Source organism: Coregonus clupeaformis, chromosome 20, assembly GCF_020615455.1.
Source record: "Coregonus clupeaformis isolate EN_2021a chromosome 20, ASM2061545v1, whole genome shotgun sequence".
NCBI lineage: Eukaryota > Metazoa > Chordata > Actinopteri > Salmoniformes > Salmonidae > Coregonus > Coregonus clupeaformis.
This window is the reverse complement of record NC_059211.1, coordinates 64,986,911-65,048,571: the sequence shown is the minus strand read 5'-3', so window position 1 is coordinate 65,048,571 and position 61,661 is coordinate 64,986,911. Positions and strand designations below refer to the sequence as shown.

At 45.6% G+C, this 61,661-nt stretch overlaps 1 protein-coding gene across 1 annotated transcript; it reads left to right on the top strand.

The window, feature by feature from the left end:
* Positions 1 to 2,049: 2,049 nt before the first annotated feature.
* On the top strand, positions 2,050 to 49,391 carry homer2 (homer scaffold protein 2). The gene is given in 8 exon segments (XM_045205729.1): positions 2,050 to 2,180; positions 5,655 to 5,747; positions 17,001 to 17,140; positions 25,933 to 26,089; positions 33,582 to 33,692; positions 41,512 to 41,592; positions 49,202 to 49,339; positions 49,341 to 49,391. Coding segments are annotated over 8 exon segments (873 nt in total). The 5' UTR covers positions 2,050 to 2,078.
* Positions 49,392 to 61,661: the final 12,270 nt, after the last annotated feature.

Below are 61,661 nucleotides of genomic sequence, written 5' to 3'. Positions count from 1 at the left end.
TCTACAATGTAAATTTTTTTGAAAAACCCTTGAATTAGTAGGTGTGTCCAAACTTTTGAGTGATAGTGTGTATATATAAAATACAAATAGTATGTGTAGCCAATTAAAATATGTATGAAAAATTCCCATTCAGTTTCATACTCGTGACTCTATTAATAAATGTAATGTTATCATGCTACGGTAACAAGCCTGTTAAACAGCTACTAGTATAACAGCTGAACTACACTGTAACAGAGAGGGGATCGTGTCCCAAATGACACCCTATTCACTATATAATTCTATAGGGATCTGGTCAAAAGTAGTGCACTATATAGGGAATAGGGTGCCATTTGGGATGCGTTCAGAGTGTCTTCTCTATAGGGTTCTGGTCTAAAGTAGTGCACTATATAGGGAATAGGGTGCCATTGGGTAATGACCTTGGAGTCGTAATGACCATTATAGCGGTCAGTGGGCTGTATGGATACGTGCATACTGGACATAGTTGGAGGCGGTGTGTGTGTGTGTGTGTGTGTGTGTGTGTGAGAGTGTGCGGCAGAGACTCTGAAGGCAAGGAAACCAATCTAATTGTCCTGATATTACTCTGCTCCTTTTGAGATTGCATAAAGCCTCAACCTCTTTCTCTTGTCGTTATGGAAATGAGGCTTCTTTCTTTCTCCGTGGAGACGGGAAGGAGACTATTAGCGGGAGTGGGGTTTATTTTTTATTTTTTTTGCCAACAAGCAATTGAGTTATTTCACTTTGCTTTGGTTTCTGATGCTGCATAGGGCTCGATCTTTGGCCAGAGTTGTATTGTATAAGCTAAATGGTTGGCTTCACTTCTAAATCTTGTACAAGAAGATTATTTTAGATGTACTGAGAACAAAATAAGTTGTGGCTTAAAGAAATCTATATTTTTGATTTCTCAATGGGAGCACTTCTGCTAATGTTTTCTATAGATTTTGGAGACCACATAGTTTGATACACACAGAACCATGCTGTCCTGCACGGTGGGATAAGGTGTGTCTTGGCCAGCCCAGTCCTACCCAGCACAGATAGTAATTATACAGTGCCTTGAAAAAGTATTTGCCCCCTTTCTAATTTTCTCTACTTTTGCATATTTTTTTATACTGAACGTTATCAGATCTTCAACTAAAACCTAATATTAGGTAAAGGGAACCTGATTGAACAAATAACACAATAATTACATAATTATTTAATTTATTTCATAAACAGAGTTATGCAACACCCAATGCCCCTGTGTGAAAAAGTAATTGCCCCCTTACACTCAATAACTGGTTGTGCCACCTTTAGCTGCAATGACTCCAACCAAATGCTTCCTACAGTTGTTGATCAGTCGCTGTGGAGGATTTTCTGGCCCGCTCTTGCATTGAGAACCGCTGTAACTCAGCGACATTTGTGGGTTTTCAAGCATGAACTGCTCGTTTCAAGTCCTGCCACATCTCAATTGGGATTTGGTCTGGACTTTGACTAGGCCATTCCAAAACTTCCAATTTGTTGCTATTTTCATGTAGACTTGATTGTGTGTTTTTGATCATTGTCTTGCTGCATGACCCAGCTGTGCTTCAGCTCAGATGGATGGCCTGACATTCTCCTGTAGAATTATCTGATACAGAGCAGAATTCACGGTTCCTTCTATTAAGGCAAATCGCTTAGGTCCTGAGGCAGCAAAGCATCCCCAAACCATCACACCACCACCACCATGCTTGACCGTTGGTATGAGGTTCTTACTGTGGAATGCAGAGTTTGGTTTTCGCCAGGCATTATGGGACCCATCTCGTCCAAAAAGTTATACTTTTGAATCATCTGTCCGTAGAACATTCTTCCAAGAGTCTTGATGATCATTCAGGTGCTTCCAGGTGCTTTTTGGCAAACTTGAGTCAACTTTTTGGACGACATGGGTCCCATTATGCCTGCCGAAAACCTAAGGACTTCTGGGGTGTATTCTGTTGCAAAACGTTTCATAAGCAGAATGAAATAGAGAGGGACCTACCTGAATTTATCCAATAGAAAAATCTCCTACTAACGTGTCATTTCCTGTCTCCCTCCAGGTGATCATCAACAGCACCATCACCCCCAACATGACCTTCACCAAGACCTCCCAGAAGTTTGGCCAATGGGCTGACAGCAGAGCCAACACAGTGTTCGGACTGGGGTTCGCCTCCGAGCAGCAACTGGCCAAGGTACTGATTGATTGATTTTCTGTTAGAATTTTTTTCAAAGACAAAGCTGTTCCATCACTACTGTTAACATAAAGCTGTTCCATCACTACTGGTAACATAAAGCTGTTCCATCACTACTGGTAACATAAAGCTGTTCCATCACTACCGGTAACATAAAGCTGTTCCATCACTACTGGTAACATAAAGCTGTTCCATCACTACTGGTAACATAAAGCTGTTCCATCACTACTGGTAACATAAAGCTGTTCCATCACTACTGGTAACATAAAGCTGTTCCATCACTACTGGTAACATAAAGCTGTTCCATCACTACTGGTAACATAAAGCTGTTCCATCACTACTGGTAACATAAAGCTGTTCCATCACTACTGGTAACATAAAGCTGTTCCATCACTACCGGTAACATAAAGCTGTTCCATCACTACTGGTAACATAAAGCTGTTCCATCACTACCGGTAACATAAAGCTGTTCCATCACTACTGGTAACATAAAGCTGTTCCATCACTACTGGTAACATAAAGCTGTTCCATCACTACTGGTAACATAAAGCTGTTCCATCACTACTGGTAACATAAAGCTGTTCCATCACTACCGGTAACATAAAGCTGTTCCATCACTACTGGTAACATAAAGCTGTTCCATCACTACCGGTAACATAAAGCTGTTCCATCACTACTGGTAACATAAAGCTGTTCCATCACTACCGGTAACATAAAGCTGTTCCATCACTACTGTTAACATAAAGCTGTTCCATCACTACTGGTAACATAAAGCTGTTCCATCACTACAGCTGTGTTTATATTGTGCCTGTCTGTGTGTTTGTTTGGTCCAGTATCTGTTGTTGTTGTTGTTGTTGTTGTTGTTGGGGAACCCCCTTGGAGATTTTATCCTGCACATATTTTACAATGAATCAATAGTATATAGTTTAGTTTGTCTCATGGAGTCTGTTTCTATATAGTGAACTACACTGCTCAAAAAAATTAAGGGAACACTAAAATAACACATCCTAGATCTGAATGAATGAAATAATCTTATTAAATACTTTTTTCTTTACATAGTTGAATGTGCTGACAACAAAATCACACAAAAAATTATCAATGAAATCAAATTGATCAACCCATGGAGGTCTGGATTTGGAGTCACCCTCAAAATTAAAGTGGAAAACCACACTACAGGCTGATCCAACTTTGATGTAATGTCCTTAAAACAAGTCAAAATGAGGCTCAGTAGTGTGTGTGGCTTCCACGTGCCTGTATGACCTCCCTACAGCGCCTGGGCATGCTCCTGATGAGGTGGCGGATGGTCTCCTGAGGGATCTCCTCCCAGACCTGGACTAAAGCATCCGCCAACTCCTGGACAGTCTGTGGTGCAACGTGGCGTTGGTGGATGGAGCGAGACATGATGTCCCAGATGTGCTCAATTGGATTCAGTTCTGGGGAACGGGCGGGCCAGTCCATAGCATCAATGCCTTCCTCTTGCAGGAACTGCTGACACACTCCAGCCACATGAGGTCTAGCATTGTCTTGCATTAGGAGGAACCCAGGGCCAACCGCACCAGCATATGGTCTCACAAGGGGTCTGAGGATCTCATCTCGGTACCTAATGGCAGTCAGGCTACCTCTGGCGAGCACATGGAGGGCTGTGCGGCCCCCAAAGAAATGCCACCCCACACCATGACTGACCCACCGCCAAACCGGTCATGCTGGAGGATGTTGCAGGCAGCAGAACGTTCTCCACGGCATCTCCAGACTCTGTCACGTCTGTCACATGTGCTCAGTGTGAACCTGCTTTCATCTGTGAAGAGCACAGGGCGCCAGTGGTGAATTTGCCAATCTTGGTGTTCTCTGGCAAATGCCAAACGTCCTGCACGGTGTTGGGCTGTAAGCACAACCCCCTGTGGACGTCGGGCCCTCATACCACCCTCATGGAGTCTGTTTCTGACCGTTTGAGCAGACACATGCACATTTGTGGCCTGCTGGAGGTCATTTTGCAGGGCTCTGGCAGTGCTCCTCCTGCTCCTCCTTGCACAAAGGCGGAGGTAGCGGTCCTGCTGCTGGGTTGTTGCCCTCCTACGGCCTCCTCCACGTCTCCTGATGTACTGGCCTGTCTCCTGGTAGTGCCTCCATGCTCTGGACACTACGCTGACAGACACAGCAAACCTTCTTGGCACAGCTCGCATTGATGTGCCATCCTGGATGAGCTGCACTACCTGAGCCACTTGTGGGGGTTGTAGACTCCGTCTCATGCTACCACTAGAGTGAAAGCACCGCCAGCATTCAAAAGTGACCAAAACATCAGCCAGGAAGCATAGGAACTGAGAAGTGGTCTGTGGTCACCACCTGCAAAACCAGTCCTTTATTGGGGGTGTCTTGCTAATTGCCTATAATTTCCACCTGTTGTCTATTCCATTTGCACAACAGCATGTGACATTTTTTGTCAATCAGTGTTGCTTCCTAAGTGGACAGTTTGATTTCACAGAAGTGAGATTGACTTGGAGTTACATTGTGTTGTTTAAGTGTTCCCTTTATTTTTTTGAGCAGTGTACTATTGACCAGAGCCATGTTCCCTACATAGTGAACTACTATTGACCAGAGCCCTATTCCCTATATAGTGAACTACTATTGACCAGAGCTCTATTCCCTATATAGTGAACTACTATTGACCAGAGCTCTATTCCTTATATAGTGAACTACTATTGACCAGAGCTCTATTCCTTATATAGTGAACTACTATTGACCAGAGCTCTATTCCTTATATAGTGAACTACTATTGACCAGAGCTCTATTCCTTATATAGTGAACTACTATTGACCAGAGCTCTATTCCCTATATAGTGAACTACTATTGACCAGAGCTCTATTCCTTATATAGTGAACTACTATTGACCAGAGCTCTATTCCTTATATAGTGAACTACTATTGACCAGAGCTCTATTCCCTATATAGTGAACTACTATTGACCAGAGCTCTATTCCTTATATAGTGAACTACTATTGACCAGAGCTCTATTCCTTATATAGTGAACTACTATTGACCAGAGCTCTATTCCCTATATAGTGAACTACTATTGACCAGAGCTCTATTCCTTATATAGTGAACTACTATTGACCAGAGCTCTATTCCTTATATAGTGAACTACTATTGACCAGAGCTCTATTCCCTATATAGTGAACTACTATTGACCAGAGCTCTATTCCCTATATAGTGAACTACTATTGACCAGAGCTCTATTCCTTATATAGTGAACTACTATTGACCAGAGCTCTATTCCTTATATAGTGAACTACTATTGACCAGAGCTCTATTCCTTATATAGTGAACTACTATTGACCAGAGCCCATTTGGGACGTGTTCATATCATCATTAACTGTCAGACACACACATCGCTTGTCTCCAGTGATATGTTTTGACATTTTTATTTTTTATTTTGATTAATCAATCTTTTTCCTTGTTAATTTTTCTCATCTTGTTTCAGTTTGCTGAGAAGTTCCAGGAGGTGAAGGAAGCAGCGAAGCTTGCCAGGGACAAGTCACAGGAGAAGATGGAGACATCGAGCAACAATTCCCAGGTAACAGACACATGGTCACAGGCACGCACACACACACTCACACCCATAATAACATGTGAAGAAGCGGGGAATTACACACACACACACGGTCAGTAACACGCATGCACACACACACACACACACACACACACACACACACACACGTGAACAGATACATATACACACAGTACAGAGTCAGTAAAGTGATACTTGGGGCGGGGGGGGTCAAAGGTTACAGGGAGTCACTTATCAACTGCCAGCCGCCGAACAGACACATAATCTACCCTGGGAGGGAGGGAAGGAGGGAGGGAGGGAGGGAGGGAGGGAAGGAAGGAGGGAGATATGAGGCTGTAATGTGACGGGTCAGAGCTGTAAAAAGTCTGCTGGATGTTTCATTATCTCATTGACAACCTGAGGACAGTATTCTGACTGTCAGTTCTATTCTACCATGTCATCTCCTTAGTATTCTGACTGTCAGTTCTATTCTGACATGTCATCTCCTTAGTATTCTGACTGTCAGTTCTATTCTGACATGTCATCTCCTTAGTATTCTGACTGTCAGTTCTATTCTGACATGTCATCTCCTTAGTATTCTGACTGTCAGTTCTATTCTGACATGTCATCTCCTTAGTATTCTGACTGTCAGTTCTATTCTGACATGTCATCTCCTTAGTATTCTGACTGTCAGAGACGCATACAAAGCTCTCCCTCGCCCTCCATTTGGCAAATCTGACCATAATTCTATCCTCCTGATTCCTGCTTACAAGCAAAAACTAAAGCAGGAAGCACCAGTGACTGTCAATAGAAAAGTGGTCAGATGAAGCTGATGCTAAGCTACAGGACTGTTTTGCTAGCACAGACTGGAATATGTTCTGGGATTCTTCCGATGGCATTGAGGAGTACACCACATCAGTCACTGGCTTCATCAATAAGTGCATCGATGACGACGTCCCCCACAGTGACTGTACGTAAATACCTCAACCAGAAGCCATGGATTACAGGCAACATCCGCACTGAGCTAAAGGGTAGAGCTGCCGCTTTCAAGGAGCGGGACTCTAACCCGGAAGCTTATAAGAAATCCCGCTATGCCCTCTGACGAACCATCAAACAGGCAAAGCGTCAATACAGGACTAAGATTGAATCGTACTACACTGGCTCTGACGCTCGTCGGATGTGGCAGGGCTTGCAAACTATTACAGACTACAAAGGGAAGCACAGCCGCGAGCTGCCCAGTGACACGAGCCTACCAGATGAGCTAAATTACTTCTATGCTCGCTTCGAGGCAAGTCAATCAATCAATCAATTTTATTTTATATAGCCCTTCTTACATCAGCTAATATCTCGAAGTGCTGTACAGAAACCCAGCCTAAAACCCCAAACAGCTAGTAATGCAGGTGTAGAAGCACGGTGGCTAGGAAAAACTCCCTAGAAAGGCAAAACCTAGGAAGAAACCTAGAGAGGAACCAGGCTATGAGGGGTGGCCAGTCCTCTTCTGGCTGTGCCGAGGTGGAGATTATAACAGAACCATGCCAAGATGTTCAAAAATGTTCATAAGTGACAAGCATGGTCAAATAATAATCAGGAATAAATCTCAGTTGGCTTTTCATAGCCGGTCATTAGAGTTTAAAACAGCAGGTCTGGGACAGGTAGGGGTTCCATAACCGCAGGCAGAACAGTTTAAACTGGAATAGCAGCAAGGCCAGGCGGACTGGGGACAGCAAGGAGTCACCACGGCCGGTAGTCCCGACGTATGGTCCTAGGGCTCAGGTCTCTCAGTTGGCTTTTCATAGCCGATCATTTAGAGTTGAAAACAGCAGGTCTGGGACAGGTAGGGGTTTCGTAGCCGCAGGCAGAACAGTTGAAACTGGAATAGCAGCAAGGCCAGGCGGACTGGGGACAGCAAGGTGTCATCATGCCCGGTAGTCCTGACGTATGGTCCTAGGGCTCAGGTTCTCAGAGAGAAAGAGAGAACGAGAGAATTAGAGAGAGCATACTTAAATTCACACAGGACACTGGATAAGACAGGAGAAGTACTCCAGGTATAACCAACTAACCCCAGCCCCCCGACACATAAACTACTGCAGCATAAATACTGGAGGCTGAGACAGGAGCGGTCCGGAGACACTGTGGCCCCATCCGAAGAAACCCCGGACAGGGCCAAACAGGAAGGATATAACCCCACCCACTCCGCCAAAGCACAGCCCCCGCACCACTAGAGGGATATCCCCAACCACCAACTTACAATCCTGAGACAAGGCCGAGTATAGCCCACAGAGGTCTCCACCACAGCACAAACCAAGGGGGGGCGCCAACCCAGACAGGAAGATCACGTCAGTAACTCAACCCCACTCAAGTGACGCACCCCCTCCCAGGGACGGCATGAAAGAGCACCAGCAAGCCAGTGACTCAGCCCCTGCAACAGGGTTAGAGGCAGAGAACCCCAGTGGAGAGGGGAACCGGCCTGGCAGAGACAGCAAGGGCTGTTCGTTGCTCCAGCCTTTCCGTTCACCTTCACACTCCTGGGCCAGACTACACTCAATCATATGACCTACTGAAGAGATAAGTCTTCAGTAAAGACTTAAAGGTTGAGACCGAGTCTGCGTCTCTCACATGGGTAGGCAGACTGTTCCATAAAAATGGAGATCTATAGGAGAAAGCCCTGCCTCCCGCTGTTTGCTTAGAAATTCTAGGGACAATTAGGAGGCCTCGTCTTGTGACCGTAGCGTACGTATTGGTATGTACGGCAGGACCAACTCGGAAAGATAGGTAGGAGCAAGCCCATGTAACGCTTTATAGGTTAACAGTAAAACCTTGAAATCAGCCCTTGCCTTAACAGGAAGCCAGTGTAGGGAAGCTAGCACTGGAGTAATATGATCAAATTTCTTGGTTCTAGTCAGGATTCTAGCAGCCGTATTTAGCACTAACTGAAGTTTATTTAGTGCTTTATCCGGTAGCCGGAAAATAGAGCATTGCAGTAGTCCAATCTAGAAGTAACAAATGCATGGATCAATTTTTCTGCATCATTTTTGGACAGAAAATTTCTGATTTTTGCAATGTTACGTAGATGGAAAAAAGCTGTCCTTGAAACAGTCTTGATATGTTCGTCAAAAGAGAGATCAGGGTCAAGAGTAACGCCTAGGTCCTTCACAGTTTTATTTGAGACGACTTTACAACCATCAAGATTAATTGTCAGATTTAACAGAAGATCTCTTTGTTTCTTGGGACCTAGAACAAGCATCTCTGTTTTGTCCGAGTTTAAAAGTAAAAAGTTTTCAGCCATCCACTTCCTTATGTCTGAAACACAGGCTTCTAGCGAGGGCAATTTTGGGGGCTTCACCATGCTTCATTGAAATGTACAGCTGTGTGTCATCCGCATAGCAGTGAAAGTTAACATTATGTTTTCGAATAACATCCCCAAGAGGTAAAATATATAGTGAAAACAATAGTGGTCCTAAAACGGAACCTTGAGGAACACCGAAATGTACAGTTGATTTGTCGGAGGACAGACCATTCACAGAGACAAACTGATATCTTTCCGACAGGTAGGATCTAAACCAGGCCAGAACTTGTCCGTGTAGACCAATTTGGGTTTCCAGTCTCTCCAAAAGAATGTGGTGATCGATGGTGTCAAAGGCAGCACTAAGGTCTAGTAGCACGAGGACAGATGCAGAGCCTCGGTCTGACGCCATTAAAAGGTCATTTACCACCTTCACAAGTGCAGTCTCAGTGCTATGATGGGGTCTAAAACCAGACTGAAGCATTTCGTATACATTGTTTGTCTTCAGAAAGGCAGTGAGTTGCTGCGCAACAGCTTTTCTAAAATTTTTGAGAGGAATGGAAGATTCGATATAGGCCGATAGTTTTTTATATTTTCCGGGTCAAGGTTTGGCTTTTTTCAAGAGAGGCTTTATCACTGCCACTTTTAGTGAGTTTGGTACACATCCGGTGGATAGAGAGCTGTTTATTATGTTCAACATAGGAGGGCCAAGCACAGGAAGCAGCTCCTTCAGCAGTTTAGTAGGAATAGGATCCAGTATGCAGCTTGAAGGTTTAGAGGCCATGATTATTTTCATCATTGTGTCAAGAGATATAGTACTAAAACACTTAAGTGTCTCTCCCGATCCCAGGCCCTCGCAGATCTGTGCAGATCCAGGACAGCTAAGCCCTGGAGGAATACGCAGATTCAAAGAGGAGTCCGTAATTTGCTTTCTAATGGTCATGATCTTTTCCTCAAAGAAGTTCATGAATTTATCACTGCTGAAGTGAAAACCATCCTCTCTTGGGGAATGCTGCTTTTTAGTTAGCTTTGCAACAGTATCAAAAAGAAATTTTGGATTGTTCTTATTTTCCTCGATTAATTTGGAAAAGTAGGATGATCGAGCAGCAGTGAGGGCTCTTCGGTACTGCACGGTACTGTCTTTCCAAGCTAGTCGGAAGACTTCCAGTTTGGTGTGGCGCCATTTCCGTTCCAATTTCCTGGAAGCTTGCTTCAAAGCTCGGGTATTTTCTGTATACCAGGGAGCTAGTTTCTTATGACAAATGTTTTTCGTTTTTAGGGGTGCAACTGCATCTAGGGTATTGCGCAAGGTTAAATTGAGTTCCTCAGTTAAGTGGTTAACTGATTTTTGTCCTCTGACGTCCTTGGGTAGGCAGAAGGAGTCTGGAAGGGCATCAATGAATTTTTGTGTTGTCTGAGAATTTATAGCACGACTTTTGATGCTCCTTGGTTGGGGTCTGAGCAGATTATTTGTTGCGATTGCAAACGTAATAAAATGGTGGTCCGATAGTCCAGGATTTTGTGGAAAAACATTAAGATCTACAACATTTATTCCATGGGACAAAACTAGGTCCAGAGTATGACTGTGGCAGTGAGTAGGTCCAGAGACATGTTGGACAAAACCCACTGAGTCGATAATGGCTCCGAAAGACTTTTGGAGTGGGTCTGTGGACTTCTCCATGTGAATATTAAAATCACCAAAAATTAGAATATGATCTGCTATGACTACAAGGTCTGATAGGAATTCAGGAAACTCAGAGAGGAACGCTGTATATGGCCCAGGAGGCCTGTAAACAGTAGCTATAAAAAGTGATTGAGTAGGCTGCATAGATTTCATGACTAGAAGCTCGAAAGATGAAAACGTCATTTTTTTTTGTAAATTGAAATTTGCTATCGTAAATGTTAGCAACACCTCCGCCTTTGCGGGATGCACGGGAATATGGTCACTAGTGTAACCAGGAGGTGAGGCCTCATTTAACACAGCAAATTCATCAGGCTTAAGCCATGTTTCAGTCAGGCCAATCACATCAAGATTATGATCAGTGATTAGTTCATTGACTATGACTGCCTTTGAAGTGAGGGATCTAACATTAAGTAACCCTATTTTGAGATGTGAGGTATCACGATCTCTTTCAATAATGGCAGGAATGGAGGAGGTCTTTATCCTAATAAGATTGCTAGGGTGAACACCACCATGTTTAGTTTTGCCCAACCTAGGTCGAGGGCACAGACACAGTCTCAATGGGTATGGCTGAGCTGGACTACACTGACTATGCTATTGGCAGACTCCACTAAGCTGGCAGGTTGGCTAACAGCCTGCTGCCTGGCCTGCACCCTATTTCACTGTGGGGCTAGAGGAGTTAGAGCCCTATCTATGTTGGTAGATAAGAGGAGAGCACCCCTCCAGCTAGGATGGAGTCCGTCACTCCTCAGCAGGTCAGGCTTGATCCTGTTTGTGGGTGAGTCCCAGAAAGAGGGCCAATTATCCACAAATGTTATCTTTTGGGAGGGGCAGAAAACAGTTTTCAACCAGCGATTGAGTGCTGAGACTCTGCTGTAGAGCTCGTCACTTCCCCTAACTGGGAGGGGGCCAGAGACAATTACTCGATGCCGACACATCTTTCTAGCTGATTTACACGCTGAAGCTATGTTGCACTTGGTGACCTCTGACTGTTTCATCCTAACATCGTTGGTGCCGACGTGGATAACAATATCTCTATACTCTCTACACTCGCCAGTTTTAGCTTTAGCCAGCACCATCTTTAGATTAGCCTTAACGTCGGTAGCCCTGCCCCCCTGGTAAACAGTGTATGATCGCTGGGTGATTCGTTTTAAGTCTAATACTGCGGGTAATGGAGTCGCCAATGACTAGGGTTTTCAATTTGTCAGAGCTAATGGTGGGAGCCTTCGAGTCTCAGACCCCGTAGCGGGAGGAGTAGAGACTAGAGAAGACTCAGACTCAGACTCCGACTCGCTACATAATGGGGAAAACCGGTTGAAGGTTTCTGTCGGCTGAATGAGCGACACCGGTTGAGCATTCCAACAGTATTTCCCTCCAGAAGCCATGAGAAAGTTGTCCGGCTGCGGGGACTGTGCGGGGGGATTTATACTAACGTTACTGTCTGTACTTGCTGGTGGCACAGACGCTGTTTCTTCCTTTCCTACACTGATATTACTCTTGCCTAACGATTGCGTCTGAAGCTGGGCTTGTAGCACAGCTATTCTCGCCGTAAGGCGAGAATTCTCCTGTATATTATGAGTACAGCGACTGCAATTAGAAGACATCATGTTAATGTTACTACTTAGCTTCGGCTGTTGAAGATGTTGATGAACCATGTCCAGATGAAGCGTCCGGGTGAAAAAAGTTGAATAAGGGAAAAAAGTTGCGATGGAAAAAGGAAAATAACGTAAAGTTGGCAGCTAAAACGCACAGGAAAGTGACTCTTCTGTCTCGGGATAAACGTCCGGGGTGAAAAAGTTTAACGAAAAAAGATGAGTGAGGACAAAACTAAAAAGTTGGTAAATTTGTTGAACACAGAGATTAATTAAACGTTTATTAAAAGTAAAACGTGAATAGTTTGGCAGGTAGCCAAGTAGCAACAAACAGCAGAGCAGCACAGCAAGTAACACTGAAACATGCATGAGAGCATCAGCTGTTCCGGACAACTGTGTGATCACGCTCTCCGTAGTCAATGTAAGTAAGACCTTTAAACAGGTCAACATTCACAAGGCCGCAGGGCAAGACGGATTACCAGGACGTGTACTCCAAGCATGCGCTGACCAACTGGAAAGTGTCTTCACTGATATTTTAAACCGTTCTCCCTGTCTAAGTCTGTAATACCAACATGTTTCAAGCAGACCACCATAGTCCCTGTGCCCAATAACACTAAGGTAACCTGTCTAAATGTCTACTGACCCGTAGCACTCACGTCTGTATCCATGAAGTGCTTTGAAAGGCTGGTCATGGCTCACATCAACACCATTATCCCAGAAACCCTAGACCCACTCCAATTTGCATACCGCCCCAACAGATCCACAGATGATGCAATCTATTGCGCTCCACACTGCCCTTTCACACCTGGACAAAAGGAACACCTATGTGAGAATGCTATTCATTGACTAAAGCTCAGCGTTCAAACCATAGTGCCAACAAAGCTCATCACTAAGCTAAGGATCCTGGGACTAAACACCTACCTCTGCAACTGGATCCTGGACTTCCTGACGGGCCGCCCCCAGGTGGTAAGGGTAGGTAACAACATATCCGCCACGCTGATCCTCAACACGGGGGGCCCTCGGGTGCGTGTTCAGTCCCCTCCTGTACTCCCTGTTCACTCATGACTGCATGGCCAGGCACGACTCCAACACCATCATTAAGTTTGCCGATGACACAACAGTGGTAGGCCTGATCACCGACAACGACGAGACAACCTATAGGGAGGAGGTCAGAGACCTGGCCGTGTGGTGCCAGGACAACAACCACTCCCTCAACGTGATCAAGACAAAGGAGATGATTGTGGACTACAGGAAAAAGAAGAGGACCTCCATTCTCATCGACAGGGCTGTAGTGGAGCAGGTTGAGAGCTTCAAGTTCCTTGGTGTCCACATCACCAACAAACTAACATGGTCCAAGCACACCAAGACAGTCGTGAAGAGGGCACGACAAAACCTATTCCACTTAAGGAGACTGAAAAGATTTGGCATGGGTCCTCAGATCCTCAAAAGGTTCTACAGCTGCATCATCGAGAACATCCTGACTGGTTGCATCACTGCTTGGTATGGCAACTGCTCGGTCTCCGACCGCAAGGCACTACAGAGGGTAGTGCGTCCGGCCCAGTACATCACTGGGGCCAAGCTTCCTGCCATCCAGGACCTCTATACCAGGCAGTGTCAGAGGAAGGCCCTAAAAATTGTCAAAGACTCCAGCAACCCTAGTCATAGACTGTTCTCCCTGCTACCGCACGGCAAGCGATACCGGAGCACCAAGTCTAGGTCCAAAAGGCTTCTAAACAGATTCTACCCCCAAGCCATAAGACTCCTGAACATCTAATCAAATGGCTACCCAGACTATTTGCATTGCCCATGAATCCCATTCAGAGGAAACTGGACTCTATTACTCTATTTTACATTGATTGGATAAAGTTGAATAGGCTTTTAATATGCGTAGATAATTATTTAGTATGTGTTCTACTGGGCTGTGATGATAATACAGTGGGGAAAAAAAGTATTTAGTCAGCCACCAATTGTGCAAGTTCTCCCACTTAAAAAGATGAGAGGCCTGTAATTTTCATCATAGGTACACGTCAACTATGACAGACAAAATGAGAAAAAAAAATCCAGAAAATCACATTGTAGGATTTTTAATGAATTTATTGGCATATGATGGTGGAAAATAAGTATTTGGTCAATAACAAAAGTTTCTCAATACTTTGTTATATACCCTTTGTTGGCAATGACACAGGTCAAAGCGTTTTCTGTAAGTCTTCACAAGGTTTTCACACACTGTTGCTGGTATTTTGGCCCATTCCTCCATGCAGATCTCCTCTAGAGCAGTGATGTTTTGGGGCTGTCGCTGGGCAACACAGACTTTCAACTCCCTCCAAAGATTTTCTATGGGGTTGAGATCTGGAGACTGGCTAGGCCACTCCAGGACCTTGAAATGCTTCTTACGAAGCCACTCCTTCGTTGCCCGGCCGGTGTGTTTGGGATCATTGTCATGCTGAAAGACCCAGCCACGTTTCATCTTCAATGCCCTTGCTGATGGAAGGAGGGTTTCACTCAAAATCTCACGATACATGGCCCCATTCATTCTTTCGTTTACACGGATCAGTCGTCCTGGTCCCTTTGCAGAAAAACAGCCCCAAAGCATGATGTTTCCAACCCTATGCTTCACAGTAGGTATGGTGTTCTTTGGATGCAACTCAGCATTCTTTGTCCTCCAAACATGACGAGTTGAGTTTTTACCAAAAAGTTATATTTTGGTTTCATCTGACCATATGACATTCTCCCAATCCTCTTCTGGATCATCCAAATGCACTTCAGACGGGCCTGGACATGTACTGGCTTAAGCAGGGGGACACGTCTCGCACTGCAGGATTTGAGTCCCTGGCGGCGTAGTGTGTTACTGATGGTTGGCTTTGTTACTTTGGTCCCAGCTCTCTGCAGGTCATTCACTAGGTCCCCCCGTGTGGTTCTGGGATTTTGCTCACCGTTCTTGTGATCATTTTGACCCCACAGGGTGAGATCTTGCGTGGAGCCCCAGATCGAGGGAGATTATCAGTGGTCTTGTATGTCTTCCATTTCCTAATAATTGCTCCCACAGTTGATTTCTTCAAACCAAGCTGCTTACCTATTGCAGATTCAGTCTTCCCAGCCTGGTGCAGGTCTACAATTTTGTTTTTGGTGTCCTTTGACAGCTCTTTGGTCTTGGCCATTGTGAAGTTTGGAGTGTGACTGTTTGAGGTTGTGGACAGGTGTCTTTTATACTGATAACAAGTTCAAACAGGTGCCATTAATACAGGTAACGAGTGGAGGACAGAGGAGCCTCTTAAAGAAGTTGTTACAGGTCTGTGAGAGCCAGAAATCTTGCTTGTTTGTAGGTGACCAAATACTTATTTTCCACCATAATTTGCAAATAAATTCATTAAAAACCCTACAATGGGATTTTCTGGATTTTTTTTTCTCAATTTGTCTGTCATAGTTGACGTGTACCTATGATGAAAATTACAGGCCTCTCTCATCTTTTTAAGTGGGAGAACTTGCACAATTGGTGGCTGACTAAATACTTTTTTTCCCCACTGTATCTTCATCATATCCACATTCATTACCAGTAGCTGGTTGTTATTGGATTCATAATATCTCTTGGACAGATCTACGTAAACATAACTGGTACCTTTAGAATCTGTCAGGAAGGAAAGGGATGTGTGGGCCAATGAGCAGCAGTAGTTCCGGTGTTAGGGTTTTTCATCACTGGTTATTTGGACAAATCCCGATTTCGCAGGTGTTAGCATCTTTCAAATTTCGTAAGGGGAGGGGACATTCGGCCCATAACTTTGTTGAGAGAGGGTGGATCTCCTTGTTCTAGCATCTCTTAATCCCATCTCTTGACAGCTGTGGACCCAGAAATGTAATCGAGCAGCCGACCAATTACGTGAGACTTTAGCTCTGGGTTAACCGAGATTACTGTATTCATGAATATATTGCTGGTTTACCTGATCAAACCCTTGCAACACATGGCAGAGAGAGGAGAGGATGGGAGTGTCCTAAACAGCACCCCGTTCCCTATATAGCAGACTACCTTCTACCAGGGCCCGACCCAACTGAACACTTACAGGAGATTCTGGAGCGGTGCCTGAGACCGACAGTGTTTTCCACCATCAACACCCTATTAAGACACTTTATGTTGGTTTTTTCCCTTTTTTTATTTTGGCAGTTACCTGTGTGTGTCCCAAATTGGCACCCTATTCCCTATTGGCCCTGGTCAAAAGCAGTGGACAATATAGGGAATAGGGTGCCATTTGGGATGCAGATGATGGTTTGAGAGGTGTTTTTTCTAGCCTCTCACCCAGCCAGCCTTAGCCTGCCAGGTCTGCTAGTACTGTCTAACTGTTACTATGCATGTATCCCAAATAGCATCTTATTCCCTATGGACCCTGGTCAATAGTAGTGCACTATAAAGGGAATAGGGTGCTATTTGGGATGTAACCTATAACTAAATGGTCTGCCAGAGCTGCTCAGTACTAGCTAGCTGTTACTATCGGAGTGTTGCTATAACGACATGGTCTGCCAGACCTGCTCAGGACTATCTGACTACAGATAATTACAGATGGCAGGAGTCAGACTCCGCTCTATGAAGCAGAATCATCCTCTGGCATATGTCATGATGTATTCCCCCTGTGCCCCTCCCCCTCCTCCAGGAGTCTGACTCCGCTCTATGAAGCAGAATCATCCTCTGGCATATGTCATGATGTATTCCCCCTGTGCCCCTCCTCCTCCTCCAGGAGTCGGGTCGCGAGACCCCCTCGTCCACCCAGGCATCCAGCATCAACGGGACGGACGATGAGAAGATCTCCCACGGAGGACCGGAGACCGCAGCGCTGATGAGCGAGAATGACAAACTCAAGACCACTGTGGAACAGAGGTAAGGAAGGAGAGATGGAGATAGGAAGGGAGAGAGAGAGGGAGGGAGGGAGGGAGGGAGGGAGAGATGGTGGTAGGTAAGGAGGGAGGGGTAGGGGGAGAGAGATAGAGGTAGGTAAGGAGGGAGGGGTAGGGGGAGAGATGGAGGGAGAGATAGAGGGAGGTAAGGAGGGAGGGGTAGGGGGAGAGATGGAGGGAGAGATAGAGGGAGGTAAGGAGGGAGGGGTAGGGGGAGAGATGGAGGGAGAGATAGAGGGAGGTAAGGAGGGAGGGGTAGGGGGAGAGATGGAGGGAGAGATAGAGGGAGGTAAGGAGGGGGGGGGTAGGGGGAGAGATGGAGGGAGAGATGGAGGTAGGTAAGGAGGGAGGGGGAGAGGGAGAGGGAGAGATGGAGGGAGGGGTAGGGGGAGAGATGGAGGGAGGGGTAGGGGGAGAGATGGAGGGAGAGATGGAGGTAGGTAAGGAGGGAGGGGTAGGGGGAGAGATGGAGGGAGAGATAGAGGTAGGTAAGGAGGGAGGGGTAGAGGGAGAGAGAGAGGGAGAGATGGAGGGAGGGGTAGGGGGAGAGATGGAGGGAGAGAAGGAGGGAGGGGTAGAGGGAGAGATGGAGGGAGGGGTAGGGGGAGAGATGGAGGGAGAGAAGGAGGGAGGGGTAGAGGGAGAGATGGAGGGAGGGGTAGGGGAGAGATGGAGGGAGGGGTAGGGGAGAGATGGAGGGAGGTAAAGAGGGAGGGGTAGAGGGAGAGATGGAGGGAGAGATGGAGGTAGGTAAGGAGGGAGGGGTAGAGGTACACTACCGTTCAAAGGTTTGGGGTCACTTAGAAATGTCCTTGTTTTCGAAAGAAAAGCAATTCTTTTGTCCATTAAAATAACATCAAATTGATCAAAAATACAGTGTAGACATTGTTAATGTTGTAAATGGCTATTGTAGCTGGAAATGGCTGATCTTTTTATGGAATATCTACAGTTGAAGTCTGAAGTTTACATACACCTTAGCCAAATACATTTAAACTCAGTTTTTCACAATTCCTGACATTTAATCCTAGTAACAATGCCCTGTCTTAGGTCAGTTAGGATCACCACCTTATTTTAAGAATGTGAAATGTCAGAATAATAGTAGAGAGAATTATTTATTTCAGCTTTTATTTATTTCATCACATTCCCAGTGGGTCAGAAGTTTACATACACTCAATTAGTATTTGGTAGCATTGCCTTTAAATTGTTTAACTTGGGTCAAACATTTCGGGTAGCCTTCCACAAGCTTCGCACAATAAGTTGGGTGAATTCTGGCCCATTCCTCCTGACAGAGCTTGTGTAACTGAGTCAGGTTTGTAGGCCTCCTTGCTCGCACACGCTTTTTCAGTTCTGCCCACAAATGTTCTATAGGCTTGAGGTCAGGGCTTTGTGATGGCCACTCCAATACCTTGACTTTGTTGTCCTTAAGCCATGTTGCCACAACTTTGGAAGTGTGCTTGGGGTCATTGTCCATTTGGAAGACCCATTTGCGACCAAGCTTTAACTTCCTGACTGATGTCTTGAGATGTTGCTTCAATATATCCACATAATTTTCCTTCCTCATGCCATCTATTTTGTGAAGTGCACCAGTCCCTCCTGTAGCAAAGCACCCCCACAGCATGATGCTGCCACCCCCGTTCTTCACGGTTGGGATGGTGTTCTTCGGCTTGCAAGCAACCCCCTTTTTCCTCCAAACATAACCATGGTCATTATGGCCAAACAGTTGTATTTTTGTTTCATCAGACCAGAGGACATTTCTCCAAAAAGTACGATCTTTGTCCCCATGTGCAGTTGCAAACCGTAGTCTGGCTTTTTTATGGCGGTTTTGGAGCAGTGGCTTCTTCCTTGCTGAGCGGCCTTTCAGGTTATGTCGATATAGGACTTGTTTTACTGTGGATATACAGTGAGGGAAATAAGTATTTGATCCCCTGCTGATTTTGTACGTTTGCCCACTGACAAAGAAATGATCAGTCTATAATTTTAATGGTAGGTTTATTTCAACAGTGAGAGACAGAATAACAACAAAAAAATCCAGAAAAACGCATGTCAAAAATGTTATCAATTGATTTGAGTTTTAATGAGGGAAATAAGTATTTGACCCCTCTGCAAAACATGACTTAGTACTTGGTGGCAAAACCCTTGTTGGCAATCACAGTGGTCAAACGTTTCTTGTAGTTGGCCACCAGGTTTGCACACATCTCAGGAGGGATTTTGTCCCATTCCTCTTTGCAGATCTTCTCCCAGTCATTAAGGTTTCGAGGCTGAGGTTTGGTAACTCAAACCTTCAGCTCCCTCCACAGATTTTCTGTGAGATTAGGGTCTGGAGACTGGCTAGGCCACTCCAGGACCTTAATGTGCTTCTACTTGAACCACTCCTTTGTTGCCTTGGCCGTGTGTTTTGGGTCATTGTCATGCTGGAATACCCATCCACGACCCATTTTCAATGCCCTGGTCGAGGGAAGGAGGTTCTCACCCAAGATTTGACAGTACATGGCTCCGTCCATTGTCCCTTTGATGCGGTGAAGTTGTCCTGTCCCCTTAGCAGAAAAACACCCCCAAAGCATAATGTTTCCACCTCCATGTTTGACGGTGGGGATGGTGTTCTTGGGGTCATAGGCAGCATTCCTCCTCCTCCAAACATGGCGAGTTGAGTTGATGCCAAAGAGCTCCATTTTGGTCTCATCTGACCACAACACTTTCACTCAGTTCTCCTCTGAATCATTCAGATGTTCATTGGCAAACTTCAGACAGGCATGTATATGTGCTTTCTTGAGCAGGGGGAACTTGCGGGCGCTGCAGGATTTCAGTCCTTCACTGCGTAGTGTGTTGCCAATTGTTTTCTTGGTGACTATGGTCCCAGCTGCCTTGAGATCATTGACAAGATCCTCCCGTGTAGTTCTGGGCTGATTCCTCACCGTTCTCATGATCATTGCAACTCCACGAGGTGAGATCTTGCAATGCGTTTTTCTTGATTTCTTTGTTGTTATTCTGTCTCTCACTGTTCAAATAAACCTACCATTAAAATTATTGACTGATCATTTCTTTGTCAGTGGGCAAACTTACAAAATCAGCAGGGGATCAAATACTTTTTTCCCTCACTGTAGATACTTTTGTACCTGTTTCCTCCAGCATCGTCACAAGGTCCTTTGCTGTTGTTCTGGGATTGATTTTCACTTTTCGCACCAAAGTACGTTAATCTCTAGGAGACAGAACACGTCTCCTTCCTGAGCGGTATGACGGCTGCGTGGTCCCATGGTGTTTATACTTGCGTACTGTTGTTTGTACAGATGAACGTGGTAACTTCAGGCGTTTGGAAATTGCTCCCAAGGATGAACCAGACTTGTGGAGGTCTACAATTTCTTTTCTGAGGTCTTGGCTGATTTCTTTTGATTTTCCCATGATGTCAAGCAAAGAGGCACTGAGTTTGAAGGTAGGCCTTGAAATACATCCACAGGTACACCTCCAATTGACTCAAATGATGTCAATTAGCCTATCAGAAGCTTCTAAAGCCATGATATCATTTTCTGGAATTTTCCAAGCTGTTTAAAGGCACAGTCAACATAGTGTATGTCAACTTCTGACCCACTGGAATTGTGATACAGTGAATTATAAGTGGAATAATCTGTCTGTAAACAATTGTTGGAAAATTACTTGTCATGCACAAATAATAATAATAATAATAATAATAATAATATGCCATTTAGCAGACGCTTTTATCCAAAGCGACTTACAGTCGTGCGTGCATACATTTTTTTGTGTATGGGTGGTCCCGGGTATCGAACCCACTACCTTGGCGTTACAAGCGTCCTTTTTACGCTGCTGCTACTCTGTTAAGTATTTATGCATAGTCACTTTAACTCTACCCACATGTACATATTACCTCAACTACCTCAACTAGCCGGTGCCCCCGCACATTGACTCTGCAACGGTACCCCCCTGTATATATAGCCTCCCTACTGTCACTTTATTTTACTGTATATATAGCCTCCCTACTGTCACTTTATTTTACTTCTGCTCTTTTTTTCTCAACACTTTTTTTGTTGTTGTTTTATTCTTACTTTTTTTGTTTAAAATAAATGCACTGTTGGTTAAGGGCTGTAAGTAAGCATTTCACTGTAATGTCTGCACCTGTTGTATTCGGCGCATGTGACCAATAAAATTTGATTTGATTTGATTTGAAGCGCCGTGCTCTACCAGCTGAGCTACAGAGGACCACATAGAGAGTAGATGTAGATGTCCTAACCGACTTGCCAAAACTATAGTTTGCTAAAAAGATATTTGTGGAGTGGTTGAAAAACAAGTTTTAATGACTCTAACCTAAGTGTATGTAAACTTCCGACTTCAACTGTACATAGGCGTACAGAGGCCCATTATCAGCAACCATCAGTCCTGTGTTCCAATGGCACGTTGTGTTTGCTAATCCAAGTTTATCATTTTAAAAGGCTAATTGATCATTCGAAAACCCTTTTTCAATTATGTTAGCACAGCTGAAAACTGTTGTGCTGATTAAAGAAGCAATAAAACTGGCCTTCTTGAGACTAGTTGAGTATCTGGAGCATCAGCAATTGTGGGTTCGATTACAGAATCAAAATGTCCAGAAACAAATAACTTTCTTCTGAAATGTGTCAGTCTATTCTTGTTCTGAGAAATGAAGGCTTTTCCATGCGAGAAATTGCCAAGAAACTGAAGATCTCGTACAACACTGTGTACTACAGCGCAAACTGGCTCTAACCAGAATAGTAAGAGGAGTGGGAGGCCCCAGTGCACAACTGAGAAAGAGGTCCTCAACTGGCAGCTTCATTAAATAGTACCCGCAAAACACCAGTCTCAATGTCAACAGGGAAGAGTTGACTCCGGGATGCTGACCTTCTAGGCAGAGTTGCAAAGAAAAAGCCATATCTCAGACTGGCCAATAAAAAGAAAAGATTAAGATGGGCAAAAGAACACAGACACTGGACAGAGGAAGATTGGAAAAAAGTGTTATTGACAGACGAATCGAGGTTTGAGGTGTTCGGATCACAAAGAAGAACATTTGTGAGACGCAGACCAAATGAAAAGATGCTGGAGGAGTGCTTGATACCATCTGTCAAGCATGGTGGAGGCAATGTGATGGTCTGGGGGTGCTTTGGTGGTGGTAAAGTGGGAGATTTGTACAGGGTAAAAGGGATCTTGAAGAAGGAAGGCTATCACTCCATTTGGTAATGCCATGCCATACCCTGTGGACGGCGCTTGATTGGAGCCAATTTCCTCCTACAACAGGACAATGACCCAAAGCACAGCTCCAAACTGTGCAAGAATTATTTAGGGAAGAAGCAGTGAGCTGGTATTCTGTCTATAATGGAGTGGCCAGCACAGTCACCGGATCTCAACCCTATTGAGCTGTTGTGGGAGCAGCTTGACCGTATGGTACGTAAGAAGTGCCCATCAAGCCAATCCAACTTGTGGGAGGTGCTTCAGGAAGCATGGGGTGAAATCTCTTCAGATTACCTCAACAAATTGACAACTAGAATGCCAAATGTCTGCAAGGCTGTAATTGCTGCAAATGGATGATTCTTTGAAGAAAGCAAATTTTGAAGGACATAATTATTATTTCTATTAAAAATTTCCTATGCATTTTGCTATATTTCCTATTCAAACTAATTTCATGTATGTTTTCATGGAAAACAAGGACATTTCTAAGTGACCCCAATCTTTTGAACGGTAGTGTAGGTAAGGAGGTAGGGGTAGAGGTGAGGAGGTAGGGGTGGAGGTAGGGGTAGAGGTGAGGAGGTAGAGGGGTGGAGGTAGGGGTAGAGGTGAGGAGGTAGAGGTGAGGAGGTAGTGGAGGTAAGGGGGGTAGGGGGTAGAGGTAGGTAAGGGGGTAGAGGTGAGGAGGGAGGCTTAGAGGTAGGTAAGGAGGTAGGGGTAGAGGTAGGTAAGGAGGTAGGGGTAGAGGTAGGTGAGGAGGTAGGGGTAGAGGTGGGTAAGGAGGTAGGGGTAGAGGTGGGTAAGGAGGTAGGGGTAGAGGTGGGTAAGGAGGTGGGGGTAGAGGTGGGTAAGGGGGTAGGGGTAGAGGTGAGAAGGTAGGGGAAGAGGTAAGGAGGGAGAGGTGGGGGTAGGGGTAGAGGTAAGGAGGGAGGGGTAGAGGGAGGTAAGGAGGGAGGGGTAGAGGGAGGTAAGGAGGGAGAGGTAGAGGTAGGTAAGGAGGTAGGGGTAGAGGTAAGGAGGTAGAGGTAAGGAGGGAGGGGGTAGAGGTAAGGAGGGAGAGAGGTAGGGGTATAGGTAAGGAGGGAGAGGGAGGGGTAGGTAAGGAGGGAGAGGGAGGGGTAGGTAAGGAGGGAGAGGGAGGGGTAGGTAAGGAGGGAGGGGTAGATAAGGAGGGAGGGGTAGAGGTAGGTAAGGAGGGAGAGGGAGGGGTAGAGGTAGGATATGGGGTAGAGGTGAGGAGGTAGGGGTAGAGGTAGGTAAGGCGGGAGAGATGGAGGTAGGGGTATAGGTAAGGAGGAAGGAGTAGGGGTAAGGAGGGAGGGGTAGAGGTAAGGAGGGAGAGAGGTAGGTAAGGAGGGAGAGATGGAGGTAGGGGTATAGGTAGGGGTAGGTAAGGAGGGATGGAGAGGGAGGGGTAGGTAAGGAGGGAGAGGGAGGGGTAGATAAGGAGGGAGGGGTAGGGGGAGAGAACAGACTCAAAACCGCTGTGGGAGGGAGGGAGGGAGGGGGAGCGAACGACAGACATGACCGCCGTGGAACAGAGGTAAGTAAACATTTCAACACGTATCATAGAACGTGGAGAACCAACAGAATACACAGAACAGAACATTGAGTTCAGGTGACCCTAAAACACCTTAAATACCCTAGTAGATGGTCATAATGGCAGGCTAAGTTGGAGGTTTCCAGGTGGTTTACAAATCTCTAACAACATCAGCTTGCCTCAGAGTCAGATGGAAGCTATTAGTCCATGGCCTAAACACTCAGCTAAGAGCAGTCAAGAAAGATTGTGTTCCATAAACCAACTGCCAGGGAATGATCTGACACGTAATGTTGTAGAATACGGTGGTACGGGTTTAAACCAACCAACCAACCATCATACTAAAAAACAGCCGTGCAGAAAGCAAAACCTTGTGACCTTATATGCATATTGGTAGGTTTTGACCATAAATTGAGTTAAAACATTAATCTCTCCTCCCCCTCTCTCTCTCTCTCTCTCTCTCTCTCTCCTCCCCCTCTCTCTCTCTCTTCCCCCTCTCTCTCTCTCTTCCCCCCCCCTCTCTCTCTCTCTCTTCCCCCTCTCTCTCTCTCTCTCTTCCCCCCTCTCTCTCTCTCTCTTCCCTCTCTCTCTCTTCTCTCTCTCTCTCTCTTCCCCCTCTCTCTCTCCCCCCTCTCTCTCTCTCCTCCCCCTCTCTCTCTCCTCCCCCTCTCTCTCTCTCCTCCCCCCTCTCTCTCTCTCCTCCCCCTCTCTCTTTCTCTTCTCCCCCCTCTCTCTCCTCCCCCCTCTCTCTCTCTCCTCCCCCCCTCTCTCCTCCCCCTCTCCTCCCCCTCTCTCTCCTCCCCCTCTCCACCCCCCCTCTCCACCCCCCTCTCCTCCCCCCTCTCCTCCCCCTCTCCACCCCCCCCACCCTCTCCTCCCCCCCTCTCTCTCTCCTCCCCCCTCTCTCTCCTCCCCCTCTCTCTCTCCTCCCCCTCTCTCTCTCTCCTCCCCCCTCTCTCTCTCTCCTCCCCCCTCTCTCTCTCCTCCCCCTCTCTCTCTCCTCCCCTCTCTCTCTCCTCCCCCTCTCTCTCTCCTCCCCCCTCTCTCTCTCTCCTCCCCCTCTTTCTCTCTCCCCTCCCCCCTCTCTTTCTCCCCTCCCCCCTCTCTTTCTCCCCTCTCTTTCTCTCCTCCCCTCCCCCTCTCTCTCTTCTCCCCCCTCTCTCTTCTCCCCCCTCTCTCTTCTCCCCCTGTCTCTCTCTCTCCTCCCCCTGTCTCTCTCTCTCCTCCCCCTGTCTCTCTCTTCTCCCCCCTGTCTCTCTCTCTCTTCTCCCCCTGTCTCTCTCTCTCTTCTCCCCCTGTCTCTCTCTCTCTTCTCCCCCTGTCTCTCTCTCTCTTCTCCCCCTCTCTCTTTCTCTTCTCCCCCTCTCTCTTTCTCTTCTCCCCCTCTCTCTTTCTCTTCTCCCCCTCTCTCTTTCTCTTCTCCCCCTCTCTCTCTCCTCCCCCCTCTCTCTCTCCTCCCTCTCTCTTCCCTCCCCTCCCCCTCTCTCTTTCTCTTCTCCCCCTCTCTCTTTCTCTTCTCCCCCTCTCTCTTTCTCTTCTCCCCCTCTCTCTTTCTCTTCTCCCCCTCTCTCTTTCTCTTCTCCCCCTCTCTCTTTCTCTTCTCTTCATCTCTTTCTCTTCTCTTCATCTCTTTCTCTTCTCCCCTCTCTCTTTCTCTTCATCTCTCTTTCTCTTCATCTCTCTTTCTCTTCTCCCCCTCTCTCTTTCTCTTCTCCCCCTCTCTCTTTCTCTTCTCCCCCTCTCTCTTTCTCTTCTCTTCATCTCTTTCTCTTCTCTTCATCTCTTTCTCTTCTCCCCTCTCTCTTTCTCTTCATCTCTCTTTCTCTTCTCCCCCTCTCTCTTTCTCTTCTCCCCCTCTCTCTTTCTCTTCTCCCCTCTCTCTTTCTCTTCTCCCCCTCTCTCTTTCTCTTCTCCCCCTCTCTCTTTCTCTTCTCCCCCTCTCTCTTTCTCTCTTCTCCCCCTCTTTCACTCCTCCCCCTCTCTCTCTCTTCTTCTCCCCTCTCTCTCTCGCTCTCTCTCTCTCTCTCTCTCTCTCCCCCCTCTTCTCCCCCCAGTAACACCAATGCTAAGAAGTTGGAGACAGAACTCCAGACTCTACGGGACAGTAATGCTCGGCTGGTAGACGCGCTAACAGAGTCCTCCGCTAACGTAGAGATCTGGAAGAAACAACTCAACACCTGCAAGGAGGAGAGCGACACACTGAGGGAAAAGGTAATATGGAGGATCCTACGTAGATCTATCTATATAGACACTATAGAGGACCCTACGTAGATCTATCTACATAGAGACACTATAGAGGACCCTACGTAGATCTATCTACATAGAGACACTATAGAGGACCCTACGTAGATCTATCTAGTAGATAGATCTACGTAGGGTCCTCTATAGTGTCTCTATGTAGATAGCTCTACGTAGGATCCTCTATAGTGTCTCTATGTAGATAGATCTACGTAGGGTCCTCTATAGTGTCTCTATGTAGATAGTATCTACATAGAGACACTATAGAGGACCCTACGTAGATCTATCTACATAGAGACACTATAGAGGACCCTACGTAGATCTATCTACATAGACACTATAGAGGACCCTACGTAGATCTATCTACATAGACACTATAGAGGGCCCTACGTAGATCTATCTATATAGAGACACTATAGAGGACCCTACGTAGATCTATCTACATAGACACTATAGAGGACCCTACGTAGATCTATCTACATAGAGACACTATAGAGGTTCCTACATGTAGTAACTACAGTGCCAGAATGTTGAAATATCACTCCAGAAGAGGAATGTGTTTTTTGAGTCCAGTACCCATGCATCAGCATCATCACCATCCCACACTCTGATAATGAAAGTGAAATGAGCTCTAGTTGGCAGGAGTCCTACTGTTCCCTGACTCCCTGCTGAGAACACAGCAGATCATGATCTAATGTAGTGTTTAGCTGTCTGGTGGGTTATGAGACAGTAAGAGGAACTGGAGATATAAATGTGATAATAGGAAGTAACTCGGCATGCTAACTGCTTTAACTTCTGCTTGGTTTAGATTCAGACATGATTCAGAACATTCTAGAACGCTAAAAGCTTCCATTATAATTATTGGAACTTACATACATGTTCCTTCATACATTTTCTTGTTGAATCAAGTAATGAATATTTCCCCTGATATTAGTGCTGCTCTATGAAGATCTGCAGCTCTAGGTCAGAGGAGATGAGACAGAGGGGGTGTGTCAGTAATGTTTCTTTATCGAGTTACCTTTTCCCTGAGTGTGTCGCTCTATGTAGATAGATCTACGTAGGGTCCTCTATAGTGTCTATGTAGATAGATCTACGTAGGGTCCTCTATAGTGTCTCTATGTAGATAGATCTACGTAGGGTCCTCTATAGTGTCTCTATGTAGATAGATCTACGTAGGGTCCTCTATAGTGTCTCTATGTAGATAGATCTACGTAGGGTCCTCTATAGTGTCTCTATGTAGATAGATCTACGTAGGGTCCTCTATAGTGTCTCTATGTAGATAGATCTACGTAGGGTCCTCTATAGTCTCTATGTAGATAGATCTACGTAGGGTCCTCTATAGTGTCTCTATGTAGATAGATCTACGTAGGGTCCTCTATAGTGTCTCTATGTAGATAGATCTACGTAGGGTCCTCTATAGTGTCTCTATGTAGATAGATCTACGTAGGGTCCTCTATAGTGTCTCTATGTAGATAGATCTACGTAGGGTCCTCTATAGTGTCTCTATGTAGATAGATCTACGTAGGGTCCTCTATAGTGTCTATGTAGATAGATCTCACGTAGGGTCCTCTATAGTGTCTCTATGTAGATAGATCTACGTAGGGTCCTCTATAGTGTCTCTATGTAGATAGATCTACGTAGGGTCCTCTATAGTGTCTCTATGTAGATAGCTCTACGTAGGGTCCTCTATAGTGTCTCTATGTAGATAGATCTACGTAGGGTCCTCTATAGTGTCTCTATGTAGATAGATCTACGTAGGGTCCTCTATAGTGTCTCTATGTAGATAGATCTACGTAGGGTCCTCTATAGTGTCTATGTAGATAGATCTACGTAGGGTCCTCTATAGTGTCTCTATGTAGATAGATCTATGTAGGGTCCTCTATAGTGTCTCTATGTAGATAGATCTACGTAGGGTCCTCTATAGTGTCTCTATGTAGATAGATCTATGTAGGGTCCTCTATAGTGTCTATGTAGATAGATCTACGTAGGGTCCTCTATAGTGTCTCTATGTAGATAGATCTACGTAGGGTCCTCTATAGTGTCTCTATGTAGATAGATCTACGTAGGGTCCTCTATAGTGTCTCTATGTAGAGAGATCTACGTAGGGTCCTCTATAGTGTCTCTATGTAGAGAGATCTACGTAGGGTCCTCTATAGTGTCTCTATGTAGATAGATCTACGTAGGGTCCTCTATAGTGTCTCTATGTAGATAGATCTACGTAGGGTCCTCTATAGTGTCTCTATGTAGATAGATCTACGTAGGGTCCTCTATAGTGTCTCTATGTAGATAGATCTACGTAGGGTCCTCTATAGTGTCTCTATGTAGATAGATCTACGTAGGGTCCTCTATAGTGTCTATGTAGATAGATCTACGTAGGGTCCTCTATAGTGTCTCTATGTAGATAGATCTACGTAGGGTCCTCTATAGTGTCTCTATATGCACTGAACAAAAACATGCAACATTTTCAAAGGTTTTACTGAGTTACAGTTCATAGAAGGAAATCAGTCAACTGAAATAAATAAATTAGGCCCTAATCTATGGATTTCACATGACTGGGAATACAGATATGCATTTGTTGGTCACAGATACCTTTAAAAGAAAAGGTGGCGTGGATCAGAAAACCAGTCAGTATCTGGTGTGACCACCATTTGCCTCATGCAGCGTGACACATCTCCTTCACATAGAGTTGATCAGGCTGTTGATTGTGGCCTGTGGAATGTTGTCCCACTCCTCTTCAATGGCTGTGCGAAGTTGCTGGATATAGGCAGGAACTGGAACACGCTGTCGTACATGTCGATCCAGAGCATCCCAAACATGTTCAATGGGTGACATGTCTGGTGAGTAAGCAGACCATGGAAGAACTGGGACATTTTCAGCGTCCAGGAATTGTGTGCAGATCCTTGTGACATGGGGCCGTGCATTATAATGCCGCGAGCTGCCCAGTGACACGAGCCTACCAGACGAGCTAAACCACTTCTATGCTCGCTTCGAGGCAAGCAACACTGAAGCATGCATGAGAGCACCAGCTGTTCCGGATGACTATGTGATCACGCTCTCCGTAGCCGATGTGAGTAAGACTTTTAAGCAGGTCAACATTCACAAGGCCGCAGGGCCAGACGGATTACCAGGACGTGTACTCCGAGCATGTGCTGACCAACTGGCAAGTGTCTTCACTGACATTTTCAACATGTCCCTGACTGAGTCTGTAATACCAACATGTTTCAAGCAGACCACCATAGTCCCCGTGCCCAAGAACTCTAAGATAACCTGCCTAAATGACTACCGACCCGTAGCACTGACGTCTGTAGCCATGAAGTGCTTTGAAAGACTGGTCATGGCTCACATCAACAGCATAATCCCAGAAACCCTAGACCCACTCCAATTTGCATACCGCCCCAAAAGATCCACAGATGATGCAATCTCTATCGCACTCCACACTGCCCTTTCCCACCTGGACAAGAGGAACACCTACGTGAGAATGCTATTCATTGACTACAGCTCAGCATTCAACACCATAGTGCCCTCTAAGCTCATCACTAAGCTAAGGATCCTGGGACTAAACACCTCCCTCTGCAACTGGATCCTGGACTTCCTGACGGGCCGCCCCCAGGTGGTAAGGGTAGGTAACAACACATCTGCCACACTGATCCTCAACACGGGGGCCCCTCAGGGGTGCGTGCTCAGTCCCCCTCCTGTACTCTCTGTTCACCCATGACTGCATGGCCAGGCACGACTCCAACACCATCATTAAGTTTGCCGACGACACAACAGTGGTAGGCCTGATCACCGACAACGATGAGACAGCCTATAGGGAGGAGGTCAGAGATCTGGCCGTGTGGTGCCAGGACAACAACCTCTCCCTCAACGTGACCAAGACAAAGGAGATGATTGTGGACTACAGGAAAAAAAGAGGACTGAGCACGCCCCCATTCTCATCGACGGGGCTGTAGTGGAACAGGTTGAGAGCTTCAAGTTCCTTGGTGTCCACATCACCAACGAACTATCATGGTCCAAACACACCAAGACAGTCGTGAAGAGGGCACGACAAAGCCTATTCCCCCTCAGGAGACTAAAAAGATTTGGCATGGGTCCTCAGATCCTCAAAAATTCTACAGCTGCACCATCGAGAGCATCCTGACTGGTTGCATCACCGCCTGGTATGGCAACTGCTTGGCCTCTGACCGCAAGGCACTACAGAGGGTAGTGCGTACGGCCCAGTACATCACTGGGGCAAAGCTCCCTGCCATCCAGGACCTCTATACCAGGCGGTGTCAGAGGAAGGCCCTCAAAATTGTCAAAGACTCCAGCCACCCTAGTCATAGACTGTTCTCTCTGCTACCGCACGGCAAGCGGTACCGGAGTGCCAAGTCTAGGTCCAAAAGACTTCTCAACAGCTTCTACCCCCAAGCCATAAGACTCCTGAACAGCTAATCATGGCTACCCGGACTATTTGCACTGCCCCCCCACCCCATCCTTTTTACGCTGCTGCTACTCTGTTAAGTATTTATGCATAGTCACTTTAACTCTACCCACATGTACATATTACCTCAACTACCTCAACTAGCCGGTGCCCCCGCACATTGACTCTGCAACGGTACCCCCCTGTATATATAGCCTCCCTACTGTCACTTTATTTTACTGTATATATAGTCTCCCTACTGTCACTTTATTTTACTTCTGCTCTTTTTTTCTCAACACTTTTTTTGTTGTTGGTTTATTCTTACTTTTTTTGTTTAAAATAAATGCACTGTTGGTTAAGGGCTGTAAGTAAGCATTTCACTGCAATGTCTGCACCTGTTGTATTCGGCGCATGTGACCAATAAAATTTGATTTGATTTGATTTGACATGAGGTGATGGCGGCAGATTAATGGCACGACAATGGGCCACAGGATCTTGTCACGGCATCTGTTCATTCAAATTGCCATCGATAAAATGCAATTGTGTTAGTTGTCCGGAGCTTATGCCTTCCCATACCATAACCCCTCCGCCACCATGGGGCACTCTGTTCACAACGTTGACATCAGCAAACTGCTTGCCCACACAACGCCATACACGCTGTCTGCCATCTGCCCGGTACAGTTGAAACCATTATTAATCTGTGAAGAGCACACTTCTCCAGTGGCCATCGAAGGTGAGCATTTGCCCACGGAAGTCGGTTACGACGCCGAACTGCAGTCTGGTCAAGACCCTGGTGAGGATGACGAGCATGCAGATGAGCTTCCCTGAGAGAGTTTGTGGAGAAATTCTTCGGTTGTGCAAACCCACAGTTTCATCAGCTGTCCGGGTGGCTGGTCTCAGACGATCCTGCAGCTGAAAAAGCTGGATGTGGAGGTCCTGGGCTGGCATGGTTACACTTGGTCTGCGGTTGTGAGGCCGGTTGGACATGGCTTATGGTAGAGAAATGAACATTACATTCTCTGGCAAGAGCTCTGGTGGACATTCCTACAGTCAGCATGCCAATTGCACGCTACTTCAACTTGAGACATCTATGGCATTGTGTTGTGACAAAACTGCTCATTTTAGAGTGGCCTTTTATTGTCTCCTGAGTGGCGCAGTGGTCTAAGGCACTGCATCGCAGTGCTAGCTGTGCCACTAGAGATCCTGGTTCGAATCCAGGCTCTGTCGCAGCTGGCCGCGACTGGGAGACTCATGGGCGGCGCACAATTGGCCTAGCGTTGTCCAGGGTAGGGGAGGGAATGGCCGGCAGGGATGTAGCTCAGTTGATAGAGCATGGCGTTTGCAACGCCAGGGTTGTGGGTTCGATTCCCACGGGGGACCAGTTTGAAAAAAAATAAATAAAAAATGACAAAAAAATATATATATGTATTCACTAACTGTAAGTCGCTCTGGATAAGAGCGTCTGCTAAATGACTAAAATGTAAAATGTAAATGTATTGCCCCCAGCACAAGGTGCACCTATGTAATGATCATGCTGTTTAATTAGCTTCTTGATATGCCACTCTTGTCAGGTGGATGGATTATTTTGGCAAAGGAGAAATGCTCACTCACAGGGATGTAAACAAATTTGAGAGAAACACGCTTTTTGTGTGTATGGAAAATGTATTTTATTTTTATTTATTTCAGCTCATGAAACATGGGACCAACTCTTTACATGTTGCGTTTATATTTTTGCCGTTTAAGATTAGGGAGGACGATTTCTGTTTTTTTATGAGCATGGCCTTATTTCTGTTACAGCATATTGGATGACTGTCATTCATATTCCATTCACCCAGTTCCATGTAGCATCGATAGGTTTAGGCTACTACATGATACTCTAATATGCCCTATACCCATCACGAGGATGCTACAGCCTACAAATTCAAGTTTATAACGTAGGTGCACAGGTTGATAGACCAATTGGAGTAATCAAGGTGACCGACAGTGAGAAATTCACTAACGCCTTGCACAGTCTTGCCTGCATCTAGCTGATCTAGGGTGGAATCATTAGTCCAAACAGTTTTACGTTTTGCAATTCAAACGAGAGTTTCAATTGGACAAACTCAGGTAGGACCAGCCCCCTTTTTCGTTCCGTTTGCTTCCGTTTTAAGAAATGTTTTTCAATAGAATTGGCGGAATGAATACACCACTGATCACCCGCACACATAGTTCACTTTCATAGCAGCCAAACAAACTCCTCCTCTCACATTTTCCCTTCGCTTGTGAACAGCTGTCTGTGACCAGGCGAAAAAAAAACTCTCCAAGCCAAATCTTCATACCATAACCGCTACACACAGCCTACGTTGTTGTCACCATTTCTACTAGAACTAACCCACAATCCAATCCATGTACAATCACGCAGTACAGTGTACAGTAAGCAGTTTAGCAGTTACAGCGGCGGTCCCCACCTGGTGGCAATACATTAATACAACTGGAAGTTTACCTTGACTTGGAAGAGTTGCAGTGTTGGATATCCTTAGCCAGCTAGCTAACATAAATATAATTCCTCTCTGTTTGAGTCAGGTTGTTGAGTAGGCTAAAGTAGATGCATTAGCTAGCATAAGGGATACTGAAACTACATTTTTTTTTTTTTTAATACAATGAAATATATTTCTCTCTCGTCTCTCTCTCTGCTCCTTCTCCTTACTTTTTGAAGAAATTAATTTGTTCAAAACTCTTCAACTATTGTCTCTCTCTCTCTTTGAGTCAACTACTCACCACATGTTATGCACTGCAGTGCTAGCTAGCTGTAGCTTATGCTTTCATTACTAGATTCATTCTCTGATCCTTTGATTGGATGGACATCATGTCAGTTCATGCTGCAAGCGCTCTGATAGGTTGGAGGACGTAATTACTGTGTAAGTCTATGGAAGGGGTGAGAACCATGAGGTTCCTCCTAGGTTTTGTATTGAAGTCAATGTACCCAGAGGAGGACGGAAAATAGCAGTCCTCCATCTACACCATGGTGCTAACTCTTATAAGAGTTCCTAACAAGGGCCTCTCCTCCTCCTCCTCCATCTCCTGTAGATAACAGAGTTGGAGTCTCAGTGTGAAGAAGCCAACGTGGAGAAGGAGAGGAACTCTAAGCTGACTGTACGAGTTCAGGAGCTGGAGACGGAGCTACAGGACAAGGAACAGGTGGGGGCATACACACACAGGATCACTTGTGGGCGGCAGGTAGCTTAGGGGTTAAGAGCGTTGTGCCAGTAACTGAAAGGTCACTGGTTCTAATCCCCGAGCCGACTAGGTGAAAAATCTGTCGATGTGCCCTTGAGCAAGGCACTTAACCCTAATTGCTCCTGTAAGTCGCTCTGGATAAGAGCGTCTGCTAAATGACCTATTATTATTATTATTATTATTATTATTATTATTATTATTATTGTGCACGCTCTCACACACACACACACACAGGATCACTTATGCGCTCAAACACACACACACACACACACACAGGATCACTTATGCGCTCACACACACACACACACACACACACACACACACACACACACACACAGGATCACTTGTGCGCGTTCTCACACACAAAAACTCTTATAGACACACTCACGGTCTCATATGACAAGCCTGTAGTTTTGCTGACAGACTGTATGCAAATATAACACCATTGTCCCTAAGGGACATGTTATCTCTATTACCTCTCTCTCCCTACCTCTCTCTCTCTCCCTCTACCCCTCTCTATGGGAAAATATATAAACATAAATATGGGTTGTATTTACAATGGTGTTTGTTCTTCACTGGTTGCCCTTTTCTTGTGGCAACAGGTCACAAATCTTGCAGCTGTGATGGCACACTGTGGTTTTTCACCCAGTAGATAAGGGAGTTTATCAAAATTGGGTTTGTTTTCGAATTCTTTGCGGATCGCTGTAATCTGAGGGAAATATGTGTCTCTAATATGGTCATACATTTGGCAGGAGGTTAGGAAGTGCAGCTCAGTTTCCATCTCATCTATCTCGCTCTACCCCTCTCTGTCTCTCCCTCTACCCCTCTCTCTCTACCCCTCTCTCTCTCTCCCTCTCTCCCCTCTCTCTGTTCCTAAGGAGAGGATTATAGTCCAATAGAAGGTGGGTATTGTTGTGGGACCTTTGATGTCAGAACAATTCTGTGTGGAAGTATTAGTCTCGTCCTCACCTCTATATCTCTCTCTCTGCTCGCTCTCTCTCAGCACTTTCTCTCAATTCAATTTCAATTCAAAGGGCTTTATTGGCATGGGAAACATATGTTTACATTTCCAAAGCAAGTGAAATAGATAATAAACAAAGGTGAAATAAACTCTCTCTCATGCTACATCTACACCTATTATCTATCAGTTTATTTACTTCAGTGTTTTTATAGGTCACCTACCTTCTCGTTCAAGAACACGCAGAGAAAGGAGAGAGAACTGTGTTATTCTTCATATTTACTGCTTATAGAAAATGTCTCCCTCTATATCTGGTAATGTTAACTCTAACTCGATGCCCGGTCATGTTATTTTATTTCAGACCACATTAACAATGTTATTGTAATGCCATTGCCCTCTGCCCCTGTAGTCATCCCAAATGATGCCAGGAACCCGAGGCACTAGGTCTGCCAGTCACATCGTCCTCATGTCACTTCTGCCCAGCTGCCAAGCAACTGCGGACCCAAGATGGCTGGTTTTACGCCCTGTGACATTTATTCCAGTTAGTCCTAATGAGGCTTTGAGCCGGCATGACCGTGGTGATCAGGACCTCCGTTCATTAATGGATCAAAACTGATTCTACCTGCAGACACATTTCATTAGCTGTAACCACGTTTTCATACACAGTTTTTATGCGAGTAAAGTCATACCGTATACAAAAAGCTGTGATGGAAATAGGACATTTATAAATGTCGACAGATCATTTGTTCATTCGACTTGGTGGGATCTTTTTGTGTCGGTAAAATTAATGGTGGTGGAAACGCCTTCATGCGCAAACATTTATAGAATAACCATCATTTTGAAGTAAACTTGGGAGTCATGCGATGATATGGTGTGTGGTCCTCCCACTACGACTCGGGAAACCGTGCAGTTTATAAGGCTACAGATTAAATGGCTTATGGAACTGCACAGGGTGGTGAAAAGTGCACAGTGATCTTGATGCTCCTTTCCAATAAATATTGAGGGTCTTATTCTGGTGACATGATGACCGATGCTCGACTGCTGTTTCACAAATAAAAATATTCTCTTTCTTATCCATAATAATCTCATCATGTAGACTAGTCTACTCACACTGTATCTGCCAGCTGTAGGCACATTTGCTATTTAACGCAACCGTGTTTGTAACAAAACTATCGGTAGAATTGAAAATGCGATGGATTTTTATTCGGTACATGAAAACTCTTTGTGTGCACTACGTCATCACGCACAGATTTTTATCCGCAACAAGTCCGTTGGGTGGAAACACACCACTGGTGGGAAAATGTGCATATTTTCTTTATTAATATTCTCATGAAAATATGTCACCAATTGGATGGAAACCTAGCTATTGGCTTATACCCCTCTTTTTACTGCCCCCGGATCCCTCCATCCTTCCATCTCCCGCTCTAGAGCTGACTTCCTGTCCCCTCCCCCGGATCCCTCCATCCTTCCATCTCCCGCTCTAGAGCTGACTTCCTGTCCCCTCCCCGGATCCCTCCATCCTTCCATCTCCCGCTCTAGAGCTGACTTCCTGTCCCCTCCCCCGGATCCCTCCATCCTTCCATCTCCCGCTCTAGAGCTGACTTCCTGTCCCCTCCCCCGGATCCCTCCATCCTTCCATCTCCCGCTCTAGAGCTGACTTCCTGTCCCCTCCCCGGATCCCTCCATCCTTCCATCTCCCGCTCTAGAGCTGACTTCCTGTCCCCTCCCCCGGATCCCTCCATCCTTCCATCTCCCGCTCTAGAGCTGACTTCCTGTCCCCTCCCCGGATCCCTCCATCCTTCCATCTCCCGCTCTAGAGCTGACTTCCTGTCCCCTCCCCCGGATCCCTCCATCCTTCCATCTCCCGCTCTAGAGCTGACTTCCTGTCCCCTCCCCCGGATCCTTCCATCCTTCCATGTCCCACTCTAGAGCTGACTTCCTGTCCCCTCCCCCGGATCCCTCCATCCTTCCATCTCCCGCTCTCTCTCTCACCCTCTTGCTCTTCTTCTTCTTTCTGCCTCTTTCTCTCTCTTTCTCTATTTCTCTCTCTCTCTCTCTCCGGTGGCAGGGGTGTCAGCGTGTGTCCCTTTCATGCTCTTGACAGGGTTTATTCAGCTGTGTGTGTGTGTGTGACTATTAGAAACCTATTGGTTTGGGCAGTAAATCACCCTGACAAAGACTTTTTAAAGCTGAAACCAGTTTGATTTGCACCTTGGATTTATTTCCTGTAAAGGTGGCTTAGCATCTTCTGTTGATCCTGTTTTGAACATTTAATGAACCCTGGTTGAACTGAGAGAGACAGCGATGACAGAGAGACGGAGACAGAACCTGTCTGATGCCCTTTCCTCTGTCCTGCTGTGTCAGATGAACAGACAGTCTGACAGGTCACACTCCTGCTAAGTGGTCTCTCTCTCTCTCTCTCTCTCTCTCTCTCTCTCTCTCTCTCTCTCTCTCTCTCTCTCTCTCTCTCTCTCTCTCTCTCTCTCTCTCTCTCTCTCTCTCTGTGTCTCTCTCTCTCTGTGTCTCTCTCTCTCTGTGTCTCTCTCTCTCTGTGTCTCTCTCTCTCTGTGTCTCTCTCTCTCTGTGTCTCTCTCTCTCTCTCTGTGTCTCTCTCTCTCTCTCTGTGTCTCTCTCTCTCTCTCTGTGTCTCTCTCTCTCTCTCTGTGTCTCTCTCTCTCTCTCTGTGTCTCTCTCTCTCTCTCTGTGTCTCTCTGTGTCTCTCTCTCTCTCTCTCTCTCTCTCACTCACTCACTCACTCACTCACTCACTCACTCACTCACTCACTCACTCACACACACGGAGAGAGGATTCTGATAACCAGAAGTGGCTGTGATGTCTCTAGGGTGGTGTAGTTCTGTAAAGACACAGGAGATGAGATCATGATTACTCTGAGAAGCATCATGATAGTCTGTAATCTTCATGGCTAGTTTAGAAGCATCTTTTTTTATTTATTTTTTCACCTTTATTTAACCAGGTAAGCCAGTTGAGAACAAGTTCTCATTTACAACTGCGACCTGGCCAAGATAAAGCAAAGCAGTGCGATAAAAACAGCAGAGACACAGAGTTACATATGGGGTAAAATAAAACAAAAAATATATATACAGTGTGTGCAAATGTAGCATGTTATGGAGGTAAGGCAATAAATAGGCCATAGTGCAAAATAATTACAATTAGTATTAACACTGTGTCACGATCGTTGAGAGACGGGTCAGACCAAGGTGCAGCGTGAAAAGCGTACATGTTTATTTAACGCAAATAAACATACAACAAAACAATAAACAACGTAACGTGAAGTCCTCAGGCTAAACACATACAAGCCTAACACGGAACAAGATCCCACAACTAAGGTAGGCAAACAGGCTACTTAAGTATGATCCCCAATCGGAGACAACGAGCGACAGCTGTCTCTGATTGGGAATCACACCCGGCCAAACATAGAAATACAATACCTAGAACATAAACATAGAATTTCTAGCATAGATTCTCACGCCCTGACCAAACCAACTAAAGACGACCGGCCTCTCAAGGCCAGGGCGTGACACACTGGAATGATAGATGTGTAATGATACTCTGTAATCTTCACAGCTAGTTTAGAAGCATCATGATAGTCTGTGTAATCTTCACAGCTAGTTTAGAAGCATCATGATAGTCTGTGTAATCTTCACGGCTAGTTTAGAAGCATCATGATAGTCTGTGTAATCTTCACGGCTAGTTTAGAAGCATCATGATAGTCTGTGTAATCTTCACGGCTAGTTTAGAAGCTTCATGATAGTCTGTAATCTTCACGGCTAGTTTAGAAGCATCATGATAGTCTGTGTAATCTTCACGGCTAGTTTAGAAGCATCATGATAGTCTGTGTAATCTTCACGGCTAGTTTAGAAGCATCATGATAGTCTGTGTAATCTTCACGGCTAGTTTAGAAGCATCATGATAGTCTGTGTAATCTTCACGGCTAGTTTAGAAGCTTCATGATAGTCTGTGTAATCTTCACGGCTAGTTTAGAAGCTTCATGATAGTCTGTAATCTTCACGGCTAGTTTAGAAGCATCATGATAGTCTGTAATCTTCACGGCTAGTTTAGAAGCTTCATGATAGTCTGTAATCTTCACGGCTAGTTTAGAAGCATCATGATAGTCTGTGTAATCTTCACGACTAGTTTAGAAGCATCATGATAGTCTGTGTAATCTTCACGGCTAGTTTAGAAGCATCATGATAGTCTGTAATCTTCACGGCTAGTTTAGAAGCATCATGATAGTCTGTGTAATCTTCACGGCTAGTTTAGAAGCATCATGATAGTCTGTGTAATCTTCACGGCTAGTTTAGAAGCATCATGACAGTCTGTGTAATCTTCACGGCTAGTTTAGAAGCATCATGATAGTCTGTGTAATCTTCACGGCTAGTTTAGAAGCATCATGATAGTCTGTGTAATCTTCACGGCTAGTTTAGAAGCATCATGATAGTCTGTGTAATCTTCACGGCTAGTTTAGAAGCTTCCATGCTTTACATCTACAGTTGAAGTCGGAAGTTTACATACACTTAGATTGGAGTCATTAAAACTTGTTTTTCAACCACTCCACAAATGTCTTGTTAACAAACTATAGTTTTGGCAAGTCGGTTAGGACATCTACTTTGTGCATGACACAAGTAATTTTTCCAACAATTGTTTACAGACAGATTATTTCACTTATAATTCACTGTATCACAATTCCAGTGGGTCAGAAGTTTACGTACACTAAGTTGACTGTGCCTTTAAACAGCTTGGAAAATTCCAGAAAATAATGTCATAGCTTTAGAAGCTTCTGATAGGCTAATTGACATCATTTGAGTCAATTGGAGGTGTACCTGTGGATGTATTTCAAGGCCTACCTTCAAATTCAGTGCCTCTTTGCAAGCCGAAGAACACCATCCCAACCGTGAAGCACGGGGGTGGCAGCATCATGCTGTGGGGGTGCTTTGCTGCAGGAGGGACTGCTGCACTTCACAAAATAGATGGCATCATGAGGAAGGAAAATTATGTGGATAAATTGAAGCAACATCTCAAGACATCAGTCAGGAAGTTAAAGCTTGGTTGCAAATGGGTCTTCCAAATGGACAATGACCCCAAGCATACTTCCAAAGTTGTGGCAAAATGGCTTAAGGACAACAAAGTCAAGGTATTGGAGTGGCCATCACAAAGCCCTGACCTCAATCCTATAGAAAATGTGTGGGCAGAACTGAAAAAGCGTGTGCAAGCAAGGAGGCCTACAAACCTGACTCAGTTACACCAGCTCTGTCAGGAGGAATGGGCCAAAATTCACCCAACTTATTGTGGGAAGCTTATGGAAGGCTACCCGAAACGTTTGACCCAAGTTAAACAATTTAAAGGCAATGCTACCAAATACTAATTGAGTGTATGTAAAACTCTGACCCACTGGGAATGTGATAAAAGAAATAAAAGCTGAAATAAATCATTCTCTCTACTATTATTCTGACATTTCAATTCTTAAAATAAAGTGGTGATCCTAACTGACCTAAGACAGGGAATTTTTACTAGGATTAAATGTCAGGAATTGTGAATTTTTTTTAAATGTATTTGGCTAAGGTGTATTTAACTTCCGACTTCAACTGTAGATCATGTTAGAGAGATATGGAGAGTAAGAGAATATAAGTGATTTTGAGAGAACGGGACTGAGAGAGGGATTGGGGGAGAGAGAGTAACAGGAAGAGAAGATGTCCATCCTGTCTGGTGCTCATAACTGTGGTTCATCTATAGCTTCAGTCGCAGTGGACAAGGAGAAGAATGACTCACCACAGTAACCTGCAATACATCTGCTGCCTTCTCCTCCCTCCCTGGCTCCTACTCTCTCCTTCCTCTCGCCTTCCCACCCCATGAATTATTGAATTATTGAATTTCCGTGGTGTTGACCCCGTTGCCTCACCAGCCGTGAACTTGGACACTTCAAACAAACTGAGGTGGGGGCTGGGGCAGGGGGTTGGGGGGCTGGGGCAGGGGGGTTGGGGGGGCTGAGGTGGGGGGTGGAGGGGCTGAGGCAGGGGGGTTGGGGGGCTGAGGCAGGGGGGTTGGGGGGGTTGAGGCAGGGGGTGGAGGGGTTGGGGGGCTGAGGCAGGGTAGCACAGATGCTAGGCTGTGCATCATTATCTCTTTATTATGGAGGGGTTCTAAATGCCAACTCCACAGCTGATTCTGGGGGTCACGGAGATATAAGGAGCCTGGATGAGGACCGAGAAACAATAGGTCTGATGAGGACCGAGAAACAGTCAGTCTGATGAGGACCGAGAAACAATAGGTCTGATGAGGACCGAGATACAGTAGGTCTGATGAGGACCGAGGGACAGTAGTTCTGATGAGGACTGAGATACAGTCAGTCTGATGAGGAGCGAGGGACAGTAGGTCTGATGAGGAGCGAGGGACAGTAGGTCTGATGAGGAGCGAGGGACAGTAGGTCTGATGAGGACCGAGAAACAGTGGGTCTGATGAGGAGCGAGGGACAGTGGGTCTGATGAGGAGCGAGGGACAGTAGGTCTGATGAGGAGCGAGGGACAGTGGGTCTGATGAGGAGCGAGGGACAGTAGGTCTGATGAGGAGAGAGGGACAGTAGGTCTGATGAGGAGCGAGGGACAGTAGGTCTGATGAGGAGCGAGGGACAGTAGGTCTGATGAGGAGCGAGGGACAGTAGGTCTGATGAGGAGCGAGGGACAGTAGGTCTGATGAGGAGCGAGGGACAGTGGGTCTGATGAGGAGCGAGGGACAGTAGGTCTGATGAGGAGCGAAGGACAGTGGGTCTGATGAGGATATTAATATGTGATGTGTGTTTCCTTCCAGGAACTGGAGAACCTGAGGAAGCAAGCAGAGATCATCCCTCAACTGATGGCAGAGTGTGAGAGCATCACAGAGAAACTACAGGTACTGAACCCTAACCCCTACACCCTAAACACTAACCCCTACACCCTAAACACTAACCCCTTAACTCATGGCAGTGTGTGTGAGCATCATATAGAAACTACAGGTACTGAAGCATAACCCAATAAGCTGGGACTGGGAGATCCAGATTGTTCCATTACATTATGATCTCACGCGCTCGCACACACCACGTACACACAGACACAAACACACACACACACACACACACACACCACGTACAAACATACACACCACCTCTTTTTGTTCCCACAGTGTTCATTGAGTGTCTCTAACAAGTTATTGTTACTGAGTTTTATATTCCACATGGTTATGTATTAAAAACAGGTCCATTAGTGTGCTATTTATAACTATGATGAGTATACTGTATATCGTTTTAAAAGGTTGATATGATCAGCACTGTTATTAAAAGGTATTCTCTCCTAGATAATAGACTAGAGTAGAGTTATATTCTCAACAATGGGAACTATTTTAATCACAATTCTATTTAATCACAGTAAGTATTTTAATTATAAATCTCTCTTCTTGAATATGAAGAGTGGTCTTCTCATAAAGACACGGGATGCATCCCAAATAGCACCCTATTTCCTATATAGTGCTCTATAAAGGGTGCCTTTGGGACGCAGGCAGGATTATGGTAATCAAATGTAATATAATGTATCCACTTAGCAGAAACAGCTGAAGATATTGGTTATGACTAGGTGGGAGAGGAGACACAGTGTTATAATGTTTCAGCTCTTAGATCCAACAGCATGTTGACAGATATTGGTTATGGCTGGGTGGGAGAGGAGACAGTGTTATAATGTTTCAGCTCTTAGATCCAACAGCATGTTGACAGATATTGGTTATGACTGGGTGGGAGAGGAGACACAGTGTTATAATGTTTCAGCTCTTAGATCCAACAGCATGTTGACAGATATTGGTTATGGCTGGGTGGGAGAGGAGACACAGTGTTATAATGTTTCAGCTCTTAGATCCAACAACATGTTGACAGATATTGGTTATGACTGGGTGGGAGAGGAGACACAGGGTTATAATGTTTCAGCGCTGATATCCAACAACATGTTGACAGATATTGGTTATGGCTGGGTGGGAGAGGAGACACAGGGTTATAATGTTTCAGCGCTTAGATCCAACAGCATGTTGACAGATATTGCTTATGGCTTGGTGGGAGAGGAGACACAGGGTTATAATGTTTCAGCTCTTAGATCCAACAACATGTTGACAGATATTGGTTATGGCTTGGTGGGAGAGGAGACACAGGGTTATAATGTTTCAGCTCTTAGATCCAACAACATGTTGACAGATATTGGTTATGACTGGTTGGGAGAGGAGACACAGGGTTATAATGTTTCAGCGCTGATATCCAACAACATGTTGACAGATATTGGTTATGGCTGGGTGGGAGAGGAGACACAGGGTTATAATGTTTCAGCTCTTATATCCAACAGCATGTTGACAGATATTGGTTATGACTGGTTGGGAGAGGAGACACAGGGTTATAATGTTTCAGCGCTGATATCCAACAACATGTTGACAGATATTGGTTATGGCTGGGTGGGAGAGGAGACACAGGGTTATAATGTTTCAGCTCTTATATCCAACAGCATGTTGACAGATATTGGTTATGACTGGGTGGGAGAGGAGACACAGGGTTATAATGTTTCAGCGCTGATATCCAACAACATGTTGACAGATATTGGTTATGACTAGGTGGGAGAGGAGACACAGTGTTATAATGTTTCAGCTCTTAGATCCAACAGCATGTTGACAGATATTGGTTATGGCTGGGTGGGAGAGGAGACACAGGGTTATAATGTTTCAGCTCTTAGATCCAACAACATGTTGACAGATATTGGTTATGGCTGGGTGGGAGAGGAGACACAGGGGTTATAATGTTTCAGCTCTTAGATCCAACAACATGTTGACAGATATTGGTTATGACTGGGTGGGAGAGGAGACACAGGGTTATAATGTTTCAGCGCTGATATCCAACAACATGTTGACAGATATTGGTTATGGCTGGGTGGGAGAGGAGACACAGGGTTATAATGTTTCAGCTCTTAGATCCAACAGCATGTTGACAGATATTGGTTATGGCTTGGTGGGAGAGGAGACACAGGGTTATAATGTTTCAGCTCTTAGATCCAACAACATGTTGACAGATATTGGTTATGGCTTGGTGGGAGAGGAGACACAGGGTTATAATGTTTCAGCTCTTAGATCCAACAACATGTTGACAGATATTGGTTATGACTGGTTGGGAGAGGAGACACAGGGTTATAATGTTTCAGCGCTGATATCCAACAACATGTTGACAGATATTGGTTATGGCTGGGTGGGAGAGGAGACACAGGGTTATAATGTTTCAGCTCTTATATCCAACAGCATGTTGACAGATATTGGTTATGGCTTGGTGGGAGAGGAGACACAGGGTTATAATGTTTCAGCTCTTAGATCCAACAACATGTTGACAGATTTTGGTTATGGCTTGGTGGGAGAGGAGACACAGGGTTATAATGTTTCAGCTCTTATATCCAACAACATGTTGACAGATATTGGTTATGGCTGGGTGGGAGAGGAGACACAGGGTTATAATGTTTCAGCTCTTAGATCCAACAGCATGTTGACAGATATTGGTTATGGCTTGGTGGGAGAGGAGACACAGGGTTATAATGTTTCAGCTCTTAGATCCAACAACATGTTGACATATATTGGTTATGGCTGGGTGGGAGAGGAGACACAGGGTTATAATGTTTCAGCTCTTAGATCCAACAACATGTTGACAGATATTGGTTATGACTGGGTGGGAGAGGAGACACAGGGTTATAATGTTTCAGCGCTGATATCCAACAACATGTTGACAGATATTGGTTATGGCTGGGTGGGAGAGGAGACACAGGGTTATAATGTTTCAGCTCTTAGATCCAACAGCATGTTGACAGATATTGGTTATGGCTTGGTGGGAGAGGAGACACAGGGTTATAATGTTTCAGCTCTTAGATCCAACAACATGTTGACAGATATTGGTTATGGCTGGGTGTGGGAGAGGAGACACAGGGTTATAATGTTTCAGCTCTTAGATCCAACAACATGTTGACAGATATTGGTTATGACTGGGTGGGAGAGGAGACACAGGGTTATAATGTTTCAGCTCTTAGATCCAACAACATGTTGACAGATATTGGTTATGGCTGGGTGGGAGAGGAGACACAGGGTTATAATGTTTCAGCTCTTAGATCCAACAGCATGTTGATGGCTGGAAGGACGTACACAGAGACACGCACATGCAGACACATTGCTCTCAGATCCCACAGTATCTAGATGACTGACTGACTGGTGTGAGAAACCTAGATTGATTCACACGTCACATCTTCTCCATTCTCCCATTCTACCCGGCAACAGGGACCACCTGGTTACCCACCCCTGAAGTGATATACTAACCCTTACTGCTGTTAAACCCAGCCATACATCAGACCCCCCCGCCCCATGCCCCCCGCCCCCCCGGCTAGTCGAACATGTCATCAAAACCAGTCTGTTTTTAAACCTACCATAGATCAGACCATCTGTCTGTCTGACCAGTGTCAAAGCCTACCATACATCACACTCATAACCTGACAACCACAAAGGAGCTGCCATAGACGTAGACCATCCTGTATCTATCTCTATGGTATGGGAGCTGGTCTCAAGTAGAGAAAGTTCTGGAAACCAGGCTCACTCACATTGTCTCTTGAAATCTGTCAGTTTCGGAGATAAAAACAGCTTGTATCTATTTCTAAGACCAACTCAGTGGCTTTGTGGTTAGAGCGTCCTCCCTGAGATTGGAAGGTTGGGAGTTCGATTCCCCGGCCGACTCATACCAAAGACTGTAAAAATAGAACCCGTTTGGCATTAAGGAGATAGATTGAAGGTAAAGCCCTGCGATAGACTGTCCAGGGGGTGTACAGGGGGCTCCTGCCCTATGAGCCGTTCTGGCTGCTTACTTACTTCAGAAAGAAAAACGCCACGTGTACGTTTAACCATTTATTAGAAAAGATTACAATGCATGTCTAGGCGTTAAGGCTCTGCTCCTTCAGGGTAGCTCACTGCCAGAACCAAGTGTTAGGGTTCTGCTCCGTCAAGGTAGCTCACTGCCAGAACCAAGTGTAAGGGTTCTGCTCCGTCAGGGTAGCTCACTGCCAGAACCGAGTGTTAGGGTTCTGCTCCGTCAGGGTAGCTCACTGCCAGAACCGAGTGTTAGGGTTCTGCTCCGTCAGGGTAGCTCACTGCCAGAACCGAGTGTTAGGGTTCTGCTCCTTCAGGGTAGCTCACTGCCAGAACCGAGTGTTAGGGTTCTGCTCCGTCAGGGTAGCTCACTGCCAGAACCGAGTGTTAGGGATCTGCTCCAACCAGTATCTTGTCATTGGTTGCCAGCATCAGCGTTGAACAGAGGTTAGCCAGGTTCCACCCGTGCTCAGCATGCAGGTAGCGTAACATGAGAGGACAAGGCAGTGACAGTTCTTGTTATGAGCTCGGTTTGGCGGGTCATGTTTTGGAGGATGCATGACTCGACCTTGGGGACTTGCAGCGATGAGACAAGCTCGAAATTGGGGAGAAAAAGGGGGGGGAAAAAATATAATGTATTATAATAATAATAATAATAATAATAGGATTGGACCCAACGCGGGCTTGATTGACCCCCCTGGTGTAGAACAAACATGATTAGCTGCTATGTAGACAGAGGAATCCTTTCAGCAATTCGGAAATTACTCAGACCCCTTGACCTTTTCCACATTTTGTTATGTTACAGCCTTATTCTAAAATAGATTAAATAAATAAAAATCCTCAGCAATCTACACACAATACCCAATAATGACAAAGTGAAACAGGTTTTTTGAAATTTGTATAAAAATTTAAAAAATCTGACCCTTTGCTATGAGATTCGAAATTGAGCTCAGGTGCATCCTGTTTCCATTGATCATCCTTGAGATGTTTCTACAACTTGATTGGAGTCCACCTGTGGTAAATTCAATTGATTGGAAATTATTTGGAAAGGCACACTCCTGTCTATATAAGGTCCTACAGTTGACAGTGCATGTCAGAGCAAAAACCAAGCCATGAGGTCAAAGGAATTGTCCGTAGAGCTCCGAGACAGGATTGTGTCGAGGCACAGGAAGGGTACCAAAACATTTCTGCAGCATTGAAGGTCCCGAGGGAACACAGTGGCTTCCATCATTCTTAAATGGAAGAAGTTTGGAACCACCAAGACTCTTCCTAGAGCTGGCCGCCCGGCAAAACTGAGCAATCAGGGGAGAAGGGCCTTGGTCAGGGAGGTGACCAAGAACCAGATGGTCACTCTGACAGAGCTCTAGAGTTCCTCTGTGGAGATGGGAGAACCTTCCAGAAGGACAACCATCTCTGCAGCACTCCACCAATTAGGCCTTTATGGTAGAGTGGCCAGACGGAAGCCACTCCTCAGTAAAAGGCACATGCCAGCCCACTTGGAGTTTGCCAAAAGGCACCTAAAGACTCTCAGACCATGAGAAACAAGATTCTCTGGTCTGATGAAACCAAGATTGAACTCTTTGGCCTGAATGCCAAGGGTCACGTCTGGAGGAAACCTGGCACCATCCCTACGGTGAAGCATGGTGGTGGCAGCATCATGCTGTGGGGATGTTTTTCAGCGGCAGGGACTGGGAGACTAGTAAGGATTGAGGCAAAGATGAATGGAGCAAAGTACAGAGAGATCCTTGATGAAAACCTGCTCCAGAGCGCTCAGGACCTCAGACTGGGGCAAAGGTTCACCTTCCAACAGGACAACGACCCTAAGCACACAGCCAACACAATGCAGGAGTGGCTTTGGGACAAGTCTCTGAATGTCCTTGAGTGGCCCAGCCAGAGCCTGGACTTGAATCTGATCTAACATCTCTGGAGAGACCTGAAAATAGCTGTGCAGCAACGCTCCCCATCCAACCTGACAGAGCTTGAGAGGGTCTGCAGAGAAGAATGGGAGAAACTCCCCAAATACAGGTGTGCCAAGCTTGTAGCGTCATACCCAAGAAGACTTGAGTCTGACTTGAGCAAAGGTGCTTCAACAAAGTACTGAGTAAAGGGTCTGAATATTTATGTAAATGTGATATTTTTATTTTTTATAAATTAGCACACAAAAAAATTATGAGGGGAAAAAAACAATTTAATCCATTTTAGAATAAGGCTGTAATGTAACAAAATGTGGAAAAAGTCAAGGGGTATGAATACTTTCTGAAGGCACTGTATATAATATATCTAACCAGACTCTTTTCTGTTTAGACTGCTGCTGCAAACCTGAGTATAATAGGGTAAAGCTGTATCGGCGGCGACGTTGTATGGAGAGCATATAGTTGTGGTTCTGATGTGAGCTGTAGACCTATCGGTAGTGACAAGGTAATAGTACATGTTTCTGAATGTGATGTGAAGCTGTGTGTATCGGTAGTGATGCTGTATGGATAGTAGCTGTGTATTTGTGCTTCTGATGTGGTCTGTATGAGTAGTGAATCTATATCAGTAATGATGTTGTATATCGGTAGTGACTCATCTCCCTCGGTCATCTGACAGCCTCACAGCGCATTTCATCAGCCAAGCTGTCATCGGTGCGGTGCCGTGTAGATCGACTATGGAGGGGAATAAAACCAACAATGACATGCCTCAAATACTTCAGCTTCAGGTCCGACCCGGCTAGATAGAGTATGGCCTAGCTCAGATACCTCCTCTCCCTTTAGACACAATGGACCAGAGAACCCCTCAGCTAGCTATTAGGCATTGAATCAATAGAACTGACATTCCTGTTCAAAGCAATATTCACTAGGGGTTGTGATGGCAGAATACCTCAGAACACCACTGAGCACTGGAGAATCCAGCTCCATGGTGTGAAGGGATGATGTCCATTCTATGAACTGTAGCTCTATACCAGACAGTAGCAGGAGGGTCTGGTCTGTGGTCCCTCTATTTAAAGCAGGTCTCCCACATGGTGATCAGGTTTCAACAGTCAGCTGAGAAATGCCACCAGGCACTAGGTTAGACCTCCTATTTTAGTCCTCTCCCTCCCTCCCTCTCTCCCTCCCTCTCCTCCCTCCTCCCCCTCTCTCTCCCTCCCTCCTCCCCCTCTCTCTCCCTCCCTCTCCTCCCTCCTCCCCCCTCTTTCTCCCTCCTCCCCCCTCTCTCCCCTCCTTCCCCTCCCTCCCCTCCCTCCCTCTCCTCTCTCCCCTCCCTCCCCTCCCCCTCCCCTCCCTCTCTCCCCTCCCCTCCCTCTTTTCCCTCCCTCTCTCTCTCCCCTCCCTCCGCTCTTCCTCCCGCCGCTCTTCCTCCCGCCGCTCTTCCTCCCTCCGCTCTTCCTCCCTCCGCTCTTCCTCCCTCCGCTCTTCCTCCCTCCGCTCTTCCTCCCTCCCCCTTTCTCTCTCCCTCCCCCATCTCTCTCCTCCCCCACTCCCCCCTCCATATTCTCTGTCTCAACGTAGTATACTTGCTAAATTAGCGACTAATATACGTTATTGTCTCTTATCTGTAGGAGTTGACATCAAAGTTATAATTATTTATAAAGCTATGGCAGTATCTAACTTCATATTTCCAATGTCTTTAGGCTGCTGAGGTGAAGAACAAGGACCTGGAGGATAGGATAGAGGGTCTTCAGGCTGACATCGAGGACAGCCAGTCCAAGCAGGGCAACATGAAGGGAGAGCTGAAGAAGTTCATGGATGTCCTGGATGGGAAGATCGAGCGAGCTGCATGAGTTCAGGCAGGGCCTGTCCAAACTAGGGGTGGATAACTGAGGGAGGAGGGGACAGAGGGATGGAGGGTTTATAAACTACCTTCAGGACAGGTCTCTGTGGAGCCACTCCCCCAAAGTAGAGACCACACTGAACCAATGAGAGAGAGAGAGAGAGAGAGAGAGAGAGAGAGAGAGAGAGAGAGAGAGAGAGAGAGAGAGAGAGAGAGAGAGAGAGAGAGAGAGAGAGAGAGAGAGAGAGAGAGAGAGAGAGAGAGAGAGAGAGAGAGAGAGAGAGAGAGAGAGAGAGAGAGAGAGAGAGAGAGAGAGAGAGAGAGAGAGAGAGAGAGAGAGAGAGAGAGAGAGAGAGAGAGAGAGAGAGAGAGAGAGAGAGAGAGCAGGTGAAAGGTTCTGTCTGTTGTTTCTACAGGCTGAACTAAGAGGGAAGAAAGGGTTTAAAAAGGGCTAAATGTATTTAAACTATAGAAACTAATGCAGTACAGCAACAGTTAAGTAATAATCACACATTATCCTACTGGCCTCTTTATGACATTAGGGAAATATAGAAGATGTATACTTTTTAAAAGACTGTCCATTATATTGTTGCTTCATGTCGATCTCAGGTGTGTTTGAAGACAGTTTGTTACTCGTTAGTTAATATGCACATACACGACACGTACACGACCAATACATGACACGGCGGTGTCATCAAGTGCCTCAGGAGAACCAGCCAAAACTAGATGGATGATGACCATGCATCACCATAGTAACACACTAATTAAATGTTACTATGAAAATGGAAAAACATTATTTAAGGAATCCTAGTAGTGTTTCAAAAACAACAACAATAGGACAACAACGACAACAGAACAACAACGACAACAACAGGACAACAACAGAACAACGACAACAACAACAGGACAACAACAGAACAACAACAACAGGACAACAACAGAACAACAACAACAGGACAACAACAGAACAACGACAACAACAACAGGACAACTGTTTCAGATAGACAAGCCCATGTCCTCTGGATGTTGTTGCCATAATGATGAAATTAAATGAATTCAATAACAGAAGTTTAAAGGATTGAAAGGGTTTCAGTGAACATTAGCCTTTTGAATCGGCAGTCAGTCTGCAGGACTGTGATGTGCATAAGACCGTGGAGTCGAGCCTCTTTAGAAATGTGAACAGATGACACCAGGACTTTATAGGGCAGAGAAACCCCAAACTATGCTAGACAACCCATTTTGTAACGAGTTCAATGAGGATTTTGCATGTATGAAACTTCAGATTTCTTTCTGTCAGTTTTTGTAGAACAAAAAGTGTGAAGTATGTCTTTTAAAATGTGTTGTTCATGTAGGATATGTGTTTCCTTCACTACTTTGGTCTGTTTTGTTAGTATGGTCAGTGGTGATATTTTAGGGGGACTTGGTTGTTGCTGCTAGCTGGGTGAACTGTAAACTAGGAACTATGTGAAAGAATACTTTATATGAACAACACACATGATATGGGTCTTTAATACAACCCTATGAGATCTCTTTATTGTATTTTTTTTTTGTTGTTGCAGATTTTCTTTGTGTTGGTGCCTATTGAATTTAGTTAGTCTCTCTCTCTTTAGAAGTGGCCCAGTATATATGACAACATTACCTTAACGTGTGGATGTTTCTCTACAGATATAACTTTTATATCATATAATATTTTAGGAGCGGGTATGGTGTGATAATATTATATAGTCCGTCTGTTTTAAAAACTGAAGTCGTCTACCTTTTTAGAATGCAGCCCTGCCATGATGAACTGTATTTGAATATTGTACTACATCCACTGATACATCAACATGGATACTAGTGTGTATATATTTCTATCAGTGTTTGAGAAATGTTTTCACAAGATGGGAGTGTGTCTACCGACGGACTGTACGGCTCTCCCCTTTTACCCCATGTAACCACTACATCCTCTGTGTGTACAGACTTCCAATAGGCTGAACCGGATCAATATAACGCCTTCTCCTTCCTGTCAATCAAATGACTCTCATCCACTTCTGTGACTCCCGGTCAATATTGTACCATTATAGAATTGATAATTGTTAAAATATAGTTTTAATTACAAATACGTGGTCAGTGTTTCTTCTTTCTCCCATGCATTTCAACAAGGCACTAAAGCATATTGTATACACGCTGACACATTGTGACGCTAGCCTGATCCCAGATCTGTTTGTGTTGTCATGCCAACTATGGTAGTTACCATGGCTAGTTTGGCAGTGACACCGACCATAGGAGTTGGCAAGACAACGCAAACGGATCAACTCTGCAGAGGACAAGGCTGCAATCTAACCAGCTTGTGTAGGGTTCTCCAACTCTGGTCTTAGTGAGCTACTGCTGGGATAGAGCAAAAGCATGCACAGTGCACACCCAGTAGCTCTCCAGGAAACAGAAACCTGCGCTAGTGTCCACAGTATCTGTCTGTAACACAGCTTGGTACCGCTTCTACTGTTACTCAGAGAGCGTACAGTACTGTTTGTATTTGTTTTTAGTTATGCAGCAGAGTCTAACCACCTACCATCTCCCAGCAGACCGACTGTTCTCTCTAGTCTTATGTACTGGACACTGTTTCACTGACTGTCTCCTATCAACCTCCTCATTAGTCTTATGTACTGGACACTGTTTCACTGACTGCCTCCTATCAACCTCCTCATTAGTCTTATGTACTGGACACTGTTTCACTGACTGCCTCCTATCAACCTCCTCATTAGTCTTATGTACTGGACACTGTTTCACTGACTGCCTCCTATCAACCTCCTCATTAGTCTTATGTACTGGACACTGTTTCACTGACTGCCTCCTATCAACCTCCTCATTAGTCTTATGTACTGGACACTGTTTCACTGACTGCCTCCTATCAACCTCCTCATTAGTCTTATGTACTGGACACTGTTTCACTGACTGCCTCCTATCAACCTCCTCATTAGTCTTATGTACTGGACACTGTTTCACTGACTGCCTCCTATCAACCTCCTCATTAGTCTTATGTACTGGACACTGTTTCACTGACTGCCTCCTATCAACCTCCTCATTAGTCTTATGTACTGGACACTGTTTCACTGACTGCCTCCTATCAACCTCCTCATTAGTCTTATGTACTGGACACTGTTTCACTGACTGCCTCCTATCAACCTCCTCATTAGTCTTATGTACTGGACACTGTTTCACTGACTGCCTCCTATCAACCTCCTCATTAGTCTTATGTACTGGACACTGTTTCACTGACTGCCTCCTATCAACCTCCTCATTAGTCTTATGTACTGGACACTGTTTCACTGACTGCCTCCTATCAACCTCCTCATTAATCTACTGTACTGGATGTTGATATGAGGTGAGATAGAGACTGTGGGAGTTTGGACTGAACTCTGTGCTACCAGGGATGCTTCTCAACAAGTTTACAGTAGCTTCCTCTCCACTATTTTTCTATCCTCCCCCCTTGTCTCTCTCCAGGGCTTCACTTTCACCCATCCAGTTCTTTCACAGACTGATACAGGTAGAGGAGGAGAGGATCCTTCAGGTAGAGGATCCTTCAGGTAGAGGAGGAGAGGATCCTTCAGGTAGAGGAGGAGAGGATCCTTAAGGTAGAGGAGGAGAGGATCCTTCAGGTAGAGGAGGAGAGGATCCTTCAGGTAGAGGAGGAGAGGATCCTTCAGGTAGAGGAGGAGAGGATCCTTCAGGTAGAGGAGGAGAGGATCCTTCAGGTAGAGGAGGAGAGGATCCTTCAGGTAGAGGAGGAGAGGATCCTTCAGGTAGGGGAGGAGAGGATCCTTCAGGTAGAGGAGGAGAGGATCCTTCAGGTAGAGGAGGAGAGGGTCCTTCAGGTAGAGGAGGAGAGGATCCTTCAGGGAGAGGAGGAGAGGATCCTTCAGGTAGGGGAGGAGAGGATCCTTCAGGTAGAGGAGGAGAGGATCCTTCAGGTAGAGGAGGAGAGGATCCTTCAGGTAGGGGGTCCTTCAGGTAGAGGAGGAGAGGATCCATCAGGTAGAGGATCCTTCAGGTAGAGGAGGAGAGGATCCTTCAGGTAGAGGAGGAGAGGATCCTTCAGGTAGAGGAGGAGAGGATCCTTCAGGTAGAGGAGGAGAGGATCCTTCAGGTAGAGGAGGAGAGGATCCTTCAGGTAGAGGATTCTTCAGGTAGAGGAGGAGAGGATCCTTCAGGTAGAGGAGGAGAGGATCCTTCAGGTAGAGGAGGAGAGGATCCTTCAGGTAGAGGATTCTTCAGGTAGAGGAGGAGAGGATCCATCAGGTAGAGGTTCAATCAGGTAGAGGAGGAGAGGATCCATCAGGGAGAGGATCAATCAGGTAGAGGAGGAGAGGATCCATCAGGGAGAGGATCAATCAGGTAGAGGAGGAGAGGATCCATCAGAGAGAGGATCCATCAGGTAGAGGAGGAGAGGATCCATCAGGGAGAGGAGGAGAGGATCCATGTTAGACTACTGGGACGTGGCTCCTAGCTACTCTCCCACGTCTTCTCGTCGTGGAAACGGTTGCAGTGGTGGAATCAGAGGACAGGTTGCCTTGGCAACTTGATCCACTCACTCGCGTATTGATTTAACTCTTGTTGTAAAGTGGCTATGTGGAAATTATCGACTGTCGTACAGACACCTCCATCCAGGGATCTCTCCCCCTCTCTCCACGCGCTCTCTCTCTTTCTCTTTCTCCCTCTCTCTCTCTCTCTCTCTGCCCCCTCTCTTAGAAATATTTAATTAGCTCTGAAAATCAATCATCCTTTCACAACAAATTAGACTCCTGGATGTTTGTTTCCCTCATATAACCTTGTATTGCCCCCAACACTCCAACGTGCAGGGAGAGGTCAGCTGTGGTTGTGTTGTCATGGCAAACATGTAGGAGGTCAACTGTACAGTTTGCTTCTAGAACATAGAATCCTTTTAATTGCTTTACCAACACTTCTAGGAAGGAAGAGATGCATTGTGGGTATGTTCTGAGCAAAAAAGTATTTGAATTAGAAATTGCAGCACACCAGTAATATTTTACGCTCCACGCTTTTCTAATATTTTCTTTTTATTCCTCCATGCACCTGGATTTACATAAGGAACTGCCTCGTCTGGCTCCTAACGACACTCTTTTTAATGAGGAATTGTAAGACATGATCTGCATCCCAAATGGCGCCCTATTCACTATAGACTGAGTGGACAAAACATTGAAGGACACCTGCTTTTTCCATGACAGACTGAACAAGTGAATCCAGGTCAAAGCTATGATGCCTTATTGATGTCATTTGTTAAATCCACTTCAATCAGTATAGATGAAGGGGAGGAGGCAGGTTAAAGAAGGATTTATAAGCCTTTAGACATGGATTGTGTATGTGTGCCATTCAGAGGGTGAATGGGCAAGACAAAATATTTAAGTGCCTTTGAATTGGGTATGGTAGTAGGTGCCAGGCGCACCGGTTTTTGTCAAGAACTGCAAGGCTGCCGGGTTTTTCACGCTCAACAGTTTCCCGTGTGTATCAAGAATGGTCAACCACCCAAAGGACATCCAGCCAACTTGAAAACTGGGGGAAACATTGGAGTCAACATGGGCCAGAATCGACACCTGGTAGAGTCCATGCCCCGACGAATTGAGGCTGTTCTGAGGGCAAAAGGGGGGAATTCAAATCAACGTCAGGAAGCTGTTCCTAATGTTTAGTATAGTCAGTGTGTAGTGCACTACTTTGACCAGGGCCCATAGGGCTCGGATCTAAAGTAGTGCACTATATAGGGAATAGGGTGCCATTTGGAACACAGGCCTAGAGGTCAGTTGAAATGGTAATAATTCAGCGGTATATGAAATGCAGGGAAACTCATAGTATTTATTGGCCAGTCAGGGGTTAGAATCAGCAGTGTCGGTGTGTCAGATCCTTTAGAGGTTTTTATTCCTGCGGTGGTGGTGGTGGTGGTGGTGGTGGGGCAGCCTGAAGTGGATCAGTACAGAGAGAGAATACAGTCATGTTTACATCCCTTTATCTGACACTATCAGTGAATAAATGTGGACTAGTGTTCTCCTCACTACCCCCATTGTTACCAATTACACTCTCGTTGACCCCTGACCTCTCCTATTCATGCCAGGGCTTTCACACATAACCGACACAAGCAGCTAACTCTCTCTCTAGTGGTCTGTCACTCTTTCTTTTCCCTCTTCCCCCCTCTTTCTACAGTATCTATGTGTGATGGGTGGTGTGTGGGCGAGTTGGTAAAACATGATTGTGTGTGTGTGTGCGCGCGTTGGTAAAACATGATATTGTGTGTGTGTGTGAGCGCGTTTGAGTGCAGAGATGGCACTGTGGCCTCGCTGCCGCTGAGTCTTGCTGTTGCCGTAGTAACGGCGGCAGCCGGGGATTTTCTCGTTGACGCTAGCTCGGTCGGGGTTTGCCCAACACCTGCGGTGAGTGAGTGTGTGTGTGTGTGTGTGTGTGTGTGTGTGTGTGTGTGAGTGTCCCTTCTGTCACCCAGAGGTGCCAGGATGTCAACAGGATGCGTGTGTACACACAGTTAACAGCTGAGAGGATGTAGAGGCACAGAGCAGTAGAGCCCTGTTGGAAATAAGATGTTACTGAAAAGCGTCCTCATAGTTACGAAACCCAGAACTACCCTACAGATATTGTTTTTTATTATTATTTTTTATTTCACCTTTATTTAACCAGGTAAGCCAGTTGAGAACAAGTTCTCATTTACAACTGCGACCTGGCCAAGATAAAGCAAAGCAGTGTGGTAAAAACAACAACAACAACACAGAGTTATATATGGGGTAAACAAAAACATACAGTCAAAAAATACAACAGAAAATATATATATACGGTGTGTGCGAATGTAGTAAGTTATGGAGGTAAGGCAATAAATAGGCCATAGTGCAAAATAGTTACAATTTCGTATTAACATTGGAATGATAGATGTGCAAAAGATGATGTGCAAATAGAGATACTGGGGTGCAAATGAGCAAAATAAATAACAATATGGAAATGAGGTAGTTGGGCGGGCTAATTTCAGATGGGCTGTGTACAGGTGCAGTGATCGGTAAACATGCTCTGACAACTGACGCTTAAAGTTAGTGAGGGAGATAAGAGTCTCCAGCTTCAGAGATTTTTGCAGTTCGTTCCAGTCATTGGCAGCAGAGAACTGGAAGGAATGGCGGCCAAAGGAGGTGTTGGCTTTGGGGATGACCAGTGAGATATACCTGCTGGAGCGCAGACTACGGGTGGGTGTTGCTATGGTGACCAGTGAGCTAAGATAAGACAGGGATTTGCCTAGCAGTGATTTATAGATGACCTGGAGCCAGTGGGTTTGGCGACTAATATGTAGTGAGGGCCAGCCAACGAGCGTACAGGTCACAATGGTGGGTAGTATATGGGGCTTTGGTGACAAAACGGATGGCACCGTGATAGACTACATCCAATTTGCTGAGTAGAGTGTTGGAGGCTATTTTGTAAATGACATCGCCGTAGTCAAGGATCGGTAGGATAGTCAGTTTTACGAGGGCATGTTTGGCAGCATGAGTGAAGGAGGCTTTGTTGCGAAATAGGAAGCCGATTCTAGATCTAACTTTTGATTGGAGATGCTTAATGTGAGTCTGGAAGGAGAGTTTACAGTCTAACCAGACACCTAGGTATTTGTAGTTGTCCACATACTCTAGTTCGGACCCGCCGAGAGTAGTGATTCTAGTCGTGTGGGCGGGTGCAAGCAGTTCGGTTGAAGAGCATGCATTTAGTTTTACTAGTGTTTAAGAGCAGTTGGAGGCTACGGAAGGAGTGTTGTATGGCATTGAAGCTCGTTTTGGAGGTTTGTTATCACAATGTCCAATGAAGGGCCAGATGTATACAAAATGGTGTTGTCCGCATAGAGGTGGATCCGAGCGTCACCAGCAGCAAGAGCGACATCATTGATATGCACAGAGAATAGAGTCGGCCCGAGAATTGAACCCTGTGGCACCCCCATAGAGATGGCCAGAGATCCAGACAACAGGCCCTCCGATTTGACACATTGAACTCTATCTGAGAAGTAGTTGGTGAACCAGGCGAGGCAGTCATTAGAGAAACCAAGGCTATTTAGTCTGCCAATAAGAATGCGGTGGTTGACAGAGTCGAAAGCCTTGGCCAGGTCGATGAAGACGGCTGCGCAGTACTGTCTTTTATCGATCACGGTTATAATATTGTTTAGGACCTTGAGCGTGGCTGAGGTGCACCCATGACCAGCTCGGAAACCGGATTGCATAGCGGAGAAGGTACGGTGGGATTCGAAATGGTCGTTGATCTGTTTGTTAACTTGGCTTTCAAATACTTTCGAAAGGCAGGGCAGGATGGATATAGGTCTCTAACAGTTTGGATCTAGAGTGTCACCCCCGTTGAAGAGGGGGATGACCGCGGCAGCTTTCCAATCTCTGGAGATCACAGACGTTACGAAAGAGAGGTTGAACAGGCTAGTAATAGGGGTTGCGACAATTTCGGCGGCTAATTTTAGAAAGAAAGGGTCCAGATAGTCTAGCCCAGCTGATTTGTAGGGGTCCAGATTTTTCAGCTCTTTCAGAACATCAGCTGTCTGAATTTGTGTGAAAGAGAAGCGGGAGGGGCATGGGCAAGTTGCAGCGGAGGGTGCAGAGCTGGTGGCCGGGGTAGTGGTAGCCAGGTGGAAAGCATGGCCAGCCGTAGCAAAATGCTTGTTGAAATTCTTGATTATTGTAGATTTATCGGTGGTGACAGTGTTTCCTAGCCTCAGTGCAGTGGGCAGTTGGGAGGAGGTGCTCTTATTTTCCATGGACTTTACAGTGTCCCAAAACCTTTTGGAGTTAGTGCTACAGGATGCACATTTCTGTTTGAAAAAGCTAGCCTTCGCTTTCCTAACTGATTGTGTATATTGGTTCCTGACTTCCCTAAAAAGTTGCATATCGCGGGAGCTGTTCGATGCTAATGCAGTACGTAAATAAGATGTTACTGAAAAGCATCCTCATAGTTACGAAACCCAGAACTACCCTACGAATATTGCTGCACTCGCTTTGTCTAGGGGTCCTAGGCCTAGTTACATGGTCTATAACCTGAGTGAACATGTGCATTTATGTGAGAAATCTGAGTTTGAGGACTGTGTTGGATGGACAAGTGTCCGGGGAGATATCAACCTTACCTTGGTCCAGGGAGACAGCAACCTTACCTTGGTCCAGGGAGATATCAACCTTACCTTGGTCCGGGAGATATCAACCTTACCTTGGTCCGGGGAGATATCAACCTTACCTTGGTCCGGGGAGATATCAACCTTACCTTGGTCCGGGGAGATATCAACCTTACCTTGGTCCAGGGAGACCGCAACCTTACCTTGGTCCAGGGAGATATCAACCTTACCTTGGTCCAGGGAGATATCAACCTTACCTTGGTCCAGGGAGATATCAACCTTACATTGGTCCAGGGAGACAGCAACCTTACCTTGGTCCAGGGAGATATCAACCTTACCTTGGTCCAGGGAGATATCAACCTTACCTTGGTCCAGGGAGATATCAACCTTACCTTGGTCCAGGGAGATATCAACCTTACCTTGGTCCAGGGAGACAGCAACCTTACCTTGGTCCAGGGAGATATCAACCTTACCTTGGTCCGGGGAGATATCAACCTTACCTTGGTCCAGGGAGACAGCAACCTTACCTTGGTCCAGGGAGATATCAACCTTACCTTGGTCCAGGGAGACATCAACCTTACCTTGGTCCAGGGAGATATCAACCTTACCTTGGTCCAGGGAGATATCAACCTTACTCACCTTGGTCCAGGGAGATATCAACCTTACCTTGGTCCAGGGAGATATCAACCTTACCTTGGTCCAGGTGCAGCTCTGTCAAAATGGTGACCAACATAAATACATACACACAAACCAAAAGGCCCAACTAAAGACGTTGGGCTTTATTCAATCAGATCCGCTTTAGACAACATCCGCATAGCGGTTGTTTTGGCAGTGTCTGAGGTGGAACTGTGTTAGAGCTATCAAATCCACTAGTGGCTCCTGGCATTATACCTAAAGCGGATATAGCCATTGGCTGCACGGAGTCACATCAACCAGGCTCAGCACTTGGACAAGATTGCTACTGCCCCCTGGGGGATTGAGTGTGGAAGTGTATCCTGGATAGTGTGTTTGTCTGTCTAAACCAGGGGTGTCAAACGTACGGCCCGCGGGCCGGATCAGGCCCGCAAACGGGTTTAATCCGGCCCGCGAGATGATTTTGAAAGATCTTTTTTTTTTTTTTCAATAAAATAAACTGCTGTTCCAATTGTGTCCACTGGATGGCGCAATCGCAATTGTGTTAAGCAAGCAAACTGTTTATACCGGGGCAGAGCAAGTAGGTCAAGCACGTGCAGCCAATGAGCTACTTTGTTTTGCCCGCGATATTTATTACGGCTTCTACTTTTAACATTATGTGCTTTGGCACCCTCATTGCCCCAATATGTCTCTGTCAAAAAAGAGAAAAGTGGACACAGAGTGCAGAGTGTGCCAAGAAAAATGGTCATCCTATTTAATCACGGAATTTAATGGGAAAGCTGTATGTTTGGTGTGTTCAGAGCATGTTGCAGTGCTGAAAGAATATAACCTTCGTCGCCACTATGTGAGTCTTCATGCCGACAAATATGACAACTTTCAAGGACAGCGGAGATGAGAGAAGGTGAATGAACTGTTGGCGGGTCTGAAGAAACAGCAGTCTGTGTTTACTCACAGCCGAGACATCAGTGACGCTGCAGTGAAAGCTAGCTACCTCATTGCTAATGAAATCGCAGTGGCTTCAAAACCATTTAGTGAGGGTGAATTTGTAAAAACATGCATGATGAAGGCAGCGAAGATTGTGTGCCCTGAAAAGCGGCAGGCTTTTGCAAATATCAGCCTGACAAGAAACACAGTTGCAGACAGGATTTCCGATCTTTCAGTGGATTTGGACAGCCAGTTGAAGCAAAAATTAAAGTCATTTATTGCGTTTTCGGTTGCAATTGATGAAAGCACGGACATTACAGATGTTGCACAACTGGCCATTTTTTCATCCGCGGAGTTGATGACACATTGACCGTCACCGAGGAGTTCGTGGAGTTGGTGCCGATGACAGATACAACGACAGCAGCTGATATTTTTACCGCACTCGTCGGCGCGCTGGACAGGGTCGGAGTGGACTGGTCCCGCGCTGTCAGCCTGGCTACAGATGGTGCGCCCTCAATGATCGGGAAAAAAGCAGGCGTTGTGACAAAGTTCAGAGAGAAAGTGCAATCTGCAAATGGAGGACGTGATTTTTTGACTTTTCACTGTATTTTGCACCAGGAGGCTTTGTGTTGCAAGTCATTAAAGATGGATAACGTCATGAAGGTGGTCATCCAAACTGTTAATTTCATCCGATCCAGAAGCCTGAATCACCGTCAGTTTGACAGCCTTCTCAGAGAGAAAGACCACATCTATGGCCTGCCATACCACACTGAGGTAAGATGGTTAAGCCGCGGTGCTGTGCTGAGGCATTTCTTTGATTTACGAGAAGAAATTGAACAGTTCATGGAAGAAAAGGGCAAACCAGTGTTAGAATTTCATTCCGCAGAATGGATGCCGGACCTTGCATTTATGGTGGATGTTACAGAGCACCTGAATAACTTGAACAAACAGCTGCAAGGGCGCAACAAAGTTGTCACGCGGTATTATGACAGCATACGTTCTTTCAAGTTGAAGCTGTCATTGTGGGAGACGCAACTTGCCGGTGGTGATGCAGCTCACTTCCCCTGTCTGAAAAATGTGTGTGCGACCCAACATGTGGCAGACATGAAGCGGTTCAAAGATAAAATAACGGGACTGTTACGGGAGTTTGAGCAACGCTTTCAGATTTATGTATATGTTTTTATGTTGATGTGCTATTGTTTTTAATTGTTTTTATTTTATTTGTATATTTAACCTATTCTTGACTCTGTGGTTCTTGCACTTGTTTGGGGAACAGGATTTCATTATTTTTATCTACATTTCTGCCTGAGAAATGACACCCTGATATAGTTCTGTGATCTGTGATATACTTCTGTGAATCACTGAGGCATTGTGTGTTTGTGTGTTCTTTGTCCTCAGAACTTTCAAATAACTTGAGGTGTTTTATGATTAATAGTGATGTTGTGCTTTTGGACACTGTCCTCAGGCTCCAGCTTTATGTTGTATGTTGATCGTATTAAAACAAAGAAAACAATCTGAAGTTGTTGTTTTTAAGTTATATATACCATGATCTTTCCGGTCCGGCCCACTTGGGAATAGATTTTCCTCCATGTGGCCCCTGAGCTAAAACGAGTTTGACACCCCTGAACTAGACATTGAG